We start from the raw sequence: 71,423 nt of genomic DNA, 5'->3' as shown, positions 1-71,423 counted from the left end.
GCCAGCAGGAGCAGGGAAGTGATTTTTCTCCCTGTACTTGGTGCTGGTGAAGCCACACCTCGAATCCTGTGTTCAGTATTGTTCCCCCAACTACAAGAAAGACATTGAGCTGGTGGAGTGTGTCCAAAGAAGAGTAATAAAGCTGGTTAAGGGTCTGGAGCACAAGTCTTATGAGAAGTAGATGAGGGAACAGGGGCTGTTTAGCCTGGAGAAAAGGAGGCTGAGGGAAGACCTTATTGCTTTCTACAACAACCTAAAGGCAGGTTGCAGTAAGGCAGGTGTTAGTCTCTTCTCCCAAGTACAAGTGATGGGATGAGAGGAAATGGCCTCAAGTTGCGCCAAGGAAGGTTTAGAATTCACTGAAAGGATTATCAAGCATTGGAGCAGGCAAATCAGGGCTGGAGATTTCTAAAAGAGTGTAGATGTGGCACTTTGGGACGTGGTATAGTGGTGGACTTGTAGTGTTAGATTTACAGTTGCACTTGATCTTAAAGGACTTTTTCAACCTATACATTTCCTTGTTCTGTCATTCCTTGATTCCTTTAAAAACAGTGAGTGCCTACCTGAGTAGGAAGCCTTGTGTCTTGGGGATGTTGATGGTTAAGTCCTCTGGACAGCAGGGCAGAAGCAGCAGTAAGGTGGCACTAAGCCTCCTGTGCTGATTCCGGCTTGAGTCCTCTTGGTGGAGAAAAGAAATTCCCCTAAAACATACATTTCTGTGTCTGCCAATAATGCCCACCTCACCAACTCGAGTTTCTGTTACCTCATAAAACCTTTGTGAAAATCTGAGATTCTGTTATCCTCATTTTGCAGACAGATCCTCAAAAGTATTCAGACTTCAAACTCCCAGTTAAATCCAGGAGAACTCAGCATCTAAATGCCTACTAGTACCTTAGTGATATGCTGATAACATGTAAATAAAGTTTTGAACTTCCCAACCTTTAGGTAGTGGCCTAGCCCTGAGGCATGTTTTTCTGCCAGAGTACTGGTCCATACTCCCATAACAGGCAGTCAAATACCTTATGGCTACTTGACAGGGCTTGCCTTTTCCTCCAGTCTTGGTTGATGCTCTCCTGTGGCACTTGGATGGCCTGAGAGGCTGTAAGAAGGCGACCCATGGGGAAGGGCTGTGCTCTGAAGAGATAGAACATCAAAGTCCTGGCCACACACAGCAGTAGATATTCTACAGCTTTTTTTTTTTTCTTCACAGCAATGGGGTGCCACCCTTGTTTTTGGCAGTTCCCAGTGGGAATAATTACATTGTGCATGCCTTAAATTCCCTCTTTTGCAATGACAACTGGATGCAATTTCCTTAGGAGTCTCACAAATTAAGCTCTCACATTGTTGGAAGCCATTCAGTGAGTGCTGCAATGTGTTCAGAGGTGGTTGCTTCTCAGCAGGATCCCAAGTAGTTTCTAGAAACCTTTCCGTTGCCTGTCATGCACTTTGGGATCCACTCAGTGGGCAGCACAGGGAAGTCCTGGGCAGGGTCTTTCAGTTAAATGCAAGCTTGTTATTTCTACACTGCAGAATACCAATATAGCCTGGTTGGAGGCACGTGCATAAGACAGTGTGAAAAGCAAACCTGATGGTTTGGAGATTGTATATGTTCTTCAGATTAGGCTCAGGAAATGCCAAACCAGAACCAAAACCTGCACTTGAGGTTTGATTCTGGTTCATGCTTAACATAAATATTACTCTTGCTAACTAAATATTCCCCAGAATAGCATTACGCAGCTAAGGATAGGTCCCTGCAGAAGATTTTATGACCTAGTTGCCTCTGCTAACAAAGGCAACAGAAAGACTCTAGCAGATCCCTTCCATTTGCATTGCCCTGTGATTATAAAGCAAGACTCACCACAGCAAGCTGCTCAGGGAATCCCCCCCACAGCAGCAAAAACTTGTTGTTTTGGGGAAATGACTCATGAGACTACATACATTAACATGGTCTGTTTGGCAGGAAAGGGCAGTAGTCCTTTTGGTCTGGAGATGTAAAGAAAAGAATGAATATTTACCCCAGAAAAAGGCTGGAGGACGTGGAGGTAAATGCCCTTCTGACCATGGAAAATACCACCTTGCTCCTGCCTGCACACTTCGCTATGCTTAAGATGACCAGTATTTAATGCTACTTATTTTTCAGACTGCGCCTGTTGACTTGTGAAGACCTTCAGGCCAACACCCCACCAAAGCATGTCTCTGGGCAGCTAATGAAAAAGTATGATAACTATAAAGACCTAATGAAGCCCAGCTCCTGCCAAGTGTGCAGTTGAGTGATCTGTGCAATGTACTGCGAGAGGTGGGAGGATCAGAAGAAAAGACAGTTTCTCTAGGACATGAAAAGCAAGGTCCAGAGGAGGTATATGACAGATAAAGGAGGCAGAGGAGGAACAATGTGTGTTGTGGTTAGAGGAAATGGGTAAAAGAAAGAGCATGCCTGTGTCAATTGTAATTTGGGAGGGATGCCTTACGCAGTTATTTTATTCCAAGTGCTCAGCCTTTGCTCTGTTTCAGGAACATAGGTATTAACTCAGATGTAAGCCAAGTGCTTTGGCCTTGCTGGAAAGCAAAGCGCAGTAATCTAAAGCAAGTGAGCAGACCCTCCCTTCCCTTCTGCAGTGGCAGGTGGGGTGGTCATAGGGAAGACATAAGCATCTTTTGCCAGTTTTAAAATTCACCGGCCTCAGGGGACATTGCTGCCCAGCCTCCCTGAATCCCTGGAGGCACTGCACAGGGCTGCGGGGAGCAGGAGTAGGGGTATCACAAGCTTTAGGTGAAAGACCAGCTCTAACACCTCCGTGGGGTAACTTTGCAAATTGACTTGGATGAAGTAACGTATTCCCAGTCCTCAAACATGGCTGGAAAGGAGCTGCTTGGAGGGCTGTGCATGGATGGATGGGCATGATCCAGTGGTGGAGCAGTGAGAATAGTTTGAGAGCTGTGGTGGTCTTTGCTGACCCAAGAGGGTCAACTCTCCCACAGCACTTGATAAGCAGAGCTGGCCTTCCAACAGCTGGGCACTGAAGTGCCATGCAGGTACTGTTGTGTTTGTGTCACTATTTTTCCCTTCTCCTGACAGCTGTGAATACCCACGTGTTGTTACAGCAGGGCAATCATCTCTTCTGTCACGCAGCACAATATTTGCCAGCCTGAAGTCCTTGCAGTTCTCCAGGCAACCAAAGATGGTCAAGAAAATGGTGCAGAATACAGTACAAACCATAACCTTCCTATAGATGCAGTCCCATACATGCAGTCAAAACTGCAGGGAATGCAAAGAAATAAAGAGGCTCTCAAAGCTGACTTAATTTTCATTCAGGCCTAAGTACAAATCGCTGTGCTGCTTGTGCCGTGTGATCCCTTCAGTTTATTCGGAAAAGTCTGGGCAGACCTTTGAGTAAAACACAGAGATGCTGGTCAGAAAGCAGGAGGGCAAGATGAGAGCATAGTAAGCATGTGGTTCCCAGGTGATCCAGGTGTCCAAAGCCAAACCCTGTCATTCAAGACTTAACAGTTTCATTTAAGACTTTACAGGACTGCTGTTGGCCTTTGAGGAGTTCATCAAGGCTGTACTGCATTTCTGTGGGTGCAGCATGATTCTGTTCTGCACAGCTTTGGAGGCTAGTGCCCTGGGACGCTGCTGGATAGGTATTTATGGAGCACTGGCAACAAGGGAAGAATACCTCAACCTCAATAGATTCAGCAGAAAAAGCTTGACCTTTCTGTCTACATGGTGGGAAGCGTTGGCCGCATTCAAACCCAAGAGCAGCTGTAAGATACCATGGCTTTTCAGTCCTTGCCCTGAGCTCTGTCTGGTTTGCTCAACTGCTGTGAAAAGAGAGAATTTGCCCCAAAGAAGCAAACTGGAGGATTTTTCTCTGGTTCTCTCCTATATCCCTCGGTGATTGTTTATTCTTGGTAAGCACGAATACACAGTCAAAGTATCAGGTACTGAGAGCCAAAGTGCTGGCCAGGAACTGCCATTGCCAATAATGGAAGAGTTCACTTTTCTGTGGCCTTCTCAGGCGCTGGCATTATTTGGAGATACAGCCTCATGTTGATGGTGCCTGTGTGGTCTAATTACCCTTTACTGCTACTCTAGCCTGCCTCCTTACTTGAATGTTAATCTTTTCGTCCCAAGATGGGCTTGTGCATCTGTTCCTTATTTCCTGTATATGCATTTGTTTTCTAAATATTGAAAGGGAAGGAGATGAAATGCATTGAAGATCTTGATTTACAGCTTCAGCCTTTCCCTAAATCTGTTAAGAACTGTGTTCTCATCTCCCCCTCCTTTCTACCCTCTGTGATGGCAGAGAGACATACAGTAAAAGTATAGCAAGCAGAGAGACATACAGTAAAGTACAGCAAGATCTAATGAGAGCACCAAAACACAGACCAACCTCTGTCACTCCACTGGCCATAGCAGATAATGGGCATTATTTGCCCTGTGCCTGGTCCTGGATATATTTTTTGTGATATCTTGACCTTCTAGTGCAGCATTACCATTCAGTTCTTCCACCAACTCTCCTATGTCATTTCAGAGTTGATGATGGCACTGGTAGCAATGCACAGGGACTAGCCCAGGATTCAGCTTGTCTAAGGCAAGGATGAAAAGGTGGCAGCATGACAGAGTAGCTACAGCTCAAACAGCAGTAGCAGTCAGCTCAAACATCCACCAGTCTGCCTGCCCCTGCAGATGCCCAGTTGGCCTCAACTTGCGATGTTCTGCTACAAGCAAGCAACTTCTGCCATTGGAACAGGCCTAACCTGACTACATGATGGACTTCAGCACATTTCTTCTCCTTCATTTGCCATGAAAAGCAAGTATGTGCCACCAGATGGAAAAGGAAAAACCACAAGCAAAAGTCAGGAGAGGGTGGCTACCTGAACAGACATGACACCCAGGCTGCTCTAGGAGGTCACAGCCTGGACTGGACTCTCCTGTTCACCAAACCTTGTTTGTTCTACTCCATTCAGTCAGTATCATAGAGAAAAGGAGGGATGAGTAGCTGCTTGTTGATCCGGGAATTTGGTATATTGCAGGTTGTTGAGGAAAAGCTATATCAGTGTCCATCTGCCTCCAGGTCTCCTGAAAATAAACTTCTTTTGGTGATGGGTAATGTCCTTCACAGTTTCCCAATACCCCAACACTTGGCAACCATGCTGCCTCTTGGCTCAGTAGTGCTGCTGTGATGTTTGAACCAGATGGGAAAGGGCCTGTTCAAGAGAGGTCACTGAGATAGGTCACCCTGTCCCACTGCCACTGAAGACCCATATGATGAGTAGCAAGCTTTCCCTAGTAGGAATTATGCCACTCTGGCATTTACTAAACAATTTCACCCGTGCTTACCCTAGGGCTTTCTTTGAAATGACACAAAACCCACAAAAGTAATGGGAATGGCACTTCTTCACTTCTAGAAAGATCTTAACTTATGTTTATGAAGCAGCTTGTTTGAACAGACTATGCCTAACAACTCACCTCACTTGACGCCTGCCTGGATTGGACTGGGAGAGAAAAAACAGATCATCTTGTGCCCATCAACTACATTTGGCTGCTTTGGGGCACCCTGCCACTCTACAGACCAAACCTGTGGACTTGGAGGGGGCAGTGGAGGCATGAGAGGTCTGGGGAACTCCCGAAAGAGGCAGCAGGGTGGATGCTGGGTGGATGAAGAGCAAACACCTTTAATGTCACTGGCAAAGGAAGGTGTCAGGCACCTTGGAGAAGCTGCTCCCTGAACTGCGGCACATGAAAATCACCTGCCAGGCTGGCAACCACAGCTGGGTTGGAGAAGGGATGCTGTGCATCCCTGATGTCCCTCTTGGCAAAGCTGGTGTGAGCCATTTGTCTGCAAGGCACTCTGGCAGCTTCTTCCTGCCCTGGCTCACCCAGTGAGGCCGTGCCATCTGAACCCAGCCTGCTGCATAGAAAACTCCTGGCTGTGCCATGGGACTAAGTGAAATATTGTTTCCCAGTTTAATTGACATATTTGTTATATATACAATGGATTACCAGCTCTTTCACTGCAATAACTGTCCACACATTGTTTCTTTGCCTCTTTCACTGTTTTTTATGATTTATGCTGTTTGGTTGCCCAGTTGACATTTCCGAAATAAGGTTTGTAAGCCCCAGCCTTTCTGCCCTCCTCTATCCCCTTTTTGTTTGCCTCGTTTATGGGCCTAAGAGAAGTGTTTCCAATCATGATAATATCCTCGTGTTTTGTTGACAAGAGGTCAACGTTGGAATAAGCCAAACTGGTTTTAGGAAAAATATTTGCTTATTTAGTAAGTATGTGTGTTGAAGATCAAATTTATGAGGGTGAAATTGAGTCTGGTTATTTAAAGGATTCTGAAATAAGAGCTTCCCACTCACTCACAAGGGGAAGAACAAGAACTATAAATTGCTTTAGGCTGATGGGAATGTAGAAATAAACTAAGTTTCTGTGTAAAAGGTAATAGGATCCAAAGCAAGAATTAAACCCAGAGTTTAAGAGACAACAGCCCGTTCACTCCCTCACACACAGAGCTCATTTCACATTATCATTCCTTACAGAAGAAAGGTCATAATTTTCCCTGATATCTGATGTTCCAGTTCCACAACAATCATCCTCATCCATGGGCCAAACACTTATTCAGACTCACAAAAGAAATATCCAACATCTTATCAGGTCATGGAAATCTGCTTTGTAGCATGCTTTCTCCAGTTTGACTTTTAATTATAGTTCTAAGTCAGATTTTGCAAACCCTTTCATGAGAATGGCCCGTGTCAGGAACCCTGTTTAATTCAGGAGGAATGATCCGTTCATTGAAATTTACGTGAACACCACCACTGAACAAGTGTATCTGGAGGATAATGTCCAAAAGGTCTCCTCTCTTTTCACTGAAAAGACTAGCCAGCAGTGCACCAGGTTCACCCTTTTCCATACAGAATATGGAATGGGTGTGTACTACATACACACATGTATATACACACTTCATATATTTTTAAAATGTATATATGTATGTGCATGTGTATATTTACACATATATATGAATTGGATTAACTGAGGTTGCAAACTGCCTCTGGAGGTGCTTATGTTTAATCCCCAGAAAGCCAGCCCAACCCAGGTTAGGTTGCTCAGACCCTTGTCCAGTTGACTGCTGAGCCCCTCAAGGCCAGAAGCATTTTTTTCTAATATCTGATAGGAATTTTCCTGCCTGCAGCTCATAACTGTTGCCTCTGCCTTTCTGCTATGCACGTCTAAGAAGAGTCTGACACACACATGTATGTGTGTATATATACATGCACAATGAGCACACACACACGGCTTCTTGTGCTTCTTCCTCTGTGCATCCAAGAGATAAGAAGCTAAGCAGAGCCTTCGTCTGGCCAAGTGCAGCTATTCCTATTTCTAGTAAATTTGAAGTGTCTAAGGAGAGAATCAGGCATTTTCTTTTGTCTCCTGCTGTTGCACAGCTCCATTTCCTTTGTATTATTTAGACATGTGCCCCCCTCATGGCCTGGGACCTGACATTTCTTTCCTCTATAAACATGATTATTACAAAATACAAAACGGACTAAGAACTGTATTTTAAAAAACCCTCTTCTAATGAAATCCCATTGACACTGGATGCTTGTTAATAAACACAACAGCACATTAAGCAAATCTTTGCAGCTAGTGGAGAAAAAGACAAGCCATTATTAAAAGAGTTTAATTGGTGTGGGTTAACCCTACAGTCATGATACATTTCAGCAACTTCCAGAGGTGAGGCAGCATATATTAATGAAATCTGATTTGCTATAGCTTTTATATTGCTTTTAAACAAGATAACAATATTGTATGTAGATACTCTGCAGCAATCTGTATATAGCTACCACATATCGACACTATAGGACTGGAAAAGACCTATCTTAAAGTGCTGCTGGGTACAGGACTTTCTTGGGCACAGCTGCATAGATCTTGGGCTCACAGTCATAAGAAGAACGAAGCCAAATTATCTCCCAACATGAGGAAGCTGCTTGATTGTGAAGCAATCCTCTTGCTGAGGAAGCCACTCTAGATTTCATAGTCATTCTGACCCTGAATAGACCATAGCTGGTGTGACCTAGCCTGTGAAAGGATGATTAGAGAGAAATACATGGCCAGTGTTCACAGGCATGGAATCCATTTCGGATAGAGCATAAAAGAGATTAAACTATCTGTACCTGTGGACTTCACAGCCAGTTCTCCCTCTAATGGATGTTAGGTCTTTTTCATTCATGCTTTTCTCATTTTATAAGATGAAAGCAATCATGCAACCAGCTGTAACCTCTAGCCTGTACTCTAAAAAGAGCACATCTTCACATTTGTGTTTGGGGAACAACCTGGACCTAATCTGAGCCAGGGTTTTAATTACTCAGGTGCCACAACAGCTAACCAGGAAAATTTTTTTGGCATAAAATTGTTATCTCCTGCCCATTTGCTATCTCTCAGTGGCCCGTCCAAGTATTTAGAAAGCTATTCTGTAGTCATTTCAAATACAGAATGAATTCTGCCTTTTCCTACACAAGAGACATTCTGCCCTCTCACCCTCCCAGCTCAAACATAATCTCCATGTTCCAGCAGTGGGGGAGACACTTGATGGCACCTTTCAATCCCAGCTAACAAAGCTCTTCACAAAAGTCCTAGACCTAGTGCTGGCATTCTTCAGAGATATCAAGGTTTCACTCATTGAGTACAGCTGCTTTCCTATGAAATTAGCCACATTTTACTGCTGGGCACATTGGGTGGCAAGAAGAAAATGCCATAGGAAAGTCAGAGATTGGGAATGAGTCAGGATGAATTCTCAGTAGGTGATCCTGCTTGGGCTGAGCCTAAACTGTTTAATACTTGTCTATGTGTTTTGAGCAGCTGAAGAGAATCTGCAGAGCATCAGTGCTTCACGGCATGTCTCCTTGTCTGACTGCTTTGCAAGAGCAGATGACAGTTCTCAGGCAAATCTGCTACTTTGGAGAGAGAAAATGGTTTCATCTGTTTTGCGGTGAGACACCTGAGAATTCAAGAGAGCTGTTTCAGGAGGAAGCACAAAGAAGGTCTGTGTACTTACAGCTGTGCTTTCAACACTGGAAAATAAATAATCTTTCCACCACAAACCCCATTATAATTACCCTAGCATGTAAGAGCAATTAGGATGTTACTGCTTTGCTGTTATGGAGAAGTCTGGATTGCTGTTTCTTGAGGAAGTGTAATGAGAATGGCGTGGTTATTTATGGTTGGGGAATATAGAAGTGAATGAGTAAGTTATGAGACTTTACATCAATATTCTGCTGGCTTTTTGCAAACAAATATCATCCCACCCTACCATGAGCTGACAGCTCTGTCATTCCCTCTCCAAAGAAATTTATAAGAGCAAATCTCAGACCTTCCCCAACTCCGTGCTGATTAGGCACAACAAGAAGAGAAAGATCTGGCTGCCTGGTGTTGTGCCGCTTCATACTGTCAGTGCAGAACCCAGCAGCCTGCTCAGCTCTGCTCAAATGACAAACATGCCTCTTACCCAGGAAATCTGTCATTTTGGGAGCCAGCCTTTTTGGTTGACTCCTGACAGATGTTAAGTGTCCAGCCTACAGACTCAGGCTGGGGCTGAAGCTAAACCAGGCAACACCAAGTTTAGTCAGAGATACTGCCTACTTTGTTCTGTGCTGGATGGCTCCACAAAAAAGGCTCCCAAAGAAAAGATGCAGCTGGGAGACAAGTGCCCAACAGAAAAATACTTGTTTCAATTTCCTCTGGGCCTGGAGGCCCAACTCAAAACTTTGAAATAAAGATTCAGATTTAGTTCCTGCTCAAGGGAGGGAGAAAATTGTGGTTCAGGCTGATTTCTGGTCAAGTTCAACTCTGAACCAAACCACTTGTGCAACTCAGAACCAAACCACTTCTGCAACTCAGAAGTGGGACGAAAGGATGAAGGGGACATTTTGGGGTATGTGTAAGGTGAAGGCGGGCTTGAGAATGAAGATGAACAAAGGAAGAGGCTGAGCACGATGGGGTTATTCCCCATGGGCAGCAATGAACCTTGAACTGGACTGAACATACAGAAGCAATGGCAGAATGAGGAGCGCCAGCAGCAGCAAACCAGATCTAACCAAGCCTGGTGGGGGAAAATATACAAGATTAAATCAAATCAGGGAAGGCTTTTGCCAAGGGATGTCTTCAAAGGCATCTGCTAGTCCCTGGCTTTTGCATGAAAAGAAAATAACTGATTGCCAAACAGAAGAAAGTATAAGAAGCTGCTGGGTAAATCTTTGCCTTTTGGAACTGCCCTTCTGGAGCAAACTGTGCTCTGCTTGTACTACATATGCCAGCTCTTAAGAATTTCCTTATGTATGCAGATTTTTTTCAGTTCACATGAACATCATTTTTTGTCACATCTGCATTAAAGCCAAGGCAACACACACATTGCGTACTAACCATGTACTCAAGGCTTCAGCACGTATATCTTTATACACAGGGGTACAAACACGATCCTATAAAAAGGGAGGCTCATTGCTTTTTCCTCAAGTGTAGGGGAGCTGTTGAGCCTTCTATGGTGCATTCAAGCCCTCTCATCACTTGGACAAGCAGAGGTGCGTTTTGATCAGCTGTTCGGTGAGCCTAATCTCAATTAGACTTCCTTTGAGCAATCACTCTCAGGTGGATTCATATCATATGCTATTCTTATTCTGCATATTTAATTTCTAGGTGTTACAGGAAACTGGATTGAAACAAGTACTCAACATAAACAGGCGAGTCGCTCGCAATGCCCTAAGACTGCAGTTTCAGCAGACTGCATCCAGCAAAAGCATCAACTTGAGTTTCAAGTGGTTTAACAGGTCAAAGCAGAGAAACAAAGCAATATATTCATGGTTGAGAGTGTGCATACACCTGCATATACATCCACACAGCTGCACAATCAACAAAACTGTTCCACGAGTTAAAAGCATAATTAAGCAAATTGGGTTGATATATATACCTTTCCTTTAACTTAAAGAACATTTGTCACGTCTTGCTTCATATTCACTTTGAAAATGAAACGGAGGTCCTAGGATGGCACTTCATTTCAGAATGTAAAAAAACCCTACCACCCCTCCCATCATATCTATAGTTATGCTGAGTGTGTGTCTATAATTCTGTGCCCCAGAAGAGCAGAATGTGTTGCTATACAAGCATCATAATATATCTCGCTTTATGCATAGGACTGCAAACCAAGATATCTTGCAGCCAGCTGCCCAAATATTAGGTGCTCATGGGCCTTAGGGCACTGATGCCCCATAAATTTAAGAGTATTTATTGAGTGAACGCAGAAGTTGAAGTTTTGTAGCAGTGGAAAGTAAGTATGATAATGAGGTAAACACATGTTACAAAAGAAAATACCAACTAATTGTGCACTCTGTGCAGGAAATAGCAGCTTTAAACAATTACTTCTTGAATGCTGGAGCAAGGCCTGCGAGCTGATTACAGGATGGTCTAGTTGTTAATGACATGTCTCTGCGTCCTGTAGCTTTTTACAGTGCTGTAAACCCAGTTTGACAAGTAGGTAACCAAATAGGTGTTATGCTCCTTTAAATGCTTTGAAGGACCTTATGAATGCTCCTTTCCATTCTAAAAAGTGGAGTGTTACACGTAGCTTCAGTTTTCCTTAGATAAGCAGGAGGAAGAATTCTTCAGGGGGGCACATCCACAGCTTGGATTCCTTCCTTGAAGTCGGAGAACCTAAGGTACGGTGAGGCTTGTGCATCATGAGCTCCATCTGGAGGCTGCTTGCTCTAATCTGCGGTTTTGAAAGAAGTGGGGAGAAAATGCGACAGCGCTGGGTCAAAATCATCAACCTTCCCAGGGTCATCTGGAGAAAATGATCTCGCTAACCCCAAGAGCAGGCTGATGTGGAGGTGTCATGCAGAGAATGGCAGGTGGTGGGACCTTATAGCTATGCCTGAGAAGCAGCCTTTGCTGCATGTTTCCTTAGCCATTGGGCAACACAGAAAAGGCAAGGCAGAAAACCAGCATGCAGTCAAGGTTGTCCTGTTAGACCACTTATGCCAGATGCAGCTGCCCTCCCAAGTCCCCAGGGTGAGTACTTGAAAGTCTCTCTTTACCCCCACTTTCAAATATTAGGGAGGTTGTGGAGAAGTCAGCCCAACACGTGGCTTCTACAGAGCACACATGGCAGTGGGAACAGCCCATACAGAGGTTCAGGACTAGGCACTACGTGGAAAAGTACAAGTAGGTACTTAGAATGAAGCACTGCTATATGAAGCTCACAAAGCACTTCTTCCAGCCGTAGAGCAAGTTTCTGATGACTTATGCCAGATGTTTGACCCTAGTGATTTTGCTCAGCTCTGTCTGCATGCACATCTTCAACTAGAGTCTTCCACTGTTAATTTGAGCACTCCAGATTCAGAAAAAAAATTCAGAACAGGTCAGTACACTCATAAGTCAGAAAGAGTTGAGATGTGATCAGACTATCCACCTGGCTACTCTTACAGTAAAAGCTGCTGGCAGTGGGCTATGCAGGACCCATGTACTAAGTAGTGCTGTAAATTAGCTAAAATCCACCAGTGATGTTTTCCTCTGTTTTGCTGGAGGTCTCACAGCACTTACAGCAGTGAGGGTTCTAACTGACACAAAACTGTTCAGCAGAGCAAGACAGCTCTGTGAAAAAAAGAGTGGTTGGTGCACAGGAAAGTCATGCTTAGTGGGATCCTCTTGTTGAAGGACCTGCTGTATATTAATCTGCTCATCACACTCCTATTTCAGCAGAAAAAAATCCTGGGGGATTCTTAAGCCAAGCAATAGTCACAGATATCCAAATACCCCTTTTCTCCTCTGACACAGTGACCATTGTTATGGTGTTAGGGAGGTCAGGAAAGGTATTCAGGGTGAGAAACCTTTGTGAGCCTTGCCATACATAGTATAACCATGCCCAGAGCTGTAAATATTACTGCCTGCTGCATGACTGTGCACTTCACAGCATCATGACAAAAAAGTGCCCTAGCTGCAGACTGCTGCATTGGGTCTGGGGAACCCAGAGGGGCTCTGATTTTATGTGAAAAAGTGCAAGATCTACATGGAAAAGCAACTCAAAACGTAGAGGCTGGAAGAGCGCTCTGTGCCATGAATAGCCCTGTAACATAAGCCAGAGGCAGTACTGCATACCCATCATCAAAATCCCAGATGCAGGGCAGGGCTTTCTTCTCTATGAGATGGGACGCACGCAGAAAACTGGGCGTATGGCCCAAATTACATTTTTGCCATGGAGTTAATGCCAGAGGCTCTGTGGGATGAAGAAAGAATGGAAAAGAAAACTGAAGGAGAACGGGAGCTTAAAGGGGACATGTGGACTTTACTCAGCTGTTTAACTTTCAGGGCTGTGCTTCTCTAGCACCAAGGGGTAGGATGGCTGCTTGGCTGTCAGCCAGGTTCTGAAAGAAAAAAAGGGTGTGTAATTAAGGAGCTGGGGTGCTAAACTGATATTCAGCTAGAGATTTTTTTCTCATAGACTCTTTAAATTTCCTTCCTGAGAACAGGCACTGGCACAGGCTGCTCAGAGAGGTGGCTGTGTCACCACCCCTGGAGGTATTTAAAAGATGGGTAGATGAAGTGCTTAAGGATATGATTGAGTAGTGGACAGGTACAGTTGGACTTGATGGTCTCAAAGGTCTTTTCCAAGCTAGGGATTCTAGGATTCCATGTCTCTTTGAACCTTACTTTAGGGATAGCTGACAACTTGTGATGGCAAAGAATTTCCATCAGAAAGATAAAAAAACCCCTCAAGTTTTAGGTTGGGTTCACCACGACAGTATTTTCAAACAACAGTCACAGAAAGAAATGAGTAGTGTTTCTCATTTTAATTGTGTAGAAACAACATGAAAAAATTTCATCAAGAGGTTTATTTTTTAATACTTTTTGTATACTTTTATTTACAAAACGGGAAAAAATGAGCCTACGATTTCAAGCCAAATAAAAAGGACAATGCTAAAAGGGGAAGGAGAGACAGAAGAATGTGAGGGCTTTTACTTTTAAAGAAGTATCTGGAAGACAGAGGACACACAAGGAGCACTAACAGCCAGAATGGCTGCTGATGCCCTTGAAATTAACCTCTTCCATCCCTCACTTAATGTGCAGTTAAAGAGTCCAAAAATAGAGCAGTCCTTCAAACCTTGGATGCACTCTGGGTGCTTGAAGCTTAGTAGCCATATTTTTCATTAAGATGAGTCTTGCCATCACCGCTTTGACCTAAAGGACAAAGAGGAAGAACCGTGTTATTTCTTTCCCTTCCTCATTCACAACACATTTGTATCCAAGTATGAAATAGTGTCTAGGCAGCACCAGTCAGACAAGCACAAAGAGGGAAGTCAGACTGGATATTACACTTCAAATAGTCTTTTGATTCATACTTATAATTCCTCTTGACACTATTACTAAGGTTAAGATTACATCACATATTCACGAGTTTGGTGGGGTTATTTTCCTCTCCCTGCCCTACCCCAGGGTCCTCATTGTGCCACCTTGGACAGAAGAGAAGTTTGATTATCAGAAGGCAGACACAGAAAAAAGGAGCCCCTTCTTATGGACACAGTCTGCTTGGCTATCCCAGGTCCCTGAATTCCTGAACTGGGTGTTTGGCTCCAGTGGATTCATATGCCAGAGAAGTGCAGTCTTTCCACTGAAAGATGCTTCATCAGATTATAACTTTCTTCAGTGAAATTTATTCTCATTTTTCTTATTCCCTTTGGAGCTTATCTGCCTGCGATAGCCTTATAAAAACTATAGGAATGATTCCACCAAGTGAAAGCTAAGCTTTAATGCATCTCAATGCATGAAAACAAATTTTCCATTTGGAGAAACTGAAAACTCATTATGCTGCTTAAGAATAAACTCATTTAGCTAAAAAAACTCTGGAACTGAAGTGAAAACTTTAACATATATTGGATGCATGCATCAATTATTCAGTGCCTTCACCAAAGTGTTACCAAGGCTTCTCTCCAAATCACATGACCCCTAAATTTTTTTTTCAAAAATTATTGGAATACAAACTGTGAAGAAAAATTTCAGATTTTACAGACTTCTATGAAAACTGAGAATACTAAGATTGCTGAAGCATTTATCCCTAGTGAAAGTCTGAGCTTGTCTTTCAACTAGATCATCACATCTAGTGATGTGGAAATACATTTGGCTCTCTTGGGTGTTACAAAACTGAAAAAACAAACTTCAGGTGTATCTGTCCATTGAGATGAAGCTACTACAGATATGGTCTGCATTTCAGTGCAAGTCTTGCATGGCAACACAACAAATATGGGGCATAACATGCCAGAAAACATCAGGTTCTGGGTAAAGTATTCCTGAATTACTTTTTTCTCAAGAAGTTACAAGGACACTCCGACTACTTAGTAGGTATACTCTTGAGTTGTAAGATTAACAATGGTAAGAAAACGGTTGATACCTGCAGGAGGAACCCATACGCAGTAGTCTGGATCATCATCTGGGTACTGTGAGGAAAGAAAGGGTTGTTTGACCTGCAAAAGGAGAACAGATTTTTAAGGTGCTGCACCCCTCCAACAATGTGTCATCAGCACTAAATCTCATTAGCTCAGAGACAAAGACTGAAAGGTGAGAATTATTTCTAAAAGACGCAGGGGTGAAAATAATAATGCAAAGGACAGAATAAATATCAAACCATTAAATATATCAAGTTTATTCCCAATAGCGTTACAGAATAATAGAAATGGCTGTTAGATAGGATCTCTGAAGGTCCAGTCCAATCTCCCAACTGAAACAGGAGCATTGCCAACTGTCCACAGTTTAATCTTGTTATCCTAATGTTTGGTAGTACCATTTGATACAGAATTTTTTACGCAGGGAAAAGATTTAGATTTTCAAGAAGTGCTTTACTGCTTTCAAGGTGCAATCCCATAGAAAACTTCTAGTTTAAGGTGGCTTTCAAATTGGAGTACAATACAATTCAGCTGTTATGTAAGAGTTACTTAGTTTTTCAAAAGAAAAGAACATCCATTTTTTTCACTGGCATCACTGAAATGTTTAAAACAAACTGAAACAAGTCACTTCCAATTCAAATGCTGACACAGCAATGTCTTTTCATTCCTAAATTTTCAGTTTTTGTCACATCAGCATAATTTTCTCAACAAGTTTTGTTTTCAACAACTGCAGGCAGCTATCAAAAAAAAATCCCCACAACTATACAGTGCAAGACTTGAGAGCTTGAAATATAGCCAAGTTACTCAGCACTGATTTGCATTATGCTGTAGTATCATGACATCATGACACAGTCTTAACTTATGCAGTTGAAGCAATTTTTCATTCCCTCAAAAACCTGTCTTCCCCAAATTAACCTCTAAAACAGCTCTTTTGGAAGAGTAATGTTTTCCAAAACACTAGAATGTAGAGTTGAACAACTTTTAAATACAGCTTCTGAACAGTCACTTTAAAATTGTTTTCCCAGTTTTACATGATTCAAAGTTATTCCTCAAATATTACAAGAGAGGGAAAAAAAAAAAAAATCAAAGTCAAGTTGACTTCTGGTTGCTATTTTCCATGCAAGATCTGAGCCCAAAGGCAGAGACAGCATGTGGAAAAAGTGATTTGTGATGGGAGAGAGAATACAGCTAAGCCATCTGGAATTTGGAGAACGCGCAGTGTTAGAGCAAGCCCTGTGCTTATGAGAGGTGCTGTCTTGACTGCCTCCGCATGAGAAGCTGCCCTGTTCTCTCATATGCATATAGTACATAGCATAACTCGGGCTTTAATGTATAAATTCACTCTTGCTTTCTTTATCAACATACTTTATAGGCCAGCAACAAAAACAATTCTAAAGGCAGTGTCTACCCAAATCCTTGCGTTCTTTGCTAGGACTAACAAGGCAGCAGTTAGCACACACAAGCTACAGGGAGTTAAGTTGCTTTAAGTAAGCGGTGCAGGGCTAAAATTGGATAGCCACCACCAAGGAATTGTCACAATGGCCAGAACTCATGGCCCACCGTGCACAGTAATCCTCTTCGATGGCAGCCAGCAGAAGGGTGGGATGCACTCCAAAGGGAACCACCTGACAATAATCATTAGGCTAAGTGCATGCTGTCACAGAAGTTCCTCCCTAGCTGCAGGAAAGCAACAATTGCCTGTGCCTAAAATTGTGCAAGGCTCATATACTTTACATTTTATTACAAATCTAATGCACAGGAGGAATATTGTCTGGTAAATCTATGCAAATTTAGTAAAAATTGGGTTGCAAAAGACAATAATCTCTTAGATTTCTCTCTTTCCACATCTACAGGGAAGGATGAGGTTCGGTAATAGTAATATAGACTAGCTACGATTTTAGTCTAGCACATTCTGTGTCAGCCAATAAATGCTTCCCAAGCTGCTCTTCAAGGGAAGTTTGGCAATGCTATTCCTAAAACCCAGAGAACACCTACACTCTACAACACTCATGATACAGGAGAAGCAGCAATTAGCAAAGGGTAATTGCCAAGTGAAAAGGTGACAAAATAAGTTTGTGATTGAACTGAGAACCTACATCATGCTTGAAATACTGTGCTTTATCTTCTCATTGGACACAGTAAAATCTTTGTTCAGTAGCAATGCATGATTCTACATTTGGGTCATAAGCAGAAAAGCACTAAAATCACCAAGTTATGCACGATTGACTTCTTACTCTTTCACTAATATAGAGCCTACTAAACGATTCTTTGAAACTCTTAAGCTACAGGAGTCATAGTATGATAACTGACCTTGCTGGAGCTATTGATTTTCTTAACTTTCTCAGATGCCTCTTCAGATTCCTTATGTACTGCTTCAGATGCTGACAAGAAAGAAGACTTGTTTTGTGACACACCATGAATAACAAATCCTATCAGAAATAAGCTCATAGAAAGTTTACATACAAATGGATACATCCAAAAGGAAATCCAAAACAGCTCCCTGCCTTGAAACTCATACTTAAGACTGCTGAATATATTTTCATTTTTCATAGATTAACTTAAAGTTTAAAACGCTGCCAGTCCCTTACCTGAATGCAGCTGAGGTATATCTGTATCTATATCTATATTTGAGATTGTTACACATTTTTAGTTAATGGCAGATGTTTATTTTCTAAAAAAATTACTTCCTATCTGTAATCACTGCAGTGACTGAATTGCAGTGGCACTGGAACAGGCTGCCCAGGGAGGTGGTTGAGTCATCATCTCTGGAGGTATTTAAAAGACAGGTGGATAAGGCGCTCAAGGACATGTCTTAGTGGTTGGACTTGATGATCCTGGAGGTCTTTTCCAACCTAGTGATTCTGTGACTGATTTGGAAGGAAACAGTAGGAAATGCAGAGTACCAACATATGCTTTTTTTTTGTTTTAAAAAAAAAGTAATTTCACAAGTAACATAGACGTGAGAAAGACAAAGACGGAATTATGCCTGCTTTTTCTGCCACTTAATCTGTGAAATATTGAGATTCTTGCAGATTAAGTCTAAGGACAGGATCATGAGAACATGACAACATCATCTTAAGAGTCTGAGTTGCAAAAAACCAGGAAGCTTATATAGATCTCCAAATACTCAGTACACCAAAGAGTCTTAATTTTGAGGATCTGATTTTTTTTTTTCCATGTATATATAGAGGTGTCATCTGGGTCATTAACAGACTATTAGCTAATGTTATGAAGTATTTGCCACTTTATACAAGGAAAGTTCTGTCCTTCTGTACTTCTAAGAGTTACTCCAAGAAAATAAGCAGGGAAAAAAGCATTATGTTTATACTCTCAAATTAAAACAATTTTTCTTCTCTTCTCATGCTATTTTTGTTTAAAACAAAGGATCTCAAAGCAGCTGATGACTATGAAAATCAAGGAGAACTGAAATGTAGTTGAAGTGACACCATTTCCCAAGCAAAACACAATTCCTCACTTAAATTCTAGATTAGGCCTAGTTTCCCTCTATTGACAGAAAATGACAACAGCTCCTTCAGACAATTTCTAAACCCACACGCTACTATGCAGTCTAAATCGTGCTGCTCACCTTGAGATTTCTCTTGTGAGGGTCCCATTTGAGATTTATTCCTTAGTACCTTTGGCTCAGGCAAATTATGAACCCCTGGGGAAGAAAAGAAACCAAAAAAACACAAGCTAGGTGAGCACTCTGCAGTAACTCTGGAGCACTAGCATTCCTGTGACAAAGTACAAAACGGAACCCTTAGCTATGATTGTCTTGGGAAGAGCTCCTCTCTCAAAAGTCCTTCAAGCTATTCCATCTACCAAGGCCTTAACAATACAATATTAAAGAAAAACTTGTGACTGGTTAAAACATACTTTTCAAGAGCAACCTGTCCAGCATTAAGACAGTAAGTTTGAATTACTTTTCTGTAATGGATGGATTGGAGATAAGCCACACAGATACAAGGAAAATACCCCTCCATTACCACTTTAAAAATTATTTGCCTTACAAGCTAATATGAAACTTTACAGACATTTGTTTTCTTAAGTCACTCTCCCTGCCAACAACACATTTTATTTGTTATCATATGGACACTCAATCAAATAAAAGCAGGTCTTATCAAAGCAGGTCTTATCAAAACAGGACCTATCTTGGGTCATTAGGATATAAAATCGACTGCCAGTCCAGAACCACTGGAACTCAGCTGTTGGCACACAGATTCTAGACTCATGGCAAAAATCTATGATAAAAAAATCTGCTGGAGAACCTGTGACTCAAATCTTTGGAGGTTCACATAGCTCTGAAAAATTCAGCAGTAACAGACTCAGCTTCATTACTGGAAAAATCAAATCCAATGGTTTACCGTCCTGAAAGGATCCTAGATTCTTTCTATTGCAGGGAGGACCATTGGTAGCATTAGTTTCTTCTTCTGTTTCTTCCTCTGTTGTCACTTTCATTGATACTCTGCTATTTATTGCATCTACTTCTTGCTCCTCCTCCTCTTCTTCCTCTTCCTCCTCCTCTGGTCCATCATCTTTCATTTTTAGTAAGCTTTCAGGGATGTCTGGACGCTTAATAGGCGACTTCTGCAGAAGAAAGACTTGTGCATCAGTGCTCCAGGTAGATCTCACAGATATTCATTACAGGAGAAAGTATACATACTGCTGTTGTAGAGACAGCTGGTAAGGAAACACCCTCAGGATGAAGAGTAGTTAGCTTTTAGGGAACAGTTATTAGCAGAGATGGCAGAAAAAAAAACATGTCCAGTCCATAGACAAGGAGTGCAGTCTTTTCGTAAGAGGGACACTGGAAATTGAATCAATCTTGGATATGATCTTAGCTGGAAGATCAAGAAAAAACAAAAGAAAGTAAATGACCACCTGCTGAGGTACAGCAGTGTTTTAGCCTGATGCCCCTAGACTGCCTCCATTTAATCCATTCCTTGTATAAGGACAGAGAGTAGCAACTCCTGGCAGCAGCATCTGACAGCCACTGCTTGCTGCTCTGTGCACCTTCTACTGCCACAAGCTTGCACCTCCATGCTGTCTCCATACATTTGAGATGACATGGTTGCCACCTACAGTCTTCACAGCCTGAGGTATAAGAGAAATAATCTTTGACTTGCAGTACTTACAAGTTCAACTTACCCCTAGGCTTCCAGTTTTCAGCTTGAATTTGCTCCCTCCTTTCATTGCACCAAAAAGAGGCAGGGCAATCTTTTTAGGTTTACTCTCTGCTTCCAGACTGTAACTCCCACTCCTAATTAAAATTAGATATAAAGAAAAAGAGTGTACAAAGTATGAAACAAGTCTTATAAATGTAAAAAATCTGCTAATCAGTAGTAGATACACAGAAAAAGTAGTGGATAAAAACCCTTTTGTTTCTCTCTCACTTGGAGTACCCGAAGAAGAAGCTGGAAGAGATTACTCCCGTCCTGTATACACACTGTAGGATTCAGACACTTGCCATACAGGAGGAAAAAGAAAAAACTAAGAAAAACCATCTCTAACCAGACAGACTCCCTCAAATTCAATTGTACACACATAACAACATAGGTATATAATATATATGACTATATAAAATCACACTTGGAGGCCAAGCCTCAATTCAAGTAAATTAACTAAGTAATTAAACCCCTAATCAAGCTGCCACTAGCAAATGATGAACCTAGCATACGCCTGCTTGAATTGCAGCAGCGTTGCTAGGCAGTAGCTGAACAGCCACTAAACTTGACTTCCTGGTACATTTTGTGGAGCGAAAATGGTTTTTTATATTGTGCATAATAACTGTAAATTTTTATCAGTTCCTTTGGAATGCAGATTTGGAAAAAAATTAACAAAGCTGACAACATGCTTCCAATCCCTGTCCTCCTTAACCCTCTGTGTGGGCTTATCTTCCCTCACCGTTGTGGTACACCTGCCTCAACTATAGATGCAGCAACATCCAAAAGGCACAGTGGCTCTGTGCCTTTAAAGAGATGAGCCAGGTAGCTTGAAAGGTCATCTTGGTTTTGTGTTTGGAAAGTTGTCTACTTACTGGCTTGCACAACTCTCCATGGACAATAATCATGGTAAAAGTAATCATTCTACACTTTAGCCAAGACTTACTGGGGCTTCAGCTCAGGTAGTTCTGCAGGCTTGACAAGCTTTATTAACGCTTTCAGTCTCTGTTGCTCTTTCTTCAGTTCAAATGACCGCAAGTGAAGCTTCTTTCTTGCCACGCTGTCTAACGTGCATCCTGATTTTATTTCAGTCATGAATTCGTCTAAAGAATCTTGAGCTGCTGGCTGGGACTGGACTAGGCAAGATAAAGGGAAGATACATATTGCTAGGGGTAGGGAGATAAAAGTTGTACTCAGCAACACCTATCTTTAGAGAATAAAGTATGTATGAACAACTATCCTCTCTGCAAGTTTCTGTTGAATGGTGAAATAATGAAGGTTGTTAGCTATGAGAAGATGAAAGCATTTCTCCTAACAAAAGTCATACAGTAAACCTTAAACCACTTACATAACAAAATCTGTCTTAAAACTGAATGTTCCTTTGTGAGTAAGTGCCCCTATTCTAGGTTGTTCATCACTTTTAAATATCTGCTGTTGCTAAAAAAGTGGCTTACAGGTTCTTTTTGTAGTTACAAACTAAAACACCGCTACAAAGAATCCAACACCCCTATATGGGGAATCACATTTTGGCTTTCCTAGAATGTTTATGTAGTAACATTTGCAAAGCCTGAAATGAATCAACACATGATGCTGCCTCCCACACCTGGATGATAGAGTGAATACAAGAATAGTTTCATATGTTAGGCCAATCACACAAAATTTACCTTTGTTTTGACTGGGTTTTCTAACAAGAAAACACTGTTCTGTACTTGAAAAAGTAATGACAGTCCTTCTACTCCAACTGATTTCAAATATTAATTACGCTACACATATTTGACTAATTAAAATAAAATCTAGGAGGAAAAACTGAAACTCCAATGATAGTGAAAATAAGTACAGAATCCTAACACATGAATTAAAAGAAAAAAGAAAAGAAAAACCCTGGGAAAAGTAATTTCTTGGGCATGTACAATGCTTTAGAAATTTTTATACTGTGTTCAAAAATAAATTTGAGGCAAACAAATAAAAACATTTAACATTTTAACAATGTTTAACTTGTTAAACTAAATTTTTAACCAGCCTTTTGACAGGCAGTCTTATGCTTGTTGATATTACATGAAAAGTGCCAAATCTGAGATTTATTTGCTGCACTGTAAGCATTTATGTATATACACACAAGAATAATCATGTGACCAATGAGTTATTTTCAGTTCAGCTTGAGCTAATTAAGTAACACTTGAAATTTTAGATATGTACAAATAAAATGGGATAAGTTATTATTAAGAGTACATATTCTAGCAGTTTTACATGACATATTTAAAGAAAAGTCTAATAAGACTCATACTTACAAACGGACTCAGTTGAACAGGATATTGCTTATCTAGAACAAACCAGTTCAAAATGTGCAAATATATGAAAGCCACAAGTTAAATGTTCAAAGATACATAGAATTAAAACACTCCAAAAACAAGAAACAGTTGTAGCAAACACCTCCATGCAAATATAAATGATGACAAAACATGTCATAACATAAATTCAGATAGAAGTACTCTTCTTTTTTCTGCTTAACTGTCTGTATGAGCTGAGACAAAAATCATCAGTGAAATGGTATTGATAATAAGCTGTCTGAAACTCCTAGCCGGCAGGAACTGAGAAGAATGATTCTTTGATTTAATCAACACCAAATTTCCAAGACAATATTTCTGAATTATCTGTCTAGATATTAAACCTTAAATGGACAGTTCCACAGCTTGCTTCTTCAGCTGCAGAAAAGTGCAAGAGTGCTTCAGTGAGTGATCTTCAGCAGGCCAGGTTACCTTTTTTGCTAACAGGACTCTCTGCATGTTTCCATCAACAGTGCCTAAGATCACGTAGTTCAGCTTACAAGGTTACTGACAGCATTCAGTATCTGTTGCAGCAGTTTTCTACACTATTGAAGCAAAATTTTAAATTGCTAGGAGGTGAATCAATCGTAGCTATTATACTTTATATTCCAGGGGAAAAAAAGCTATAGAGCTATTTACTGCACCATCAACTTATTGATAGCTTTTTTCTGAACAGGCAACCAAAGATGAGACTGAAGAGCTGTACGTATTTGATTTTCATTGAGTTGCATCAGTGAATGATACCAAGTCAGTGCATCAGCAGTTAGTTCAGAAGAACTTCAGATAATGATTTGTGAACTTCTACTGCAATCCTAGACAACCACTTAATTCCTCCAAGTGTGTGGTAAGAGGTGTTGCAATTTAGCCTGTCATTGGTCTCTACACTCTTGCCCTTAGGCTATAAATGACTGCTTATAGCAAGCAAAGATGCGCTAAGATTTCAGAACTGTATGTAGTGCAGCAGCTTTGCTAGATGGCTCACGGCAGTGGTAAGAATCACCCATGATGAATACACATGCTCCGGGCTTACACTCGTACCCAACATCTGAGATTAACCTGAGACATCATCCAAAGAAATCAGAGAAAACACAAGTATCTAGAACACACACACAAAGTACCTGATGATGCAACATGTGCTATGGCTTATCCTGGCCTAGTTCTAGGAGATTCCCATCCAATACTGAATTACGCTGTATGGGAATAAATGAAAATGCCGAGACTACAATTTTTCCAAGGCTCTAAAATAGCTATGTAATCAGCTACAATTTACCAAACCATAACAAAGCATATCAGAATTATGTGCTGTTAGTAGAAGTCTATAAATGAACTGATTCTTCCTTCTGCCAGCCTCTACTATAACATGATTTAACAGTCTTCTTGAGAAACAATTTCAGCAGAAACAAAGGCATCATAACACGCGACAGCTTGGAATTACTGTCTCAGACAGTATAAAGCATTAGCTGCTCCTGCTATTCAATCATTAACTGCTTATCAGTACAGTCATGCTGAAAACAATTCCTTCCATCAGTTAGAATACTCAGTAAGGTTTCCTGAACAGTGATCTGGTATAATCAATCACCAACAAAACTGTTGGTACAAATGAATTTCAGTGGGGGGATGAATTACTAGAGAGAAACATGCCTGTACAATGCACAAAACATAGCCCAAGAGTCACACTGCTGCTAGGCTTCCTGGAGAGAAATTCTTCTGACAAAATAACATTGTAATCTTTATTAATGCCAACCCTGCTAAAAAGCTTTATGTATGAAGAACCAGCCTAAACCCATTTCCTTCATGCCTTCCTTCTATTCCATAAGACGTTGGCAGTAACAAAAAGGAAAACGCAGCTTTTTGTACAGTAAGCTTTTAAATCGAACTCACTACCAGACAGAGTCTCCACTTTGAAGAGGCTCTGCCTTTATACACAAAGACATAATCTTAAAACATGAATGACACCCTCATAATCTCTATAAGAAGTTCACTGAACATAAGAGCTAAGTGCCAACTGCTTTGACCCCATATTTCTCCTTTCCATCTTTATTTTTGAGGGTGCATTTGCAATGAGAGGAGTGAAATAAAAGACACTGTCTCTTCTGTCAGTTGTTTGCTCTTCCCTTATAAAAGGTTATGGAGGGGTAGGAAAAAAAAGTGTTCCTCAAATTGGGTCAGTTTCATGAATATGGGCAGATAAAAGTAATAATCCTCACCCCTCTTAAGTTCCAGGAGGCTTGAATGGTCACCTCCTTACCTTAACTTAGTTGCTGCAGATATCCATAAGATACGTTTTAACCTCTCTACTGTTCTTTATGGAGAGCAATATGGTCAAATAAACTTCATGCCTTACCTTTCCCTGAGGCCTTCAGCTTCTCTGTTATCTCAGAAAGCTCATTTTCAGCTTCATTTAGCTTTCTGACCTATGAAAGAACAACATGTTTTAAAGATGTTTTTATCTTCTTAAAATCCTCTTGTAAGAGCTACTCAAATATCCTACCAAATTACCTCAATTTTTCTACTTCTGATCTTTGACCAGGAGTTTCTAGGCTGAGAAAAACATAATCTAGATTGTTCCTAACAAGCTTATCAATCCGACCACATACTGTTCAAATAATTTGCTTTCTGAAATACAAAAATATGCATAATGCTTCTGCAGCAATTTTATATGACCACTGTGATCTCTCAACCTTCCCTATCCCTGGTTCCCCCATACCCTATTGTCTGGGTAGGACTTAGTTGTCCTACCTTGGCAGTCCAGGCTGCTTATTCCTTGAAGGCACAATGATAGTTTCTGCAATGTGGATACTAAGAACTAAACTGCAATAATGTTGTTGTTGTTAGAGTCTTAGTTTTCTTTTTATCCCAATTTCACACACCACCCCTCCCCGTCCCCCATAGTCCCTCAAAACCTTAGAAAGCCTCTCATTCCACAATCATCAAATCCAGTCTGACCTATCCTAACTTGGCCAACTAATATCTAAAGGTCTGAAATGGTACTAAGACTTCAGGCTAACAAAAAGATAAGGAAATATTTGTGATTTTCCTTCTCATGCTTATTGTCTCATGCATGTTTTTTTACTGGCATGTCATAATAATTCTTACCAAGGAGTCATAAGTCTCTGGTTTTTCTTCTATTTTACCAGCTTTTTTCATTCTGCTCAGTCGTTTCTTTTCTACAGCACCAGTTCGGTCAAGGAAGGTGTCATCATCACTATCATAAAAATCCTCATCCTCCCAGTTCTTTGACTTCCTTTTTCGGGACACTGGGAAAGGTAAGGGAAACGGAAAGAAACAAAACCATTTGCATGCCATTGAGAAGAAAAACAAATTCGAGATAGCAATCTCAAATGTCCAGTTTATGGCTTTTAAAACGATCACAGCATTTGACTGGTTATTCACCTGCTTCTTGCCTCAGTACTCCCCGAGCATCGAGTAGCCTGCAAGCTTCCAGTGCGCACTGTATCATTGCTTCCTTCTTCTTTCCTGAATGGAGAACCTCCGCCACCAGCTGCTTCCCTGATGCATCATCCACAGGCAACCTGTTCAGTTCAAAGGATTAGAGCACACTCCATACTCCAATACAAAAGGCTTTTCATGGCTGCTACTCAGATACTGTATTTATCATGTTGGCATTGTTCTCTACATTTCACTTCAGCCTTTTTTTTGTGTTAATTATCTTTACTTTTCATTTCATACAGTACTAATCAAAACAGATTTCCTAAAGCATTCAAGTAATTTATTATTTCACTAGTTCAAACAATTCTTTCTCTATTTTCTACTGGGAATACAAGAAGTTAAGAGGCTAAACATCAATACCCGAATTATTTTAAGCATCAGTATCTTGCATCCACGTAACACCAGTAATAAACATTTTACGCTGTACTGAAGCAAAGGTTTCTGAAACAGTACAATCATGGAAATGTTGTACCTATCCCTTAGAGGTCTACCCTGATGACTTAATTTCAACCTCACCTTCTCCTGCCTAATAAAAGACTGTTATTGGCCTCTTGCAGGAAACCATCTGCCTTATACTGTAAGAGAAAAAAAACCTTGCCTTACACCACAAAAAACCCTGAAACTGGGTGCACAGTAGAATGGTACTTTTTCTCTCTTTCACTAGGAATTAAAAGATACTGTCTCCCAGTTCCTTCTCCCATATTCGAATTTCATGTATTTCTCAAAACAAGGGGAACTGAAAGAATCTAGACCCTTGCTTTTCTGATTTTCATCTCCAAGGAACACCAAATGCTGCCAGACCAGAAAGGAGTGCAGACACTGAACTGGGCACTGATCCTTGAACTTCTGTCTCAGTGTCAAAGCTCAGGTATAATTCCAGCTGGCCTTCTCACGTGTGACAAGACAATTCCTTCAGCTTTTGTTTGTGAATTCAATGAAGCCAGCTTCTCTGTAAAAAAGTGGATGGAGATATACTTACTTGATCCTGCATAGCCAGCTATTATGCCCACGATCATCATATTCATATTCTAACTCTTCTCCTAGAGAGAAAAAGAAAATAAGTTTATATAGTTACCAAAATTGAAATAAGCAGGAATAATCTTTACAGCAGAGAGGAATGTCATGGTTAAATAAGAGAGATAAAAATGCTGTTGTTACACATAAAAAAACTGAATTTGCCTTTTTTATTTTTTTTTTTAAAAGCCATGAGATCTTCAGTTGATATTATGCTCATTTGGTTGTTTTTCACAGTTAAGGCTTTTTCAGATCAAAAATCTGGAAGCTGCCTGTTCAGGGATTTATAGTTCAAAGAAAAAGCAATCTGGAATCTGTATCTATTAAAGCAAATGATACTGAAGTAATGACAGTCTGCAATCTGGATTCACAGATATTGCTTATCTTGAAGATTAATTTTTCACTTCAGATTTTATACGAGTCATCTCTAAGTTTCACTAGCAATCATCAGAATTTTAAATTAATTCATTAGTGCCTTTTCTCTTTTTACACTTTCCAATTCTATCTTACAATCTTAGCAATCTCCAAACAGAACAGTCTGGAAGTTGACGATTTTGGACTTCTCAGCACAGCTTCAAAACATGAGTAAGCATGGGGCCCTTCAGAGAAATGCAAGGTGCTCTCTGCAACTCCCAGTTTGGAAATCAGTTACTAAGTCTCAGATATGCAATGGTGAGCTAAGTTTTGATAAAACAGAAACCAAGTCCCGCTCCAACTTGAACAAACAAAATAACCTTCCCCAAAATGTAACAGAAAAGTTTAGCTCCTGCTCCTCAATTCCAAAAGGAAATCATAAGCACCAATGTCACACTTGGCTGAATAGGAAAAAAAAAAAATTAAATAACAGGAGGAGGGAGGGACAAGTACCTTCTCTGTCAAAAAAGCCCTGTAAGGCCTTCCTTGGATCTTTCATATAGAAGGCATCTTGTACATCCTGAAAATCGATAGCAATAGGGTTTTCTTCAACCTCATCCTCCTCAGCATCCTCCCCTAGAAATACAAAGTGCAAAACCATGTGGAGAAACATTAAAGAACAACAGTGTATTTCAACTATTGTTACTTCAAAAGAAGTATCAGCTACATCATCCCAAAATTATTCCACTTAACTCAAATGTTACTTCTGCACTCAATAAACCCCTCCCACCCTGCTTCTTTTTTGCTATTAGTTATTCCACTCCAAGATACAGTTTTGCAGATGAACATCACCGCATCAGAGGAACAAAACAGATAGCATTAACCTAAAATCGCAGTTTTGTGGCTTGTTATAGGCATAGACAAATTACTTTCTCATTGATTTTAAAAGAAGCTCTAGCATACTTCTCACCAGACATAAGCTTGTCTTGTCACAGCACTCTTTGTTTTAGAAGAAAAAGGATTAATTTTCTTCTGCTGGATTGGGACACTTGGCATCCAGCTGGAATTTCAACCCTAGTATTAACTGAAAACTGGCTCAAAGATCTTCTAAGGTGTATTAGCCTATTCATGCATCATCACTCACCCATTCCCCATGAGCAGCTCATCTCGCTGTTCTGACTTCTCTCGCTACCTCTCTCCTCTTTTTCATCTTCTTCATCAGAGTCCTCTCCCAACATTTTCTTTTCTAATTTTGCTTGCTGCTGCTTACGCAATGCTTTCAGTTGTGTTACAGTTAGCTCTGACTCAGACTCCTGGTCCTCTTCGGGTCCCTACATCACAAACAGTAACTTTACAGAAATGTTTTTTAAAAGGGAAAAAGAAGTATTTTCAACACATGTGCAAATTACATACAACAATATAAACAAATCACTACAGTACATTTCAAAAATCAGAATTATTAGAATATTAGTTATGGTTTATATCCCCCAAAATATTAGTTTTCAAAATTTAGCTTTCAAAAGGGAAAGGGGGTGGAAGAAAGGAGCATTAATATGCACTTGTAGGGAGATCAATCTCAAGTATAACTGTATTTTAAAGGCAGAATCAAAAATTCTTTTAGCAGCACCACAAGGGAGAATTTGTGAAGTTCAGGGAGAACTCTGAAGTGCATGTAGGGTGCTCCAAGTACTTTTTAAGTTCCTACTAATAAAAACTCTCCTTGATCTCAAAGATTTATTAGTGTTTTACTTTCCCAGTGCAACATACTATCACAGACCGTCCAGAGTTGGAAGGGACCCACAAGGATCACTGAGTCCAACAACTCCTGGCCTTGCACAGGACAACCCCAACATTCACACCATGTGTCCCAGGCCATCGTCAAAATGCTTCTTGAATATTATTAGGCTTGGTGCCATGACTGCTTGCCTGAGAAGCTTGTTCCAGTGCTTTAACACCCTCTAGGTGAAAAGCCTTTCCCTAATATCTAACCTAAGCCTCCCCTGACACATCTTCCTGCCATACTGATGGAGAAAAATACCTTTTACCCTCACCGCATGTCAGTGGAAGTCATTGTGCTGGTGCTCAGGATGAGTCCTGGGCAGAGCTGCCCTGTGACCTGCATACTAGAGTGGGCAGGGACCCCACAAACTCACTCCCTCCTTCAGCCCCAAACCTCACCGCTGGGCCAGTGGCGGATGCCTAGCTCTCACTGGACGCCTACAGCCAACTGCTTTTCCCCAGCAAAACAAGCACAGGAGGGCTAGGACACTCTCAAAGCAGCCAAGCCACCCTACCACCCAGAACCGGCTTTCACCTCCTGATGTCAACGAGGGTTAGAGGGAACCAGGTAATTCCCAAGTAAAATCCAGGGAAGCGCTACCACGGGAGCCACTCAAACCCATCCCCAGGGTCCCGACCCACCTGCAGGAGGAAGAGCCGGGAGCTGCCGCCGAAGCGGAGTCCGTGTCCCACCCGCACCCGGCAGTAGGTGCGGGGCGGCACCCGCGTCTTGTTGAGGAAGGTGCCGTGGGTACTGCCCAGGTCGTAGACGTAGAAGCCGTCGCCGTCGTCGCCGTCGTGGGAGCCTCCCGCGGCGCGGTACTGCAGCACGGCGTGGTGCCGCGACACCGAGGGGTGCTCCAGGGACAGGGCGCAGCCGGGCAGCCGCCCCACCAGGAACCAGCTGCCGCCTTCCAGCCGCACCGAGCCCAGCGCCACGCCGCCCTTCAGCGTCTCCAGCGCGTACCCCGCGCCCGCCGGCGGCCGCCCGCCCCACGGCGGCTCCGCGTAACGCGGGAGACCGAGCGGCGGCGGGACCGGCCCCGGGGCGGCGGCCGGGCGGGAGGAGAAGGAGGAGGGCGGCGGGATCGGTGCCGGTCCGGCAGCAGGGCGGGAGGAGGAGGAAGGCGGGATGGGTTCCAGCCCCGGCCCGGCGGCGGGGCTGGAGGAGGAGGAGGAGGAGGAAGAGGAGGAAGGGGGTTCCGGGCTGGCCCCAGTGTCAGCACCCGGCGCGGAGCGGGGCGCGCAGGGCAGGGGGCGGCTCGGGCGCTTGAAGGCAGCGGGCTCGGCGGCGGCCGGCTCCATGTCCGTGGGCTCCGCCATCTTCCCGTGTCCGAGCCTAAATGGAGTCCGCCGGGAACGGGCACCGCCGGGGCAGCTCCGGGGAAAGGCGCCGCCGCCCAGGAGGAGCGCAGAGGTGGGAGGGTGAGAAAGGGAGAGGGAGAAGAAGAAGAAGAGGGAAAAGGTGGCGGCGGCAGGGCAGGTGGCGGTGTCGTTTTTTTCTCCTTTCCCGGCGCCAAGAAGCAGCAGGACCGGGGGAGCCAATTCTGGTGTCGGACCGGGGCGGCTTCCGGCGGGGCGGGCGGGAGAGGAGCCGCGGGGCCGGAGAGCGGCGCCGGGTGCGGAGCCGCCGCGGGGAGAGGGGAGGGGGGACAGGGGAGAGGGGACAGGGGAGGGAGGGAGGAAACGAGGGAGAGAAAGGAGGGAGGGAGAGGAGAGAAAGGAGGGAGGGAGAGGAGGGAAGAGAGAAAGAAAGGAAGGAACAGGAAAGGAGAGGGAGTAGGAGGTAGGAGAGAAAGATGGGAGGGAGGAAGGAGGAGGGAGGAAGGAAGGGAAAAAAGAGAGTGGGAAGGGGAAGGGAGGAAGGAAAGGAGGGAGAGAGAAGGAATGGATGGAAGGGAAGGAGGGAGGGAGGAAGGAAAGAAGGGAAAGAGGGAGGGAGGAAGGAAAGAAGGGAAAGAGGGAGGGAGGAAGGAAAGAAGGGAAAGAGGGAGGGAGGAAGGAAAGGAGTGAGGGAGAAGAGGGAAGGAAGGGAGGGAGGGAGGGAAGGAGGGAAGGGGGGGAGAGAGAGAAAGGCGAGGAAGGAAAGGAGGGAAAGAAGGAGGGAGAAAGGGAGGGAGAAGAGAGTAAGGGGCGGGGTGGGGTGGGGGGAAGGAAGGGAGGCAAGTGAACCAGTTGTGGCCCCCAGAGTTTCTCCACGCAGGTGAGGGTGCACCAGGGGTGCTGCACAGCAAGGTGCTGGTGTGACACAGGTGGAGCCACACTGGGCCCTGTTGCAAACAGAAGTAATTCTGTCTCACTGTTGCCTGTGTTTTCTGGCCCCCCTGACACAGGAGAAGCAGCGATGTGATCTGTTAAATGCCAGCACTGTGTCCAGACACCATCGTGGAAACTGCGCTGCCCAGTACAGCAATGAGCAAGAGCTCTCTTGATGTTCGTAATTTGTTTAATTAAGAGTGCCATCCCAGCTCCAGTTCCTATTGCTGCCCAAAGCCTAGCCCTTTCCCTGTGACAAGACTCATTGAGCCCTTTTCCCTTTGACAAGACTCTTTGTGCTACGGTATTTGGTAGCTGCCTTCTGGGTTCTGAGAACAACACGTTACCTGGGTAAAAATGCTGCGATATTGGGGTGAGATTCCGGTTTCGTCTAACCAGGCCAACCGCAGCTCCTTTGACCTGCTGCAACGTGAGTTTCGGACTGTGGAAGTCCAAGATCCTCCATTACATCAGCCATCTGCAAACAAACCCCGGCCGACCACCATGCTGGACATCCCCTCGGAACCCTGTAGCCTCACAATTCATACCATCCAGCTCATCCAGCACAACAGGCGGCTGCGCAGCCTGATCGCCATGGCTCAGGCCCAAAACCAACAGCAAGCAGAGGGCATAAAAACTGAAGACAGCGAACCTCTGCCATCTTGTCCAGCCTCTCCATCTCTTCCTGATGACCTACTTCCTCTGGATAGTAAAACCCCCAAAATGCCATTTCAGCTGAGGCACAGTGACCCAGAGAGCGATTTCTACAGGTGCGTTGATCTTTCTTGGGCTTAGTTCTTGGCTGCAGGAAGGCAGAGTGTTTTTAAATATATATGTAGTTATGTCAAATCCCTTAGGCTGAAGGATCGACCAGTTTTATGTAAAGAATAAAACAGGATTTGATTAGGAAAGATTTACGTTTCTCCTGTGTGGATAATGTGCCCATTGCTTAAAATAAACGGGCCTTTGTTTCCAGTCTGTAAGATGCAGAAGTGTAGTGCTGACTTCTCCCTTGTTAGTGCTGTACTCAGTGTTTGTGAATGGTTTTGCTATCTTCAGTGGTATTTTGACAATTTTAGCTATAGATTATGAAGTTTCTTATATTGAAGTCACTTACTCACAACTGAACTTGATTTATTTTAACTGAATCCAGAAGATGCATGACTAGCTACTGGCTGTTTAGTTATAGGTCCTGGAAAGATGCTTTCAAAATGTAGTTGTAAGACTTGAGTGGCCAAGGAGTAGTGATGTGGTAACTACCCCATTTTGCCGTGTTTGTTGGTGTTATTCTGGTCAGAGGTGATAGTGAGTATACGTGAAAGGATACTTTGGCTCTGGTACTGGCTCCACCAGCCAACAGAAAATGTTAAAGGAAGATTGCATTGCTTCTGCTATCAATCTTTGATTAAATAGTCTTGCCATCACCTCCATGTCTAGCCCTCTATCATGCACTAGATTCACAAGGAGGTGTTGCAATTTCACTACACTTAAGGTTATATGCCTTTAAATTCAGGGATTAATCCTCGTTAGTGTAACTTTCTGTTCTTAGAGTAAAGGCTGTGCACCAGTGAACATGATGTGAGGGAGGGTGATACATTTCAGTTTTTAAAATGGGGAAAATGTGCATCAGTAAAATATAATTTATCAGTCAAATGCCACTGTGATCTCTAATGGCCTGTGGTCGTGTAAAATGCATTTTGCATTTTATTGAAAGGTGTTACTATTGGTTACATAGTCTTTTGGAACAGCAGAGTGATTCTTCCGTGCTGTTTATGTAGGAATACCACTGTCCTTCTTGTAAAGAATGATATAATTAATCAGTCAAGAGGGGTGAAAGGGAAATCCAGTCCTGTGAGGATGAAGTCTGAACCCTGTGACTTCTGCTCTTTCTGACACTGGTTTTTAGAAATAAACAGTGTTCTGCTCTGTCATTCCCAGTGGCTTCAGCTTTAAGTTTAGTGGCTCTGTCCATGTTTTGGAGGATGCTTTGTCTTTTTGCTGTGTCCCTTGCGAGTTCCTGCAGTCTGAGTAAAGAAATGTTATTTAGCAGTCAACCACATGGGGGAGTTTAAGGACTAGATTGTAAAAACTGGATAGACAATGAAATGTTTTGTGGGTGACAGAGCGGATTTATAATCAGATGCAGTGTAGACTAGAATTTAATTGTGTTCTTGTTAAACCAAACACATTTTATGTTTTTCCAGGAGAAAAGCTTTGAGTTTGTTGTTGTATGTTTGTTCTTAACTGTTTTGAGACACATGAATTAAGAATAGCAGCAGCTGTTATAGTAGTAAAAATAAGGTTATATAATTTGCTGATGCTTGATCTCAGTGTGTAAAAAACAAATTAAGGAAGACCATTCTTCCCCTTACTGTAGCATGATAGTGTTTATTGTTATGCTGCCCACGAAGTGTCAGAGTTAGTGTTCTGTAACCGTCAGAGTTACGGTGTTTGACTAAATCCATTTTTAATTCCTTTTTCTTTGACAGTAGCCTGGGTCTTAGAAGCTGTGCATGGGTATATTTAGATGTAGGAAGATAGGAGCAGCAAGCCTAAATCAGACTGCAGGTTTCTTTAATATAGTTATGTCCTCTTTTGCTTCCTTGTTATTGATTTCCATTCTTTGACCCCACACCCTTGTCTGTTATGGTTTTATTCCTTGGATTAATTTTGGTTTTCCTCCCCTCTTCCCCACCCCATATGTGTAACCCCTACCTTCATGTCCCTTTTGAGATGAGGAAGGGGCAGAACCTAATTTACTACTATTTTTCAGTTGTTCTGGTCTTTTCAGTTCCCCCAAATCTGTACCACCAGCAGTTTTAATCATGATGCTATTCCTCTCCTCCATTTTTCCAGTCTGTTTATAAATATGTTGAAACAAATCTTGATTCTGGCACAGATCTCCAAGGAAAGACCTAGGCTCCACAGTGGAGAACTTACATACTTGCTTGCTGATGGATTTGGAGGATTCCAGTAGGTTTATGAAGCAGGCTTTCCATTTGCAAAATCTGTCTTGACTCTTTCTGGGTCCAGCATTTTTACCCTAACGTCCTCTAATTCTATTCTTATCATGTCTTTGACCTTCCCTGATGCACCAGAGTATATCAGGCTTCCTGAGCTGCACTTCTTCACATCTCTTCTGAAGCTATTAAAAGAAAATGTTTTCACCTTTTGTATCTTCTGGTCCTCATGGGCCAAGGCAGTTTAAAGCAAGAAATGACTCACCACAGCTATTCATCTGTTTCATCCTTGAGTTCTTTTAGTATTCCTGGATAAATAACCATCTGGTCTTGGTGATTTGCAACTGTTGATGTTACAGTTCTTGAAATACTCAATAAGGGATTAACATTTGTTTTTGGTTGGTATAGAAACAGTAAGTAAGCTTAAAGCATAATTGATAAAGAACGAGGAAGGAACTCTAGACTTGAAGCTACCATTTGAACAGGAGGCTCTTAGCGTAATACGGCTGCTTGCTTATCCTTTTTCTCTGTTCAGCTTCTTCTGATTAGTGTGGATCTGTCTTCAAAAGAAACCTAACCTACTCATTATGTGCCTCTTCAGATGCTTTTTCTTGTGTGTGTATGGTTGGCTTCTTAACAGATTTCTCTCTTATTTGTGTACCTGACCATGCTGGATGTGTGCTTTGCATTGAAGAATAATCTGTGAATGAAATAGGGAGCTTGCAGTTGGAAGACAGTTCATGGCAGAAGGGCTTGTAGTTAAGGAATGTCTGTACAGAAGTAGGTGAACGCATGATGGTGGGTATCAGATTTAATGTTGGAAAGGATTTGAGCGGTGGTAATTGGGGCAGGCAGAACATACTTCACCTGCTGGACTAAGGTCTTTGGCTTAGCCCCTAAACTGCGCAGTTTTCTGTTTTGTGCTGCTGGGATCCAATTTATTTTTGCTATTATTTATTGAGCAGTTTCTTTTCATACCTGTGCAGCCTTCTGTAGACATAGCAGAGATATTTAAAAAGAGCCTCACTGACAATGAGGTGGGAAGACACTCTTTTCCGAAAAGAAACAACTTGCTGGTTTGAGTTAGTGTGCTCTTTTCTTTGACATACTCTTTGACTAGTATGATCTTGCTTTTCTAGTGCTCTCCTTTTTGTTGTTTTGGTGAAAATGGCTCTGAAGCGACTTTGTTGCAGCTCATTTGGTAGAAATTCAGCTCTTCAATGTAATGTTTCATAAAATTGATGTGTTCATAGGAAAAACAGTCCCTCCCTCCATCTGCTGCTAGCTTATGCTCACCTAGGAGGGAGCAGAACACTTCAGTCCATTACTGCAGTTGAATGAACCTTGGCTGTCGATCCTTGTACTGACTTAGCTCAAACACTTCCCCCTGAAGATAGTTGCATGGGAAATGAACCGCAAGATCATCTTCCCTGTAAGAAAAACAGCCTTGCAGAAGGGGACCTTGAGTGAATGGATTGTGGCGCCTTTGAGGATGGCTTGTTGTCATGTTAACTGCCCAACACAGAAAATTGGCCTTTTCTGAGTTCTGCACGTTGCGGTTTGCTGACAGCAGTGGGAGAAGGCTATGCTGTGGGTTTGATGAATTTATGGCGTGGCAGGTAGGTTTCTCTCTGGGACATCATCTAGTGTTGGTGACCCATATATAAAAGTATAGAACTCTGTTTGAAATACAGAATTGAAGAGCGGCAAGTTGGCGAGTGTTTATGATAAATTCGATGCTGTATATTCTGTTGAAATTATCACCTCCAATTGGCCTAATTGCTGGTCTTGATAATCCTCTTGTGACAGAACTTTAGGGATTGAAGCACTCTTATTTACTTGCAGCTATATGACCCTGGTAATATGTCAAATATGTTTGGCTTTGGATGGTTACTGGACGGTGAGCCTTTGAGGAAAGCAGTAAGACCTGCAGAGGGTGGCATTCTGCATAATGATAGTATCTGAAGGAGTGCTCTTTTAGGTGCTAGATATCTGGATGAGATCTAAGGCCAAGGCTCTTTAGCTATGATCACCAGGGAAAAGAAGTTTGCTGGTCCTTTTGGGGAAGGCTTGACATTAAATAGCGCTCTCAAATGTGTCTGTATGGCTGGTTTTGTTTATGTGTGTCCTTATCAGTCAGTACCTGAAAGTTAAATGATACAAACAGAAAGAGATATTTTCTCCTTTGTTGTTTTCCATTAACACTCACAGCATTTCAGTTTTTTTTGCTGTCTACTCAGGCTTTTAATCATCTTCCTCAATTGTTTATTGTGGGAAACAAGGAAACAAGAGAAAAAGCATGAGTAAAACCAAACCAAATTGATTGACCTTACTAAGAACAAGATGTGGGGATTTGGATTTAAGTACAGTACCTGAAATATCTTTTCTCTCTGTCTTGAATTGATTAGATTTCAACTTGATTATGTCCCTTTCAGCACAGTGACCTAGCTGCATTTTAATTCTGCCAATTAGTTTCTTCTCCTTTAGGAGTTTAAAAGAGATATAACATTCTCTGCTGCTTCTGAGTGATAGGCATTGTTAAATGGTGGTTATGCTCTTATTTACAAGTGGCTGAGTAATCTGCTTGGGCTTGCCAAAATCTGTATCGAGTTTAAGTTTGCCCATTCTGCTTTGAGTGAATGGCAGAGCGTCAATAATGGCTCTTCACTTGTCTCTATATTAGTAGCAGTCTGGTGTTTGTTGATTTTGGTAGCATAAGATGCTCTCAATTGACGGCTACTGGACAGCTAGATGTACCCTTTGTGTGTGTTAAAAAAGAAGAGATTCTTTTTTTTAGGCATAAATTTTGAGGATTGTTTTCTGGTTGGTTTTCTTTGATGGCTTTTTTTTTTCTGTTGTAACCTCCTGGTCCCAGTGTTGAATGAGACATATGGCTGTTTGTGAACTTAAGAACTGTTGTGGGGAGATGGAGCGGGGAGTGAGGGAGATGTAAACCAAGTGTCGCTCATATTGTTTTTACAAGGGAACTGATGATCTTTTAATTCATCTTGTCAGAGTGCCTGCTGTCTTCTTTACAAAATAGTTACATAACTGAGTAGGAATTGGGATATGAGTCATTTTCTGGCAATTAATAACTGGAGTAAATCAATGACCTGAGCTCCATATGCTGTTCTTAATACCCACTTAGGAATATCATCATCTACAGCTCTTAATAAAGTATGAACCCCTTTTCTTTGTATAATCAGAAAGTGCTGAGCTGGTGGTCTTGAAAATGAATGATCATAGAATCATAGAATGGTTTGAGTTGGAAGGGACCATTCAGATCGTCCAGTTCAGACCTCCCTTCCATGGGCAGGGACACCTTCCACTGGGTGAGCTTGCTCAAAGCATCATCCAGCCTGGCCTTGAACACCTCCTGGGATGGGGCTCCCATGACTTCTCTGGGCAACCTGTTCCAGTGCCTCACCACTCTCAGACTAAAAAATTTATTCCTAGTTTCTAATCTAAATCTCCCCTCTTTCAGCTTAAAACTGTTACCCCCCAATCCTATCAGTGCAATCCCTGATATAGAGCCCCTCCTCAGCTTTGCTGTAGGAATGATTTTGGTCCTGTTGGCTCTAAATTTAACCTTCGATTTTGTCACTCCCCTGAAATGTTACCTTTTTTCCCACTGCTGTATTTTGGCCATTTTCTGTGGATCAGTCCTGAGGATCAGGGAGAGCTGAGGCTTTGTGACCCAGTATCTTAGCAAGACTGAAGGGTACCTAATACACTCATCAGAGAGACAAGAATAGTAAGAATTTTATCAAGGCATCAGTGCTATTTGTGTACTGTTCAGTCAAGTGTTGTTCCTGGAAAGAGTGTGTGGTGATACGCAACTAATGTCGGGTGAGGGCATGGCTTGCGGAAGATGTTGGGAGAAATTGATCAGAAACAAATGAAGGGTGAAATTGTTAGCTTAATTCTACCATTGTTGCTGAATGAAGTGTAAAAAAAGTATATAAACACTGTGCTTAGCAGAAAGGAAATTTGATTTTTTGACATCAACATTTGAAGACCATGTTACTGATATGGGCAAATACACCACATGCATTTAATTCTGAGTTGAGAAATCTGATAAAATATGTTTACCTTTCAGAGGCTTTGCCTTATCTCATCTTCTCTTTTTTCCTATGTGGAATTTCTATTTGTTAACTAATTTTGCTGAGAAATTCAGTTGCCTGACTGTAAATGAATGATGTCGGAAGTGCTTATGACAGTTATTCTGCATCTCTTACATCCTGTATGGCCACTCCTTCCTGCTTAGCAACACCCAGAAGAGGCGTCTCAAACGCAAGGCTGGGGAATGCTGCTCTACCTCGAAACCTCTCTAGGACTCTTCCCAGGACCTGATGTTCACTTCTTAGCTTGCATTTGAGGATACTTCTTTCAGTGGCATGCTTAGTGGCTACTGAAAATGAAGGCAGGAAAATGGTCTTTTTTGCTTCAGTGTACTTTGTGAAATGTATGTGTATCCCATTTCTTGCTTTTTGTGTGTCTTTTGCATTATAAATTCAGATCTTGTCTATCCCAGAAGCCTTTGTATCTGACTATCAGGCCTGTGACATCAGAGATAATAAGGATGAGATGTAATTAACTGAGAGGGGAAATGATTTGCATTCATGTTATTTAAAATGCTTTTTTTTTGTTTGTGTCAAGGACCCATTTAATTCATATCTCCAGGAGAAAAGCTCTTGGGTGGGAAGGGAATTGCTTAAGGCTTCAGAAGATTTGCATCCCACATTCATGCATCACCCAAGGAGTCTTCCGGCATTGGAAGAGAAAATGAGGATTGGCAGTGCTGATTTGGAGAGAGAGGAAGAAGGGAAAGCAGATAAACCCTTACTAGCTAGCATTCATATGTAATGGAGAAGTTATGGAGAGCCCCAAACAATCTGCTTTCCCTTTGTACATTGCGTTATTATTGACAATATCTCTTCAACTGATACGTTCCTTTCAGATTTTGGAGGTGTGCTATTTTTGTCTTTTCTGACTTTTAGAGGAAAAGGGGAGCCAGTAACTGAGCTGAGTTGGTCCTCCTGCCGGCAGCTTCTCTACCAGTCAGTGGCCACCATCCTGGCTCACACAGGCTTTGAGTGTGCCAATGAGAGTGTCTTGGAGACCCTGACAGACATTGCCCACGAGTACTGCTTGAAGTTCACCAAACTGCTGCGCTTTGCCGTGGATCGAGAAGCTCGACTTGGCCACACCCCTTTCCCTGATGTCATGGAACAGGTATTCCATGAAGTGGGCATTGGCAGCGTGCTGTCGCTACAGAAGTTCTGGCAACACCGCATTAAGGACTATCACAGCTACATGCTTCAGGTGAGAAGAGCAGTAGGGACCTTACAGCACCAATAAAGGTATCCCAGTGCAATTGCTTATTCCTGTAGCAAACTCCGTGTCTTACTGAAGTAAAATCCAATTAGAAAAACCTCTTGAGTGTGCAGGAGAGTCATCAAGAAAAAGAAAAACTTCTTTTTTTGTTTCACTGGAAGACAGAGACCTTGTTTGTGTCCCTGCTGAGGGCAAGAATGCTGTACTGGTGGTTTGTCTGGGTTTAAGAAGGTGCCCCAAGCTCTTGAAAAGCCCAGACAAAAGTAAGAAGTAGAGGTAAAATCAGTACTGACTGATGACGTGAATTTTCTGATTTAATGGGATATTTGACTGATTACCATTTCGGAAAAGAAGTAAGTAGCTGAACAGAAATTATTTGGCTGCACAGTGGCTTGTGTTCACTTAAGCTTTAAGAGTTTGCTGTAATATTGTGCTGATTCGAGTTGTTGCATAGTTGCTACCTTCCACTTTAGAGGGGATTGTGCTTCCTTGGAGAAAGAATAATTGTTAAATTCCTTGGAATAAGAGGTGCCATATCAACCTAGGTTGTAAGAATAATGGTATAATTTCTCTTAGTCCAGTTTTTCTGTGAATTTAAACGTATGCATTTTAATTGAATGATATAAGACTGCCTGTTGTGGACTTGAGAGAAATGCAAGGATTTGAAGTGGGAATTTTACTCCTACTCATGAAAAAACAAACCTTAATCAAGCAGATAGCTCATGACCAGAGGCAAAACCTGCCATCTCTTCCTCCTTGTCACTTAATGTGCATGCCTATTATTCATCTTGGAGCAACTACCTCATGCTCCATATTTTCCCAGGGTTGGCACCTTGTGGCTTACAGAGAGCATAAATCAGAGACACCTGCAAGTGCATGTAATATGTGAGTTGGCATGGATTTGCATGGTTTGTGCGTAAAAATAAAATCATCAAGATTTGTCCTCATTAAAAATGATTTTATTTTAAAATCCAGTTCATTTTTTTAAAATGTTTTGTACAGATTTCTGCTCTTGGAATTTGGGTTTTCTGCATCATTCTGCTGTTGCTGTTCACTCATTCTGCAGCCAGTCATTGTGTTATATGTTCTGTTCTTCATGCAGGGCCAAGGTTGACAGTAGCCTCTGTGTTTGGAAGTATATCTGGGAAGGGGGAAATAGGCTTTGGTATTCTTTTTCCTTCTTGCTTCTGCTGTCAAAAAGCCTCGGGCTTTTCCTGTGCACAGTTTGCTGACTGTTGGGATTCAGTGGTGTAAGCAAGCAATTGTTAGAAGCAGATGAAATCTAAATTTTTTAGTTTAATTGCTTAAGTTTCTAGAAGTACAGGGTAGTTCTAAATCTCATTCATATTTGTTTCACTTCTGTGACTACAGAAAACCTTTTGCTTTGAATCTGGCAGAAGGTACTTAGGGTTTGCCTAGTGGTGACTACAAGGTCAATAAATACCTGAGCTGCTTGATTTCTAATGCTGGAGTAAATTGGTTACTGGGGGATAATCTTGTAGGTAAACCCAAAATGTAGACTGAGACACTTTGCTTTTGTTCCATGCTCTATTTAAATTTCTTGGTCTCATCATCACTGTCTGTGAAATAAAGGCACTCATATTTATCAAGCGGATGTGTTAATGGATTAAACCTCTTATTAAAGTCCCTTGTTACAGGACAGAAGGTGTTGTTAAAGGGGAAAAAAAAACCTTCCTGTGTCACTGTAATCTGGTTACTTGTTCGTTCAGGTCAGATGTTAATAATATGCTGGGAACAGAATCTACTGCAATGTAATTGTCATGAGAGTCTCTGAAATCACTCTGACCTTTTTGGCCTCTTTTTCATCCCCACTGATCTTTTACAGGTTAGCAAGCAGCTGTCTGAAGAGTATGAGAAGATTGTCAACCCTGAAAAGGCAGCAGAAGACACAAAGCCTGTGAAGATTAAGGAGGAACCTGTTAGCGATATTACTTTCCCCATAAGTGAGGAACTGGAAGGAGATCTGGCTTCAGGTGACCAGTCTTTACCTGTTGGAGTCCTTGGAGCTCAAAGTGAGCGCTTCTCTGCCAACTTGGAAGTAGAAGCTTCTCCACAGACTTCAGGTAGGGGTTTGTTGCTACTGCTGGAAACAGTCTTATCAACTGTTCCATGTGATCCTGTTTCCATTTTTAATAGTAGATCCCAATGTGAGGAAGGATAAGGAGAAGAAATGTTTACATTTTAATAAAAGGATTTGGATGAGAGAGAAATCCTTACTTGCTTTCTAAATCCAAAACCAAACAATCAAAGGTTATCAGTTATAAGGATTTGTTCAATATTTACTCCTTTCGTGGACCCTGTAGAACACAAAATGCTTTATATGGTGTTTATTTTTAGGGGATCGTTAAAGTTCTTGGGTTTCTTATTGGTGTGAGGTAGATTGTTTTTCCACAGTGATGGCCTAAGGGCTGTATTGTTGTTGTGTGAATTATGGTATTTGCTGCAGATGTGAGTAATGTTTTTTTTTTTTTTGCAGTCTAATGTAACAGAGACAAAATATTTTTGGGGGGTATATATGTGTATATGTTTTAGTTTAAAAGAGACTAGAGTTTTATCCATATTTCCAGTAAGGAGAGTATCGATTTTTTTTTTTTTTCCCCAGGTAGTTTTGGATTCTTGTCCAGACATTCATATTACTGCAAAGTTGAAGGCCGTGTTCCTTGTGACTGGAGTAAATTCCAGACCTTATATAGTTTAGACACTGAATGAGTTATGGAAATGATACTTGACTAATGGTACTTGGCACAGTCCTCCGTATTCAGAAGTCACCTTGGTAGTGACAATCATTGTTTCAATGAAAGCTTAACAGTGATTTATGTGAAATGGGCTCGTGGGAAGGTCCTACTCTGGCATCTTTGCCACAAAGCCTGCTTTTTCCCTCCACAACTGACGCTGTGGAGAGTGAAACAGTGAGTGAAGTAGTGTGGTTTTGGAGACTGCATTCTTTTCCTCGGTGTCATCCCTTGATGTTGGCATTGAAGCACACTGGTGCCCAGCATGGGAGAATCTGCTAGTGCTGTGACTTTTCTATATCTGTGTATAAGTTTTATTCTGTGTGCTGTTCAGTAGTGCTAAATTTTCTGGAAAATGAAGAAGTCATTCTTCCAAAGAAAACCAGTTTTGATTTTTGTCTAGAACCTTCTGAAGTCTGGAAATCCTTACAATAATAACTGTTTCAGTAAAAAATCTGGTTAAAAATCAGTGAAGCCTGTCCTGTTAACCCTAAACTAAGTAGCATATATAGTGAGGTTAGAGTATACGTCTATTGTGTTTGGTTTTTTTTTTAAGAAAATAGCATATTCTACTGAGCTTTAAAAAAGCACAAATCCATCTCATGTTTTTGTGGAAGCTCGTATTGTTTTCCATAGTACCTCTGAAATGTGAAGTGCTCGCATTTTTGTGGGAGAGGGAACAGCAGACTCCTCTGGCCCATGTGGGGTTACGAGTGATTCATCTGGAAAGCTTTGTATTAGCATCCACCACTTGAGACCCAGGGGTTAGCACGCTAGCTGTATATTAAATGCCTTTTGCCTCTCTGATACCAAATTGATGTTTTCTAATTAAGAACACAAGTGCTCTGTTCCTCCCTGAAAATCCCACTTCACTTCACAAGGGCCTTTGGAAATCTCATCACTGTGAGAAGTCCCAGTCTAGAGCTGGGCAGGCTGGAGAGCTTAATATCATAAGGAGCAAGAAAAAGCTGCTGCAGTTAGGATACCGCCATCATGAAAATACAAGTGTGAGGCCTGTAGAGAGGGCATCAAGGTTTCAGTGTCTAAGGGCAAAGCTCTTGTTAGACTGCTTGTGTATCTGCTTATGCCTGGCACTGGGGTGTGGGCTAGAGGCTTAATTTCCTTGCAGCCGTGGAAGTGGAGGCACAATTTGGGACCTTGTTCTTCCACACAGCAGAATAACATGGGGATTAGTTTGTTTGTAAAGTACTTCAAAGTTTAAGTGCTTTGAAGATGAAATGTCCTGTTTCAATGCTTAAGTACTTCTAGTCATTAGTGACACTCTCAGTGAAAGGTGATAGAGCTGAAAAGAACAGGGCTGAGCGATGAAGAGCAGCTGATGAAAGACAGATGCAGTAAGTTCAGTAGGCATCTTTGGTTATTGTGTAGACTGGTGCTGCAACTCTGTGGAACTGATAGTGTTTTAATTATGTGTCCATGTCCATGTTGAGAGGAGCACATGTACTTAAAATTGACATGAAAAGGACTTTCCATTAAGGCAACTGGACACCAGCAAGCACTTTAATTCTGACTTGCTCTCTAACTGCTAAGCACATCTAGGCTGTGTTACTAAAAAGGTCTCCTAAACCTTGGCTGGAGCTAAGTTGAAAATGATGCATGACTCCTTCATAAGGGAGAATTCACAGTGCAAATACGTGGTGGCAGATTTGTTCTCTGTGTAATTGCTAGCAATAAGAGACTACTGTTAGTGGTATATCGATAATAGGGAATAGTAGTAGGTTTGGCTCAGTACAAGAAAGTTGGTTGTGCTTCAAACTGTAGCCAAGCTCCTTGAGACACAAAGTTTGTAAAAACCTACCAAAACCGGTGTGCTAGTTCTTTTGTTGTTGGTTTTTTCCATGTGAATTTAACCCCACACAAGAGGGACCAGATTTTAAAATGAGAAGATTTAAGGCTTTCTTCAGTTCTGGAATGTTATAGCCATCTCAGCAAGGGGCCCAATTAGTGTGTTTTTAATAGGATCTTTGTATCTCTTAAAACTGTAAATAAGCAGAAATAATGCAATCTATAATTATTGCTCTTGGGGAGAAAAACATTTGGTGTTATCAAGAAATCTGGTTTTGTAATCTTTTACAGAAAACCCTCAATCTGCTTAGATTGCACGCTAGTCCAAATTTCTTTTAAAAAAAGGGAAGGAGTTATTCTGTTTCCTAGCAGAATGTCTGTGAGGTTGAGCCAAGAGAGTTTCTTTCTGTTCTGCTGAATGAGACCTGTGGGTGCTGAGTATGGGGGCCAGGCAGTTAGATGGCTGACTGCAGCTCTTGTGTCCCTGCATTTCAGTGCTGGAAGTGGTATTTGAGACTATTCATCTACCTAGTCCTCTGCCCTTTTGCTTCATCTACCCTGCAGAACTACCAGAAAAACAGTATGTCTGAGAGCTTAAAGAATGTTGCTGACGCTGCAAGGATCTCATCATCATGAATGACTTTTGGACTGCCTCTAAGTCCAGTTTATGCGGGGTCTGGTCACTGTGATGTTGGTGTTCTCATTGCTAGTGAGACGCTACTGCTGGAGAGTGATATGGGGTCCTTAAGTTGTTGTTTCTCATGGATAAAACTATGTAGAAGATGGCTGTGAAAGGATAGGATCGTATGTTTTGGAGCAGCAATTTCTGGGCTATTAAAAAAACCCAAAAACCTAACAGATTTATTGTATTGTTTCACACTGGTTGGTGGGTGTGGGATTTCCCCCGTCCCAGATGAGTTCACTTGTAGTTTTGCTTTTGCTCCTTCTTTACCAGTGTTGCTGTCCTCGCATCTGCATGTTTTTTATAATTTATCTTTTTACTTGGCTACTACTGTGTGCTTTTTCTTTTTTTTTTTTAGGTGCTGAAGTGAATGCTTCCCCGCTCTGGAACCTGGCACAAGTGAAAATGGAGCCACAGGAAAATGAGGAGGCAAATGTGCATGGCCATGGGGTCCTAGGCAGTGATGTCTTTGAGGAACCGATGTCAGGCATGAGCGAAGCTGGGATGCCACAGAGCCCCAATGGCTCGGAAAGCAGCTATGGTTCTCATTCTGCTGACAGTCTGATAGGATCCTCGCCTGTCTTCAACCAGCGTTGCAAGAAAAAGATGAAGAAGATGTGAAAAGAGACAGTCTTTTTATTTAATTCTGATGGTATGTAGCAGAGTTGAAACGAATTAAGGGAGCACTATGATGGCTATGATTCATAAACAGGGCTGGCCCTGGTGTATGAGGGACCTTGTGTAAAATTATTATGAGACGTTTGATGTGTAGTGCACTCAGCTGGCTTCTGTGCTCGTGAAACTGAAGATCACTCTATACCTTTGGTGGTGTCATGGCTTGCTTTTTTTTTCCAGTGGAAAGTGGGTTGTGATGAGATTAGCTAAGTCATAGAATCATAGAATAATTTGGGTTGAAGGGAAATCTTGAGGTTTCTATTCCCTAGTCTAGTTCCTGACATGAAGCACAACCAATTAGATCAGGTTGCTCTGGGCCTTGTCCACTTGAATTTTGAATATCTTAAGGATGGTGATGCTAAACCTCTTTGGGTGTTTTCCTATATCTGACAACCCTCAGAGTAAAAAAAAATATATTCTTGCATCCAGTTGGAATACCTCAAATTCCAATGTATGTTTGTTTCCTCTGTTGTATCATTGCTTATCTCGGAGAAGAGTCTACTCCATCTTTTCTAACCTGCCCATTAAGTGGTTGTATATAATGAGATGTCTCTTTAGTCTTTTCTCTCCTTAAGTCTGAATAAACTGAGTTCCCTGAAACTCTCCTTGTACATCCTGTCCTTCAGCCCCCTGACTAGCTTTGTGGCCTTGCCTTGAGATTTCTGCAGTGCCGTCCTTGTAAGCAGAAGCATAAAACTGGATGCAGTTCTCCAGATACAGTCTCACAGGCACTGAATAAAGAGAAATGATAATTTCCCTCAATGTGCTGGCAACATTCTTATTAACCATTGTAGGCAAGGAGGCAGTGTAAGTCAGGGTATTTTAGTGGCTGGGGAGCCGTCAAGGATGATGTTGATGACCTTGCAAAGATGCTGTAGAGTGGCCTAACAGTGTCATCAGCCAGCTCCTTCAGTGCTTTCAGATGCATCCTATCAGATACCATGGACTTAACAAGAGCTCAGGCCAACGGGACTTGATCTTCCTCTGCTGTAGATAAAGCTCTGCTAGTAGACCCTGGGACATGGCAGGCTTGAAGGCAGACCTTACCAGTGAAAATGGGCAAAAAAAAGTGTTGAGTACATCAGCTTCGAAGTACAAAGTGCATCTTTGGTCGTGAGGTTTCCTGCATTATTGTACAGTAACCCCATGTTTTCTTTAATCTTTCTTTCACTTCCAGTGTACTTAAAAAGCCCTTCATGTTTCTTGCCAGTTGCAAGTCCAGGTGAGCTTTGGCTTTCTTCACTGTCCCTGCATGCTTGGACTGTGTCTTTATATCCCTCACTTCCCACCTCTGTGTACTTTTTTCACTGTGTTTGAGCTAAGTCAGGAGTTCCTTGACCATCCGTGCTGGCCTTCAGTCATGTCTGCTTTACTTTGTGCTCATCAGAAAGGAATGTTCTTCTACTTTGAGAAAGCTGTCTTTGAAGATAAGGCAGCACTCTTGGACCCCTTTGGGAGGCCAAGGCAGTCCCTTGTGAGATCCTGCCTCGGCGTTCCTTGAATAAACCAAAATGTGTTGTCCTAAAGGTCCAGGGCTCTGTCTTGTAGACGTTTCGCAGGTTTTTAAATGCTCTGATTCCATGTCTGCTACAGCCAAGACCTTCACATTCTCCTCCAGTTCTTACTTGTTATTAACAAGTCTAGCAGATCTTCTTCTCTGTTTGGTTTCTTAATTGTCTTGCAGGGAAGTTGATGTGGTTTTCTGGAGAGAATTAAGCAGCTTTTACTATTGGTATGAGCCAGTACTGGCAATGCAAACTTTTCCTTTGCTGTCATTGGATTGAATGCAGCAGCTTCAGGCTGGCTGAGGTTTCCTATTCAAAGCTGTTATCTTGATAACTTAGTCTGAAACAGAATCTATTTTGCTGCTTGCTTTTATGGCTTAGCTGACTGATGGCAATTTTTTTGTTCTGTGCAATCCTCAGTTGATCAACTCAGTCTTTAACTTGATTCAGTGAGTATCTCTTTCAAAGAAGCTAGAATGAACATGAATCAAGAATGAACAGCCACTTAAACTGGCTTTATACCTGTAACCCATTGGGATGTTTGAGGGAGATTTACCAAACTTCCCATTTGTCCTTACAATTGCAAGTTTATCTCTTAAAAGAATGAGCTCCAGGCATAATATTTTTGTTTCTGTATAACATGCCTAGCCTTAATTCTTTTTTCCTAACGGTATTTCTCTTTCAATTTATAGAAGTGGAAGCCAAACATAAAATTCTTCAGTGTCTAATAAGAATGTGTGACCACAGGCTTTTATGGACATTGGAGTTAAAATTGTCCATCATAGTTTTAAAGGTTTCTCCTGGGGGGTAAATTCTAGCTATTTGAAGCCTAGTCAGCAGTGGAACAGCAGAGTAGTGTATCAGGAAATCTTTATTTTGATTCCTTCCATGTCATCATTAGGCATGCTGCAATGTCCCTGTTTTCTCAGCTGTACAAAAGGAGAATAGTAGTATTTTCCTCCTAGAAGTGTGTTTGGGACTTAGTTACTATTCAAAAAAGGCACTGCAATCTTTCAGATAGTTTGGTGAGCTGTGAGCTTTTCTTCCACTTGTGTCGGTCTGTTGCTGGCTGGAGAATGCTTAGATGTATGCTGAAATGTTACTCACCTATATGATACTGGTTTTAAGCAAAACTGCTTATCCTGAAGAAATATAGGATTGTTGAACTGCCCAGGTACAAGGAAGGCACTGGGGGTGGTACCTTCTCACTATGTTTTAGATGTTTGCAACTAGATTTGTTCCTCTGGGCTGGGTTTGCAGCTGAAGAGAAATAGTCATTCTTAGGTCACTGTTCATCTGGCCTTGAAGCAGAATTATAAAACAGGTCAGAGGAACAGTGTTTTTAGAATGTTTTGCCTTTGTGTGCCCACATAAAGTGAGTTCAACTTGAATACCTCAGCTGAGAACATCCACATCATCAATGTCTGAGTTAAGTGAGCTGACTTTATCCTTTCCTGTCTGGGAATCAGAGTAGACTTCCTCCCACCAGGCTAGTGTTTTTAATCTTCTACATATTTGTAGAGCTTGCTGTTGATATGCTGGTACTGGGCTAAAGGCAGGCTGCCCATCTTGCCTAAACCAGCAGATCCAGTGTTCTCTGTAACACATAAAATGTTATCCTGGACTCAGTTTGATACCTGAGGTCACCTATCATTGGGCTTTTCACCATAGATGCTTTGCCAAACCATTGTAGTAAAGTACTGGTAAGGCCAGGGTATGTAAGTAAAGTCCCTTACACTGTTTTTAGGAGCTGGAGTACAGAGATGCCAGCATTGCTTGTTCATTTGCAAGAGTTCAAGTGGGCTAATAATAAAACCCTGCTGTTTTCCATGGCTTTGCATAAACTTCCCAAGCATCAGTCTTAAATGCTATCTTTATATTGTTCATGTACAGATGTTCTGTCCCACATCTAATTGTGGTTTTGTATTTCACATCCCTTTTCCACACCCATTTCACTCTGTAACACACACTGCAACAAACCAAGCCTGAGTGTTTCGAGTATGTTTACAGTGGCAGCTCACACTCCATTGATTTGGCTGTGTAGTTGCAGTATAAGAGGGAGGTGTTAGTGATTCTTTTTAGGATGCATCTTTATGTGGAGATGAAAAATACATCAGCATCGCTGGTACATTTAAAAATGATGGCAGAGTCAAATCTGTTGTGTTAAGCGTTGCTTCTGACATTTATATGCTTGACATTTCCTTTTATGCATGTGGAAGCTTTACCTTCTGGGTGAGCCCTTCCCCTCCGAACGTTTACAGTCCTTAGTTTTACAGTGCTGTTCATCATGCATGAAACAGTGACTTTTCAAATCTGGCTCACAAAGCCAGATACAGACAATATGCTTTTTTTGATGAATCAAATAAGATTTTGCTAGGCGTTAACGCAGCCTTAGGCCTCTGTTGAGGAGTTCATTGACCATGTAATCCCCCAATTTCAAGCTGCAGTTAGATTATGCAGTGGATTGGAATGAAGCTCAGCTCTTGCAGTTATTTTTTTTCTGGTTGCTGGTAAAACGCCCTGCCCACCCACCGCTTCAGTAGTCAGCAGTTTTGTTGGTTCTTTCATCTTCCTTATCTTTCCAAGGCGGGTGGATTGCAAATTGGAGTATTGAGTATTGACCATGTCCATATCCAGCAGCATTGATGTCTTTAGTGATTTATTTTGCCACGATTGAAATTGGTGGGAACTTTGATATCCATTTGGAGAGCAAGATTTGTGAATTACTTGGCTTTTGAAGTGTTTTGCATGGGAATCATACAGGATTGTAGTTGAGAGTGTGCTGTGTATCATATTCCTTTTTCCCTCTAGCAATACCTTTTTATTCCTTTTGAAGAGTTTTGCCTGGTATCCAACAAAGTTCACTCTATAAATGGCAGTGTAACAACTGAGCATACAGCTGTACGTCAGAGTGTGCTATCTAGCAATTTAATTTCAAGACTGTCCATGCTAATTTGAATATGCGTAATGCTGTACAGAAAAAGAGATTTTCTCCTGCATAGAAATGTACAATTTAATAAGGAAACAGGAAAATAAGATTATGTAGGGTAGGCGAGGCCAATCTGATTATGTGCACAATTCTGAGACTTACGCACGTGTTATGTGTGAAGGATGTTTTACTTAAAATGTTTTAGTACATGCATACGAATGAAATATGTAACTTTGCTTGTGTTTATATGGAACAAAATTGCTTGGAAGTACTTCAGGGTTGGTTTTATTTCCTTGCTCTCCTGGAGAGAGTTTCTTTGTGATTTCTAAGAAAACAAATTAAAAATATTCAGAAATAAAAATCCTAAAGGTCTTATGTGGATTTTTTTTATTCATTTTGAAGAATGATATGTGAATGCAAAGCTTGGTCTTTGGATTCTGTCTATGCTTACTGGAGTGGACTTTTTCAGGCCTGAATAAGATGCTGAGATGGTATCAGAGTAAATGTCACAGCTAGGGAGACAAGAGACTTTATTCCAGGATGTGGCCAGAGAAAATGCAAGTCTTACATTTCACAGGTTCCAATGCTAGTGAACCCCAAAAGCAATATTAGTACCATAGTGCTAGTACTGGTATTCATCTGGCACACACAGGTTGCTATTTCTGAAGCGACTACTTATATATACTTCTCCTATTTGTGCTACCAGACTACCTATGAGCCCCGCTACAAGCCTTGAGTGTGCAGGCTGCTGGAAGGCTTGATGACTGAGATGGTCTTGACAAGGGGATCTGGCTTCCCTGGGTTGGCTGGTGGGTTCTCCTCTGGCTGTCCCTCTTGCCTCCTGCCCTGCTGCAGATGCGGTTGGGGCTGGTGGTCCACGTGGTGGTGCTGGCTGCACGCTGCTGATGGGGGGCTGCCGGCCAGAAGGATGCTGTAGCCAGAGCAGGGCTGCTTGCAGCTGTAACAACAACCTCTCCCCTGCCCCGCCCCCAAAACCCCAAACCATGTTGTTCTCACTGTGTTTTTGTATTGGAGATTAGAATCGCTTCTGTTGCTATGGAAACACTCACATGAAAGAAGATGACCTCATTATGAGTTAGGATGAAATCTCCTTTGGTGTGGGCTTGGTGCCCAGCACCCTTGAAGTGTTTTGCATGGGAATCACACAGGATTGTAGCTGGAGAATGAGGCTGGGGGATATGTGGCAGAGGGGCAGTGAGGCAGTCAGCCCTTTTACACTGATGCTCAGCGATTTGCAGAGCTTGTGATTTCCCTCTGGACTCGGAAGATCAGAAACAGCCCCTGTTCTTGGACCAGCCTTTGGTATTCAGCCAGGGAGTTGTGGCAGCATCATGTCTGTGCTTGGGCTGTACATGCGCTTGCTCAGGGGTGTGTGTGGGGTGTTACTGCAATAGGGAGCGTGGCCCCAACAGTGAGCTGGATCAAAGGCTTGTGTATCATGAGAAGCCTTATTTACTTCTGGTGTCTGCCAGGGCCACTCTGTGTGCTTTTCTCTCAAATTTAGCCTGTACTATCCCTACAGCTGTGCCTGACTCTCAGCTTTGTGCCCTATCCAAGCATCCCTCTGCCTCTGCTCACCCTGTGCTATCACTGGCTTTTCACCTGCATTTGTTCCCATCCCTCCACTGACCCACATCGCTCATTGTCCTCTTGAGTTCCTGCTGGTGTTCCTGTGCCCACTGTTCCTCGGTTCCTGGGCAGCACGCTGTTGCTGCCCATCTTGAACTGCAAAGCAGACTTGGGAAGCAACTTTTTTCTCCAAGTGAATTAAAAGAATCTAATGAAATAATTTATCTTAGTTTTAGTCAAAGTTTTCTTTTGGTGGAGGAAAGGAAGTTGGAACTTGGATATGGTTTGAAGGAAGGATGCTTTCTAAAAAATCCAAGTTTGGTTGTAATGAGGCTTTGGGGAGGTGACCCTCCTTTTGTTAAGACATACAGTCCCCTGGGCTAATTTGTCCCCTTGCCCACTGAGTCCATCAGGCTGGGAGTCAAGCGAGAGGTGGGATACTGGATTGTGGGGACACTATGGATTTTGAAGTTATGCACTGAAATGATCTGGATTGTTATTAGCGTGGAGTAAGTGCTAATGACGTTGCTTTCCTCTGAGAAGCTGTAGAGGTTAGTGAGAAATTAACCTCTTCTCTCTGATGTAAATGCTGGTGGCTCTTCTGAGCTGCTTCATCTCATTGGTGCCAGACAAACTAGTATCCCAGTATGGAAGGCATGCTGGATTCCAGCTCTGGCATAAAATACCTCTATCCCTGATGCCTTTAGGCTGAAGGAGTGAGAGAGGCAGGACTTGCACAGTAGGACAAGATCAGTCAGGGAGTTGCTGTAGCAGCCTGAGCCAGGCATGGATCATGCTCTGGGGTCTGTGTTGCCCGGTTTTGCCAGGCGTTTGTTAAAAGGTAACCCTGTGAAAGATTTTGTGAATTAAAGATGCTTACTCTTTTTGGGTAGTAATTGCAACGTACTTTGAGAAAGGCTTGAAAAATGATAGTGTTTGCTAGTACTAACACAAACAAACAAACCAGAGTTGCAAGCCTTTGTGGGTTTTTTTTTTGGTTTTTTTTTTTTTCATTACATTTTCCAAGCATGGAGCAGCCACCGTGTTGTTTTCTGTGTTCCTAATTCTGCTGGAGGAAATTTAGTGTGTTTGGTAAACATGACGGTGTCTGCTGCTGCTGCAGCTCCTTTGAAGACAGCAGTGCTGGATGTTTAGCAAAAGAATTCTTTTTCATCTGCAATGCCCAGTAGTGAATGGGCTTAAATGAATATAACCAAACCAGTTTAACACTCTTCATCTTCCCGCATTGTCATTCTCTTGACTCATGTAATACCATATTTTTGCTATTTTTCGTGTCTATACAAACTGTGCTATTGTACAGCAGTCCTAGATTTCTCTAGCGAAGAAAAGAAGCAAGGAAGCCAATTGTTGGTAACTCTTAGTGCCTAAAGAAAATTAGATGAAACAATTCTAATCTAAAAAGCTTTAGTATCTATAACCTTTCTAAGAATTCCTTGTACCCTCTAAAGAAACAAAGGCACACCTCCACTTCTCAGCTTCTTTGATGGTCACATTGGAAGCAAAATAGTTGTATTTATACTGTGGTATCTGAATTCAATTTGTCTGATATGACTGATGTCACAGCCCCATTAACAACAGATGCCCTATAATACAGTATATCTTTAAACGGACAGGTAGGATAAAATATAATTATTTGTCTACTGAATGGATTTTTCTGAGGGAAAGAGTGAGCAAACTAGTTATAGTATCAGTATATCTCAGTATCTATCCAAATCTTCCATGATAACTTCAAAGAAACCAGAGAAATTAGATGAAAAGACACACTCCTTCATGTACTGACATCCTCTAGCCCTAAGCTCAGAGACCTTGCTGCGCTTACTTTCAGTCTTTAGAAAAATGAGCTTTGCACAACATATCGGGGGTGGGCTCTAGAGCTCCCTGCATTGATTTTTGCTCCTCTCTGTGTCTTGCAATTCTATTTGTACACTCAGTTTTGATAAGCTGTGTTCTTGGGTTGGGTGCAAAATATACTTTCATAATGAATGTATGTACTTCCCCGTATGGAGCATCTAATAAGATACTCTATAAGATGCCTATCTTGTAAGGCATCTAATTAGACAGAATCACCTCTTGAAAGGTAATCTCTAATGGCCTGGACCTACAGACTACTCCTAAAGCAAGTGGGAGTTAAAGATGCCTGGTCCTGCAATTGTGGACCAGAGAGGAGATTTCTTGTTGGCCTTGCACAGACCCTTATGCATAGACTCTGTCTACTCCATAAATTCTTCATTAGCCTGGCATCTTTGAGATCCTTAATCAGTTTCAGAACATACAGGTGCAGAGTCTGGTGCTGTTTGTGAGGGTTCCTAGGGTGCTTTAATGAGGCACAGAGGTAATTTTGCCGAGTCATACTGCAAGTGGATATGTACCTGTGAGTGCCCGTGTGGGACTGGAAAGAACTGAAGTTTCTTTTTGGAAAAGCAGATGGAAGAGGCAGTGACAGTTTGTGCAGAAAATCTGAGAGCAGCCTCACCTGGTGAGACAGCTTGAGCCCTTAGAGCATCTGCTGAAAATTCGTACGGGATCTAAAGGTGAAAGGAAACACAGAGAAGAAAGAGGAGACAGATTCTCTAGGAACTGAAAAAGTTAAAAATCAGAAGTCTTGTTTCCTTTCCATCCCCCTGCTCTGAATCCTGCATTCATGAGATTTCAGTAAGTCAGAGTGACCTAGGAAAAGCTGAAGAGATAGAGAGGGCAATCTATGTAAGTATGTGTTTGAGAAATACTGACGTAGTATTGTATGTGCGTTTATCTATTTAGAGATGTGCAGAACAGTTATATATGTGGCTATGCAGTTATCATCATATCATTTACATTTCCCAAAGGACTGCAAATGGTTCCTCTGCTACTTCTGTCAGTATCCTGGCTCCATGGGGAGTGTGACCAGAAGAGCTTTGGGTACTTGAGATAACTATGTAATGCTCCTAGTCTTTCGTCTAGCAGTTCAGATAAGCACATTTGTAATTTTAAGTGCATGAACAACAGGGTGTGAATGTGCTTTGAATTATGTGTATATCTCAATGCTTTGCTTGAGTAAGAGCAGCGTAGCAGAGTAAAGAGCAAAATTAAAAAAAAAATAATCTTATCAGGCTAAATTTAGGACAGGATCTGGAGTTCATCTCTCTGGACACCTGATGCCTCTAGCTAACTGACATGATGGGGCTGCTCCAGGAATGATTTTTTATTCCACTGATCTGACAGCACCCGTCATTTTCTTATACACAAGTGTCCACATCACTAAATCACCTCTACCATTGTTAGTGCTAATTGGCTCCCTTGCTGTACCCTCCGAGGAGCATTGAAAAGTCTGAATGGGAGCTGAAGGCCTATGTCCCCACAGAACAGCACCGGGACAACCTGTTAATATAAAACGGCTTCTGCTTTCACATTATGCTCCCTGGTCTTACTGCAGAGAGGCTTCCAAAAGTCAGGGTTGTTACTCTCACCATTTTCTGTCAGGACTGAGATTGCCCACACAGAAGTTAAAGCATACTAGCCACTAGTAATCACTAACTTTCAATCATATTTTTCTGGTAGTGGGTGCCTGTGTGTGCAGCCTGGTGCTTTGTGTGGGCTCCAGCCCCTGGTAAACAAGACAGATGAAACTGGGATGTGAGTGGAGTGGGAATGCAGATGGCTGTTGGCATGAGGTCAGTCAGTTTTACAAAATACCACCTTTCATTTAAGCTGTGTCGTGCTTTCTGATGTATCATATCTTATGATGAATAAGACAAAAATAGTAATTTTTTTGGCAGACTGAAAAAAGCTCATGCAAGACCGTCTCTTTTTACAAAAATGTCTCTTTCAGAACTCTTCTGAGAAATTCTTAATTGTCCTGGAAAATCTTTGTTTTACACATATGCAATCCTGAAACAGATCTTAGTTTTTGAGCAATATTTCTCTGAAGACTAAGTAAAAATAAATCCTTTGTCTTGCAGATAAATTTTTCTGTCCTTTTCCAAAATGAGCAATGAGCTTCTCACCTTAATAAGGACAAGAAAGAGGGAGAAGGGGAGAGGCAGTGCTAACAGCTGTAGTTCATGCATCTGCATTGGGTTCCATTATTTATTTTATATAACTGGAAAATCTTGAAATCTGAAAGGAGAAATGGTGCAGGCTGGGGGGTATGAAAGTGTCACAGTTTCATTCCAAGGAAAATGAGGGAAAAAAACCAAGAGTCCTGCCAACAGAAAAACAGTGTTCTTTGTCCTCTGTCACTTCTGATGCTGTCTCACCAACTACACTGGAGTCCCTAAGGGAAACAGAAGTAACCAGAAGGTGCAGAAATAATTTCACATGTTTTCAAACCTGCTTCAAACCCTCAGTTGAAGATATTTACGTTCTCTCTTTATCTTGTCAGTTCTAGGCCCTGAGGGTCTTCCCGTCCTTTTCCTTTCAATGTGTGCGGGTGAATTGTGGCATCCTTTCTGCTCACCTCCATCTTCTTTAAAGTCTCCGTTTGGTTTTCCAGTGAGATGCACATAGATTTGCCATGTGGCAAAATGCAGCATCACAGTTCCATAATCCGCCCTAAATCTTATGCATCAGCCTCCTTCCAGCTTTGTAGGTTTTGTTTGCATAAATGAGCGGACTGCTACCAAAAGAATCTGGATTGGCAGCTCTGAAGACTTTATTTCTCTTCTCATCCATAATATAATGCAGCAGCAAAGTGATTGGGATGAGTGTTATGCTGGCTAACAGCAGGGACTGAACTGGGGAACATCCCACAGTGTAAACCTTCAGCCCCATGATATCAAATCTGGTCTGAGATGGAAATAACACTTTGAGGAGCTCTGACACATATATAGCCATACTGATAGCTGCTCATTCAGAGAATAAATAAATCTGAATTTAAGAATTAGTAAATTCACAAGGATTTTTTTTTTTTTCCTGGGTGCTGATGTCATTAACTCAGGCCTTAAGAAAGGTATCTGAAATAACTACTTGTAGGAACTACAGGTAACTGTGCAGCTTCTTCCTTTGTCCATCTCTCTCTACTCCTAACTTGAGGGAGGAAAATATGCAGCTGGAGACCCTTTGGGGAACTGCTACAAAACACAGATGAGACTCTAGTTTCTCCTCTGCCTGTGTCATTGATTCATTCTGTGACTATAAGCAAATATCTTATGAATCCTGACCCACACTAGTAAAATAGGGGTAAAGATCCATCCAGCCCTCAATAAATTATTTGAGAGACTGGGGGACCTTCAGTAGCCTTGCTGCTTTTACAGCCTTCTGAGGAGTTCAGGACCATCTCACAGGATCGACAGCTTGATGAAACACAGACCTTGTCTGCAGCCTGTGGCCAAGGGTTTTGGCAGTCTTAAAAAACACTGCCCACTGGGTCCTTCTTTACTTGGTAGGCAGAAAACGATGCCAGCAACACATATCTCAGCCCTGATATATGTGAGTTGTTGTGCTTATCATTACCATTGTTCATTTGCTGCAAAGCAGGTGTTAGCTCAGAAAAAAACATAAAAGCTGCATTCTGGATTGTTTGTTCCTCGTTAAAATGATCTGAGCCCCTGTGGGCATGTGTTGTCTTAATATTCTGGTGCTGAGAAGTGCTGCATTTTCATAATGAAAGCTGTTGCAGGAAAGCAATTCCAACCTCAGATAAAGGAGAAGATTACACTTGCCACTTGAGTTATGGTATTAGAACAACTGATTTTATTTGTTTTCATTTCATTTTTCTTGTCAGCTGCTGCTGAACCTCTGTGCGACGTTTTTCAGAGATGTTAATTGTATTTTGTGTGTCTGGATCCCCCTAAGAAATGACAAACGTTTTCACTCACAAATTAGATGTCTCTTTTCATTTAAACACCAACAAGGAAAACTAATTTAACAACCGGGGAGCTGCGTTTCCAACAAGGGCCCTGATGTGTGATAGAAGCTGACAGATAGATTTAGGGACATAGAGCAACAAACTCTGTGCAAGGAATGTAGATCTATAAGATATTCATTTAATTTTTCCCTCAGCTGGCTCACAAGTGAGAAAAAAGGGCCACATGCAGCAGGACATACTAATAAAGCTTGGTTTTCTAGGGTACAGTCTGATGCTTTATGTCCTACATTGAAGTGAACATAGCAACCTTCAAACAAAGTTCCTGGGAACATCTGTAGATGCTATGCCTGAAGAAAGACTTGAAGGCTTTTTCTAAGTCTTGAATGAATGAAAAGGAGCAAAGAACCAGTAAATAACATACGAAGAGATAGGGACAATGTTGAGTACATGGATCTATGCAAAGAGGGATGCAGAGAATATATTGGTGGTGCTCTGAAGGGCTGAGGTCCTGAATGGAAAGGGAAGGTGACTAGAACAGATCTTGCACTTCTAGCAGGGGCACCCAGGGAAATTCACCCAACATAACCAAAATCATGCTAGAGTTGCACCTGAGTATAGTCATTTAGCTCTGGGAACTCAAGCCCAAACTTCAGTCTGACAGCGACACAAACCGGTATTTCAAGAAATGCTCCCCTCCCCATGCTTTTTGCTAGGACTTTACAATGAGTGAGCAGAGATGCAACACAGGAGCTCAGAAGGTGTTAATGATTCTCTCAGCCACCTTAGAGAAGAAAAGACTTTGGCACAACACATACCTCACTTTCAGGCAGTTCTGCCTTCCTGCCTTCTGATTCTTCTGTGGCCCGATTGTTTGTGGAAAAAGCATGCAAACATTGGAGAAGCAGTGAAACGTCTTCCTCTTCTTTGCAGGTTAGTGTCCAACACAGATTTCAGAGCTGGATTTCCCCCATGTGCTCAGGATCTGTTGCTTGTGGTTCTGTGTTTTTCTGAACTAGTTTGGGTGTGCTCCAAGCATAGGCAACTTTGCAGCATTTAGAAAGAGGACACTTTCTGATAGGCTTTGTGCTCCCCTTTGAGAAGTGCAACAGTCCTTGACCATAGTCAGTCACTGTGTTCATCAGTAAGAGCTCGAAGGTGACTCCAGATGCATGTCTAGCCATACTTTTCTTCCCTTGGTGCTCAAGAGAAAGGAAGTCATGCTGTAGTTACTGGAGCAGGGCTACCAGCCACTGTGGGTCCTGTCAGACTGTGGTCTCAGCTTATATGTTATGGAACAGGTTGTCTTATCTGTAGGTTGGCCAAAGCAAGTTTCTAGCTTCATACTCCTTTATCTTTCCCCATGGCTCTAATAGCTTGTAAAACAGGAATTTAAAGCAACCTGGGTACCCCTTTTTGTCTTGTGGCAAGGGTAACATAGAGGTTTGCAAAGAACAGTGGCCTGTTAACATGGAAATCAGTTAGCTACCAAGCACTGTGTGCCAAAGATCTGCCATAAGGCTAAGGGGACAGGAACTTCCACGCTGTGAAGTCATTCTGTAGCAGTTGCGTTTTTAGCCCTTAACATGAGTGAATCACTAAAAGCTTCCCTATTTATTTTCTAATGCCATTGGCCAACAGGGAGAGCTACAGGAAAGCTAAGTCCCAGGGAAGATGGATCTCTCTGCCTGCATACCTCAGGGCATACATACTCAGACCCTGAAAGCACATGGCATCTCCAAGGACAGTGTGTGGACTGCAAGCTGGGTTCTGGCAATTTTGTCTGTGCCAAGTTGCCTCTTCCTTCACAAATGGTCCTACTGCAACTAGTGGAGTAAGTTCCTACCTGGGTGAGGAAGTCAGGCAACAGCTGGTCCTCAAGAGCTGTGAGTCAAAAGTCTAGCAAGCAAGCTGATTTCCATAAAAATGGAAATGAGTCAGAGAGGAGAGAATCGTATTTGAGTGCAAATGCAAGCAATTAGCTCAAAGCCATTACTGTAATGGCTAGAAAGACTTCTTTCTTTATTATCATTGCTGAAATGCATTAGTGATATCTTTTTTAAAAATGTAAATATACACAGTACAATCCCATCTATCTGCCAGAGCATGAAGTAACCTCATTTCAGTGGTACGTGCAGAGGAGTCTGTGGAGGCTCTTAACCACAAACACAGAGCAGTATGAATAGTACAGAGGAATATGAATGAAGGCATTACCAGGGAGCACTTGAAAAAGGCAGCGGTGATTAGGTACCAATACAAATATTTGCTCAAACTGAAGGCTGGACACTCAGAACAATTTGTAGGAATACCTGTCTGGAAGTGCTTGCCTTCCTGGCTTTGACTTGTGCTGAAGCCCCTTTTCCCGAAGTACTGCTTTTCTTTTTTTCCCCAGCAGACCCTGTGGAGGATGCCTGTTCAGGTACGGGACTCACAGGTCCCACCGTAGGATATGGCAGCACTGGGGACTTTCAGGGTCCTGGTGCTTTGGAGAACGGTTGTTGGGTGCAATAGAAATCATCTGTTCAAAGAGAATTTCAAGTCCTGTCTCTACTTCTCCTTATGTCATTGCATTTGCAACTACATGGTTAAAATAGATGGTCACTGAATTGAAACTTTTTCTATGAAAAAATGTGATGAAAGTGAATGTTTTTTTTTCAAGCTGAGAGTACGTGAAGGATTCCTCCCTGATTGTGAGTGGAAGTAGTTGGTTCTTAGGTTGCTTTTCTCTCCATCTTCTTTTGCCCTTGAAACAAGAAAACAAAGAAAACAAAAGGGGAAACTTCCTAACTACATACTATAAGGGTTGTTTTGGCCAGATTCCAAGAATGCAGCTAAAGATTTTGGAACCCTGTTACCCACCTACAAGGTGGGCAGTGCAACCCAGTCCCTTGCAAATCACTTTCACATCCCCATTGTATTTCTTTGAAAGGAACTGTAGCATCAGAGTGAGCTGACAGCATGAAGCTGTCAGGTTTTCACCTGTATGAAACCAACCTTAGGCACACAGAGATGACTTTCAAATATAATTCAGAAATGATCAGTCCCCTGAGGGAGACACGTTGCCCTAATATAAAAAAAAATCAACTAGCCATGTAACACAATCCAGTAATTATGATTACAGCAATTCATGTTTTCCTAGTGCTGACAGAGCCTAGAACATCCAGGAGAAATATCGTTTTGTTGAGCTGGGGAAAGTATCCATGTTTTCTAGGTTCTGAGCATCATGTCTTCAGTTATAAATTTGAGACACTGTGCTTTCCTTGACAAATATTTGCATTTGTTGTGTTTTGCTTGTGTGACTAGAGTGATCAGTGATGTAGGAATATTGAGCTGTTCTCACAGCTCTGCATGAGCTGACATAATTTGGTAGGAAAATACCCAGAAAAGCATACTGTTACCAGCATCTGCATCTTACCTGGCAATGCCTTGTCCATGCAGAAACACTGAATGGCTCTTCTGGCAAAGTCACTTTGTACAAATATAATTTTATTCACACCAGTAGCATTGCTAGTATCTGAGCTGTTAGTGTGACAGGAAAGTAATGCTGCGTGACAGTTGTCTTATTTGAAAATACATGGTTTTGGTTCACTAGACAGGTAAGGCGGAGACTTATAGGTGAACCTCTGCCTTGGAGTACATGTTCATCATTCTCAGTGAAGGCAGTAGAAAGAAATAGGTAGAAGTGGGGTGGAACAGACTATGTAATCCTCTGTGTAGGAGCTTCCTCTGCAGGCAGGTGATGAACTCAGTGTTCGGTGCTTGTGGCGGTGCCCCTATTTATACATGTGTGTGTAATTTATACCTTCCTTCGGGGGCCTCAGTGAGTCTAAGCCTGACCTGCAGGTAATGTGGAAGACATTGTCTGCTGGAGAAAGATGTATCATATTTTATACTTGTTGTTTTGTATTCAATGAGGTGACAAATGTAAGCCTGGTTTTTATTACTATGTGGCTGCTGTATTTCTCACAACTGCTTATCAAGGATCATCTGACAGAGAAAGTCCTGGGTTGTGAATTCCTGTTATTTATATGCAAGGCCACTCTTTGTATTCCTTTCAGAGAGATGACTGACACCCTCAGCCCCACCAGTTCGGTCTGGCACTCATTTCTCTGCAAAAGGCGCTTCCATACCCCAAACTGGTGTGGACTGGGGTTGGTCTCAGCTGGGACCCTCCCCACGATTTACAGACCCTTGATTCAATAGACATGCTGACTGTAAGCACAGGGGCACCCTGTGGCCTGTCATAAGCTTGATAGCTGCTACCTGCCAATGTTGTCTTGAAGACATGGCACCATGAGGCTTCAGCAATGGAAACCTGGGGATGTGATCATGGAAGGATCGGACAAAGGAAGGGGAGTATCCTCCCTCACCTGCAGGAGCTTTGCCAGGACATTCTCAATGAATTCAGACTCGTCTCTGGACTCAAGAAATGGGGACTGGTTTCTGGGATGGGTCAGTGAAAAACCTTGCTTCTGGCATGGGTCCCAGAGAGCCAGTGGTGGGGGCACTGGGTGGGTGGCTGGATGTCCTCTTTCCAGTTCACATTTGTGAGATGCTTTCACTCCCAGCATGTTTTCTGTATGGGAATGGGAGAGGTGGTAGGAGGGGGCTATGGTCTCCCTATGCTTCTCCAACAGAAAACATCTGAATACACGTGAAACACTCTCTTGAGCATCTGGCTGGTGATTGGCTGCTCTGCTCTCAGGGTAAGGAGTCAGTGCCAGATAAAGGAACTGCAACATGCACCACAGCTCCTCAGGAAAAAAGTAGTGGCACATGCTTTGAGAGGAGAGCCCTGTATGGTGGGTCTGGAAGGATTTGACAAGTCAGTATGTGGACTGCTGCTGAAACAGGGAACATCAGGGTGAAACAAGCAGAGATGGACACAGCTCATTTCAGCCCAGGATGACGATCAGTTACTGACACAGTTCATTAATGGAGTTGTTTGTTACACCAACTTAATCGTGTTTTCAGAAAGAAAAGGGGAAAAATAATCAATATGACCTGTTCATTTTAAAATAATAAATAACCACAGGTCTATCTCCTGCCTCATTTGTAGTATTGCTCTCAGCTGGGAGAGTGAAAGTTGCTATGCTGGGCTGTTTGGCCAGCAGAAACAGGCACTAAGGCTCTCTCTGAACTCTTCCTGCCTCCAGGCACTTGGAAGACATTCTGCCTTTCAAAGGTGATACACAGAGTAGCTGTAATACTGTTTTTTGACCTGAGATTTCACATCAATCATTAGTCCGTGTTGACAGCTGCTTTTTCTGCTCTGGCCACTTTAGTATAGCAGGTCCGCGTCCCAGTCCATGGCCATGGAAATAATTTCCTGTATTCATTATCTCTAAAATAAGGCTTTTGAACCAGAAACTCCAGTACTCGGTGCAAGGACTGTGAAGATAATAAGTAAAAATTTCTCCCAGTGAGCACAGTCCTTGCCTCAAAACTTGGATCATATTTTCTTCACAGCACACAGGGACTTCACATGCTCTAGATACCATAGTCAGATGAAGAGGGTGGACAGGAACCACACCAAGCCCAGACCCTCAGATCAGAGACTGTCCAGTGCATGCATGAACTGTGTGTATAGTCTGGAGAAGATCAAAGAGCACTTCTGTATACCCTCACGTAGCAGAAGCCATGGCATAGGAAATATGATCATGTGTATGAAATATATGGTATTTCTTTTTGCTGCGCTTGAAGACTGTAATTTTACCACTTCTGGTATCAGCATTCACCTGTTTTTCTCATGAGTCTTCTGTAGTTCTTGAAAATTCTTGATATTGGCTGGAAATTATACGATTACTAAGAAAACACTGAAAGCGGTGTTTTTTTTAAAGACACACTATGTTTCTAAGTCTGCTTAATCTTACTGCAAACAGAAGGAGAAGAAATGTCCATAAAAATAAAAAGAAAACTGAAGATCTAAATGGTAGGCCTTTAAGAAGTACTGTAAATATTGCTGAAATTATGATGAGCTCACAGCAGTTTGTGAGAAAAAATCTGTCTACTTAAAATACAGCCTCTAAGACATTGGGACCATAATATACTCTTGTGTGTGGAAAAATACACTGTAAGTTCTTAACAAATTATGAAGAGAATAGTAACAATTAATAATAGATGAAACCTGAAAAAAGGATGAATCACTGTGTTACAGAATCCAGTAAAAGTCTTTTGTTTCTTGTCAGGGATCCTGGAATGGCAACTGCATCTACTACAGCAGCACATACTGGAAAAATGCTCTGAGATAGAGCTTGGTTACACAGATTTACAAATTAGGTTATGGGAATCTGGCTCACAACATGACAGTCTCATGACTTCTTCAAGAAGGACATTGAGGCACTGGAGCATGTGCAGAAAAGGGCAATAAAGCTGGTGAAAGGTCTGAAGCACAAGTCTTAGGAGGAGTAACCGAGGGAACTGGGGTTGTTTAGCCTAGACAAAATGAGGCTGAGGGGAGACATTATCACTGTCTACAACTACTGAAAAGAGGTTGTAGCAAGGTGGGTGTTAATCTCTTCTCCCACGTAACAAGAGAGAGGATGAGAGGAAATGGCCTCAAGTTGCACCAGGAGAGGTTCAGATTAGATATTAGGAAAAATATCTTCCCTGAAAGGTTTATCAGGCACTGGCTCAGGCTGCCTAGGGAAGTGGTTGAGTCACCATCTCTGAAGGTATTTAAAATATGAGTAGACGAGGTGCTCAGGGATATGCTTTAGTAGTGGACAGGCATGGTTGGACTCGATGATCTCAAAGGTTTTTTTTCCAACCAAACAATTCTTTGTTTCTATGATCAGTGAAAAACATTGCTCTGCAGAGTTTGCTGAGTGTGAAGCAAGTGCCATCTTTACATGGATAGAGCATGGCTTGGCTACACAGCGATGGTGTGTCTGGTTCAGGGATGGCTGGAGCAAGGGGTGGAGGGAGGATTTTGGAGTGACTGACACAACAAAGAGGGGCCTGCAATGCCCAGGGTTGTCAGTTGTGGAAAAGACTGCGTCCTCATCACCAGATCTGCGTGAATAATTGAACAGAGAACTGTTTTCCCAACATTTTCCATGGGAAAATGAACAGGCTCTGTGTGGAATTCCCAGCAACCATAGATGAGGATCTGCATGCCTGCCTCCTCTGGGCTGCCCAGAGCCAACTGCTTGTCTCTCAGGATGCACAAGCAGATTAATTCCTGCATGCTCACCTTAAGGTGCATTTCTCCTCAGAGTGAGTTTATTGTCCACATGGAAGCCCACAGGGTGTTGCATGTATAATGCAGATCATTCATCTGCTAGGGACTTGAGCAATTTGTGCACTGATCTCAAATAGACTAACATACATTGCAGACACTGAACAGAGAGGTCACATCTTGGCTTTGCCATCAGAGCAGAAATCCCAGCTAAGTGGCTAGAAATTCTGCCCAGGGCACACCTGAAAGCAGAAGAAGTCAAAGGTGTGTGGAAACGCTAGATGTACAGAAGCGTTTCTCTTTCCTCTTTTAACGTCCTTTTAGAGACACATTTCTGCTAGCTTGTTTACTCTAAACTGATCACATCTGTACAATGGAGATTGATTTTTAGTTATATGAAGGTTCTTTTTGCTATCTTAAAAATGTAAAGGAGCCATAAAATAATAATAAATCATGTTTTACTGGGTGAAGCCCTCTTTATGTTGCCTAAGTGATGAAAATTGGCTTGAGTATAAAATGAGCCTTAAACTTAAATTACAAATTGTTGTTATTCTCTTAAACTCTGTTTTTTCTCTCTTAGTGTATGAGATGTTGAGATTTGGCTCTCTCCTTCTCCAGTGTTTGGAAACTGCTAAACATGCATGGAAGGCTGCTGCAAATATGTGATAAATAGGTACAGAACAATGGGTTATAGCTTGGACCTTGAACTGGCTTGAAAAGACAGTGGACAAGATTCCCAGCTCAGGGCTCTTTATCTTTCAAGCAGACAGAATTTTTAATGAGAAATTATCAATACAAAATTTGCTGCAGAAGATTTCTAAGCTGGCAAGGAGATTTCCTCACTTCCATTCTCTTGTTTCTTGATGAAACTCTCATTTATTTTCCCTGTTAGAAAATTCTTCATTTTTACATAATGTTTTCTTCATTGCCTCAGTGCAGTTCTTATGCTGTGTTTCAGCTTTATAGGATTAAAAGTCTAAGTATTTCTGCTGGCCTTCCACTACAGCTACACAGAAAACTTCTTTGCCTTGATTTTTGATGGCGTTTGTTTACAACAATGTGTTTGAAGTCCCAATTTAATCTTTTTTTCATAGAAATGAAACCTCACCTATACCTTTTTTCCATTTCGTCTTTTCCTTCTTTTTACCCAGGAAAACTTCTTTACCATCCCCTCCCTTGGGCTGATCTTTCCATTATGATCGACTCCAGGCTCCCCTCTTGGTCTGCTTTTCTGCTCACAGCCTTTTACCATAAGGTGGCGAAACCAGTAAAAGAAGGATTATCAAATATCCATCACTATTATTAATGGTTACTGAGTTTCTCAGGATGATGCAATGCAGCTGTTGGCATAGCAAGAGCATCCAGGAGACCCTGTCTGTGGCCAACATAATTTTGGCTAATCTTTACACAAACACAAGGCAAAATGGCGATTATCACTCTCAGGTGAAAAAAATCTCAGTTTATGTCTCAGTACTATGTGGTACAACACAGAGAGGGATGGCATGACGAAGCGGATATAGTCAGTGTGGTTTCAGCATGACAGAAAGTAGCGACTTCACTATGGAGGGACATTTCCCCTTCTGAGCTGAAACCTGGAAGAAAATTGGCCCGTAATGGACTGAAAATCAACTGCCTATAAAAGTCATTTGGATTTAAAATTGCATCGCAGTCATTGACAGCATCTGTCTCTACCTATCATTGCTGTGCTTGTCCTGGTCCCAGCTACTCAGGGCTTTTAAAGCAACCTTTTTATCAGCTCTTAACTGTACATGAAAGAAGAGAGAAAAGGGGGAAAAAATCTGTGTCATTTCCATAGCTATATCTCCTTTCTCATAATCTGAATGACAATCTGACACCAAAGTTTCTACTGTCAGCTGTTCCTGAGAGGGGATGAGAGAAGAAAAATTTCTGAGGTTTCCAATTACTAATGTAATGATCTCCATAGAACAGAAAGCAATATCTGTCTGTAATGCAGACAGGTTGAAATAGAAGATGTAGAAGAAGAATAATAGAAATGAGAGCATGACACATGCATACAGAGATGCTTCTGACATCTATCCCCCAACGATTCTCTGTCACTATTTCCTGAAAAGCTCAATTTACTTATTTGGGGATGAAGAAATTAACAACCTCCCTCCAACCCCAAACCCTGAAACAAAAACCTGTGTGGCTGAATAAGGGGAATGTTCTTATTCCCTTCCACCATCTCTGAGATTTTTGGAAAGCTGATCTCTTTCACACAGCTGGACATCCTTGTGACTATCTAACTCCTAATAACAGGTAACAGTAGTCAGGCCCTTGCTCTGCATCTTTTCTAGGCCTGCCAAGGACAGAACCTGGTTCATTTTGGGCAGTCAGGTCACGGACCATTTCTCCTGTTTCTCTGATTGAAGGAAACATATGCCCACATCTGGAGGGAGCATGATCAGTGTGCTAAAATTGGTGCTGTGCAGAAGTTTGGAGGCACATTGTTCACCTGTGGCATTTTTGGGCCCTTGTTCTAAAAACAAACAAGATCAGTAACCTTTTCCTCCTTACCGATTTAGCCTTATCCTATTTGTTTTCCTGTTTCCCTAGGGCTTTTGTAACCAAGCTTTACAGGCTGTTGGACTTATCAGATGCAGTTGTAGGTGATAAACTGATGACTTACAAGAACAATTAGTTCAATCAGCAAAGACACCAGGTGCAGAATGGTTTTGCCAGAGTGGTTTATGGAGAAATGTTTTCTACTGGTCTTTCCTGAGCTTTTTTTTTAACATTTCTTTTGATTCTGGTCTGTTCCCACATGTGCTGAGAGTGTCAGTGCTGTACCTGTGCCCAGGGACAAGGGCAACAAGAATCTTTCAGTTAACCCTATGAAGCATTGTCACACCTTGAATCCACGGGCTAGACCTGGGCTTCTTTTGGCCTGCACAATTGAAAGACAGGGGTTCATTTATCTGTGTGGCGATCCGGCGGCCGACAAGGTCACTCTCAAGGCAAAAATCAGAAGTAAAGTTTATTCTGGCTTTGACCAAAATAAACAGACCGAAGTACTTGGGTGCACAGCCAAGATATGGGGATGCAACTTCCCAAAGTTGCAGGAAACAGATATCAATCTGTTCAGATCACAATCTGATCCCTGAACTTAGCCATGGTCACTTGGATCCACTCCAACACACACACCCTGATATCAGAGCAAGGAAACAGTAAGGTAAATGAGAAACAGAGAGAGAGAGATGAAGAGAGACAGGGGAAAAAGAAAAAATCACCACATCAATGGGCAACAGCAGTTCTTCAGGAACATGAAGCAGCTTCTTCCAGGCTGTGTGGTCCAGGCTGGTCTGATTGAAGTGATGGGTTAGAAAGCCCCATGTGGCTCCTTGTGAATTCTTTTATAAGGCCAGTCCCTGCCCCACCAGCATATGTGGGGTGGTCTTCGAGAAGGTCTGGCCAAGGCAGTCAGCTGGCTCAGGACTGTGAGCTCTGCCAGGCAAGGGAGGTGCGGTGCTTGTTCCTGCATCTCCCCTCCCGTTGACACTGGCATCCCAGATGAGGCCCTCAGGTGAGATCCGTTTTCGGGAAGCGCCTGCTGCTGCACCCCCGCTGCTGTTCATTGCTGGCCCACAAAACAAGGGCACAAATGGCCAGCCTTCAGACAAAATGTTTAAGGCAATGAAAGAAGCCAAGTGGGGCTTTATGAGCATTTACTGCTCCACTTCTCAGATAAGAAATCTGAAATGAGCCGAATATAGCACCAGGTGTCCCAGAGCTGAACGTCAGAGAACAGGCACTTCACAGAGCTCATTGCCTGAGCTGCCGTCTGGGTCTCTGTGTGCTGCCAGCCTCGGTACAGCCTTGATACTTTACAAACAGTGGCTGATGTCTTGGGAGCTGGCTCCAAGAAGTAAACCACACATGCACAGATCTACACTAGAGCCCTGACAGATGTATTCAGGCAGGTTGTGGGAGCCGGGATCCAGGAGCAGTGCACAGAGATGGACACGTGGGTTTGGCAGCAAGGAAGGGACTGCTCGGCCTCAGGGTTTGCAGGAAATCCTGACCTGTTTTTTCTGCTTAGATGAGGTCATGCACCATCTAAATTGGCTAAAATCCTCTTTACTGCAATCGAGGCAAGTGCAGCCCAAAAACTCTGATCCCTAAGGATGGCATTTTGGCTCCAGCACATAGCCTTGGTTAAAATGCATAATCTTCTGGGCTGGTAGGCTGCTGCAGGGAATGCATTTGTTTCAGACTTTGTCCTGTACTGCTGTGAGCTCAGTGCAGCCTCGTTGTGCAATATTGGAAAACCAGGGAGGATTAATGGGAAGTGAAAGTGATTCAACCCTAGGGCCTGAGAAATTCTCCCCTAATGCCAGTTTTCCAGCTGAGCAGTACCTTGGCTTTAGGGGAGTTACCCTTGATTCATACCAGTGTATGTAAAGGTCCTGGAAACAGACCAAACCGAGGCAGTTTTTCTGTCTGACTTAGCTTGCTGCTCACGTTTTAATTTTCCAATATCAAGAGTGACATGAATGCCAATGCTATTTCTCTCAAGTCCCAGAACTGAGGTCTGTGGAAATAGGGTTTGGATTTGGGCCCCACCTCTGACAGCCAGTCCAGTCTAACTTCACCATCCATCTTAAAGAAAACATAAGCCTGAACAGCCAAAGCCACCAAGGAAAACAAATGAAATTTGAAGAATGAGTTAAGTTTAAGATCAGAGATGGAGATTGGAATGATGAGAGGTTTACAAGCGCAGTTCACTTTATTTAATAGCTCAAGAGAGGAGACATCAATTCTTTTAACATGATTTCTGCCCTGCTAGTGTTCCTTTAAGAAGAGCAAGGCATAGTGAAATACTGTAAAGTTTCATCCCCCCCTGATGCGGTCTTTGCTGTGAGTGTTGTTATTCTGATCAGCTTTGACATCGTATAAAATAGCACTTATTCTCCAAGTAATCCGAGAAGCTCTTCAGAATTCATGAGGTTTAAGTCCAAATAATTACATTTATTGATCTCTGCTATGTGAAGAAAATTTCCAATTTATTGCAGACCTGTTTGGTGTTAGACCTTAAATTAGACGATATCAGGAATTTCTCTTTTTCTGTCTCTATTTTTTGATTATTTTGTTGGGCACCAGATTGCTCACCTGATAATAAATGGTGTCAAAACTGTTGTCACTGAGCAGGTAAACTGGGATGCCTGATGCTGACAGTGGGTCCTGGGCCAGGCAGATACTACATTAGTCCAAGGTAAGGACGGAGGGGTTCAAGTCTGCAGCTCGCATTTCTGATGCTCTGCTCCCCACCCTGTCAGTCATGGCCTCATGGCAGGAGGCTGAGTGCTAATTGCTGTGATATCTGGAAAATAAAGCAGGGATAGTGCTTCCTCCAGAACAGTGAGGTTTAAGGCCAAGCACTTGGAGATCCCCAAATGCTCCCTCTGCCCAGAGATAGCTTCTCTAGGAAAAGGAGGCTGGTGTTCCTGCTGGTTGTACCATAACTAAGGGGGAGTCATCATTGTGGCTTAATGGTGGCTAGAAGATCCATCCTTGCTATGTCTCCACTTAGACTAATTCCCAGAGGTACTAGATCTTAATCCTTGCTGATCTGGGGCTTCTGTAAGGCACAATTGCATTAATATTGTTTGCAGGTAGTCCTTAACCCATTTGCCCATTGCTGAAGGACCCCATGGCCACAGCGAGGGTGAGGAAGGCTGTGATACCTTAAAAGCAGACGTTGTTGCAGACCAGGCCTGAAGTGAACAGAAGGAGGTCCAGATATACATAAATGTACCCTTGAAGAGACAAAGCCAAACATCAACAAACTCATCTGAGCAGCACAGTGCTGTCAGGACCAAACTTTGTTTTTGGAGTCAACTACAAGAGACCAGCCTGGTGTCTATTTGGGGGCTGGAATGCATGGCAGCATCTGTGTGGAGAACTTGGCTACTGGACATAAATGTTTCTGTTTCTAAAGGTAGGTCAACAGGTCTCTGACAGAGCAAAACACTTACTGTGAGCTTTGCCTTAAGCATGGAAATTGTCAATGTGCTTAAAACTAGAAGGTTTTACAGAGTTTGCCAGCCCAGAAGTTCAGGAGCCAAAGCTGATCAATATAAAAGCTATGGCAAAAGTCACATAGGTGTCTTAATATACACTGCATCATGGATTGAATTTCTCTTTAGGGAAGCGAGGACTTCACAAATTGCTGCTTGCTTTCTCCATTGCTGCTGGGCTCTGTATCAAACCCTTGGTCAGGGAGGTTGGGCAAGGGCTCTCCATGCTGGGGGCACTGCTCTGGCTAGGCAATAGCCACAAAAAGACCATCCAATGCCCTGGGGCCATGCAATTCTCTGTCCTTCTGCTTCAGCAGGCTACTGTGGGCTCTGCTGGGGCTGGCAGGTCAGGATGGGGATGTTTGTGCTGTTGGCTTCCTGCAAGACTGGAAGGGGTTG

General features: G+C 42.3%; 2 protein-coding genes across 2 annotated transcripts; one reads left to right on the top strand and one right to left on the bottom strand.

The window, feature by feature from the left end:
* Positions 1–13,878: 13,878 nt before the first annotated feature.
* On the bottom strand, positions 13,879–30,851 carry SLC4A1AP (solute carrier family 4 member 1 adaptor protein). Its single transcript, XM_069852600.1, has 14 exons — positions 30,153–30,851; positions 28,876–29,062; positions 28,245–28,367; positions 27,343–27,403; positions 26,307–26,446; positions 26,010–26,170; positions 25,258–25,327; positions 21,536–21,725; positions 20,576–20,687; positions 19,792–20,014; positions 19,014–19,088; positions 17,738–17,808; positions 15,436–15,508; positions 13,879–14,228 (listed from the first exon to the last, which is right to left on the bottom strand). The coding sequence occupies exons 1-14, from the start codon at positions 30,831–30,833 to the stop codon at positions 14,179–14,181; spliced, it is 2,217 nt and encodes a 738-aa protein (XP_069708701.1). The 5' UTR covers positions 30,834–30,851; the 3' UTR covers positions 13,879–14,178.
* A 1,192-nt stretch (positions 30,852–32,043) lies between these two features.
* SUPT7L (SPT7 like, STAGA complex subunit gamma) lies at positions 32,044–46,360 on the top strand. The gene is made up of 4 exons (XM_069851012.1): positions 32,044–32,536; positions 39,727–40,051; positions 41,910–42,147; positions 45,663–46,360. Exons 1-4 carry the CDS (start codon positions 32,124–32,126, stop codon positions 45,923–45,925), a joined length of 1,239 nt encoding a protein of 412 aa, XP_069707113.1. The 5' UTR covers positions 32,044–32,123; the 3' UTR covers positions 45,926–46,360.
* Positions 46,361–71,423: the final 25,063 nt, after the last annotated feature.

Source organism: Phaenicophaeus curvirostris, chromosome 2, assembly GCF_032191515.1.
Source record: "Phaenicophaeus curvirostris isolate KB17595 chromosome 2, BPBGC_Pcur_1.0, whole genome shotgun sequence".
NCBI classification, from domain to species: domain Eukaryota; kingdom Metazoa; phylum Chordata; class Aves; order Cuculiformes; family Cuculidae; genus Phaenicophaeus; species Phaenicophaeus curvirostris.
The sequence above is the reverse complement of the archived record's forward strand: the minus strand, read 5'-3'. Positions and strand labels throughout refer to the sequence as shown.

Coding starts and splice junctions, on each gene's coding strand:
- SLC4A1AP (XM_069852600.1), bottom strand. CDS start 30,833: ATGGCGGAGCCCACGGACATGGAGCCGGCCGCCGCCGAGCCCGCTGCC. Junction 15,509..17,737: donor AAATCAATAGCTCCAGCAAG/GTCAGTTATCAT, acceptor CTCCTTTTGCAG/GTCAAACAACCCTTTCTTTC. Junction 14,229..15,435: donor CGTATGGGTTCCTCCTGCAG/GTATCAACCGTT, acceptor TTTGTCCTTTAG/GTCAAAGCGGTGATGGCAAG.
- SUPT7L (XM_069851012.1), top strand. CDS start 32,124: ATGCTGCGATATTGGGGTGAGATTCCGGTTTCGTCTAACCAGGCCAAC. Junction 40,052..41,909: donor ATCACAGCTACATGCTTCAG/GTGAGAAGAGCA, acceptor GATCTTTTACAG/GTTAGCAAGCAGCTGTCTGA. Junction 42,148..45,662: donor AGCTTCTCCACAGACTTCAG/GTAGGGGTTTGT, acceptor TTTTTTTTTTAG/GTGCTGAAGTGAATGCTTCC.